Source organism: Amblyomma maculatum, chromosome 1, assembly GCF_055883805.1.
Source record: "Amblyomma maculatum isolate TAMU_Amacu chromosome 1, ASM5588380v1, whole genome shotgun sequence".
In the NCBI taxonomy this organism is placed as follows: Eukaryota; Metazoa; Arthropoda; class Arachnida; order Ixodida; family Ixodidae; genus Amblyomma; species Amblyomma maculatum.
In genome coordinates, this window is record NC_139344.1 from 336,661,433 (window position 1) to 336,733,289 (window position 71,857).

Below are 71,857 nucleotides of genomic sequence, written 5' to 3' on the forward strand. Positions count from 1 at the left end.
ATGGACGCCCTCAGACACCTCCATGTCCTGGATTGTTATGGCCAATAAAGTTTACACCACCGCCACCCCCCAATCGAAACGTCAAATCGCGATCACCAAAGTACCATACTGCTCAAGCGCACAAGTACGCAGGCTTGCCCGAGCTTCAAGGGCAAATTGCAAAGTTTTATCACACCTTTCTGCAGCACTGGAAACACGGTGCTGTAAAATGTCCCTCACAGTAAAAAGAACAAATGCTGAAAGCAAGCTTTGCAAGACTTTGATTACTCTGCACATCATTATGCAGTATGCACACTGATAAACATATGAGTGACCATCACAATAATGAAAAAAAAAGTCTTAAGCCAAGCAAGTTTGGCATGAAGACATAGCCAACATAGCCACACAACTGGCATTTTTTAATGAGATGCATCAAATATGTGTGGTAAAAAAGATGTTTTTATTTGTGACGTTATTCATGATTTGGCCTTGTCAGACAGTGAAGCCAACAGCTTTCCAACTTCGTCCAGGGCATCCCTATAAGAAAGGAAAAAGGAAAAAGTTTACGAAGTATCTGAGCTCACAAGAAACCCTTACGTGGCAATTTTTCCATATCAATAGGCAAGTTCTTGCTCTAAAACCAGTGTGTATGAGCCACATGCCCATTGTGGCACTGTCTCCTCATCAACAAATATGGCTCAAGTTCCCCATGACAGCCAAGAACTAGTATGCTCAGTTATGAAGCTTTGCTACAGTAAAAAGCTGGTATAGTTACTCGAAAGGTACTGTCATATGATATATCGCAGCTTCAGAAAACATGAACTGAGAACATCAGTCATTGTGAAGAGCATGTCCTGCCTTAAGTACACAATTCTTATCTGAGTCCTCCTCTTAATATAGAAACAGAGGGCAGCCAATAACAAAGCAACAACAGTAGGGGTGCTAAGTGTGGCCAAATCAGCAGCACCACAAAAATTCTGTGGACAGAAGCACAAAGCTGACATCAGTCTGTGCAGGTTTTGTATCATGCAACATTATATATAACAGTAGTCAAATGCAGCAGCACTTCATTGTTATAAATCTGTATGACTGTGCAATGCCAGTGAGTTCTGAGCAAATTAATGGCTACGAAGTGGATAGTGCACCCTTAATGGCTGTAGTCCAACACCATCTTTTTCACTGACCTGGCATGCATGTCCGGCCCCAGTGCCGATGAAGCACAGAGGCCATCAAGGTGCTGCCGATACAGCCGCAAAAACCGCGTCAACAGCTCCAGCTGTGGTAGCGGGCTCCCACGTAACCATGCTGTTGGCAACGTTGACACCACCTGTAAGTAGAAACATCAGTCTGTGTGCCACTGCTATAGGGGCTCTGGTTAAAAATGAAACTAGTGAGATTTTGCAAAAAAACTAAACAAACCGTGCTTTGCCTTTACCCCTCGACTACCAAATGGTGTAGCCTACATTTTGCATTGTTTACATGCAGCATGTTTTAGAAAGAGCGAAAGCTAAACCGAATCTCACAATTTAAATGCAACCACTATGGTTACCCCTTGATAAAAGCTGTTAGAGCATATATTCAGTCTCTGCAGAAGCATTTAGGGCATGAAACATTTCTACACCGCACTATGTTCCGAGTTCAGCTTTCATTTAAGTTGCAGCCAACTTCTGATGTTCCTCATGAGATGCAAAGGAACGAAGTCCGCCGTTCTGTAATGCATGAAACTTTATGCGTTTTCTTTTGACATTTTCTCCCATGCAACAAGTCATAAAAATGCCTCAATATAACACTGGTCATTCTACCGCAATAAGTAAATACTGCAATGAAGCAGATAAACCTCTTGCTGTGAAAGCTTCACAACATAGCGGCTCATTATTTCAGGGAAAGGCATATGCCACTGCCTCGTATAAATGGAGAGTCTGAAACTGCACTGAGCGCAGCATACTGACGCGGGTGCACTTTTCGACGGTGTCCCTCTGAGCAAGGCATGACTGCAGGGCCACAATGAGGTACCGGTTCAGCAGACTGCACAATGACAGCTCTTTCAGTGGTTCCTCAGCCAGAAGGCCCTGCCAACTCAGCACATTCTTCATGAGCTGAAACAAACCAGATGTGGAAGATCAATAGTGCACACATCGTCCAATTTAAGTTGCCTGTACTCTACAGCCACAGGCCAGGCAACTGACCCAAATTAGTGGCCTCCTTAGCAAAGGCTGCAGACTACATGGGGTGGAGGGACAAGAAAAAAGCTTCGGTTATAAGTGCGACTGCAACTGTTTGGTAGTTTTTACAAACGTTTAATTGTGAACTGCACTAGGTAACTATTGGTTTCTCTGCTCTCTGCATGCTTTGGGCATAAAAGTTCGATAGCATGAAAGTTCTAAACAGCGTAAATGTGACCTCATCAGCCTTTTGCTTTGGCTTTCCTCTCATTCGCCACTTTTAAGTGCAAATGGTAGGAAAGAACCAGCATACCTCTACGCCACCATCATTGATGGTCCACACAACGAGGACAGGTCAGGTACTCAGGTAAACACTCTCAGGATTAAGGTAATTATTAAAAGGCTTTCTAATCATACGAAAAAAACAGTCAAGCATAATAAGTAATGACAGCTAGCGTTACCAGTATTTATTCATATACTCTTGGTAATATTCATTTGAATAAACCACGACAAATAGCTTGAGAAAAACCATAAAAGACAGCTAAACAGGTTATGAATTTAACAAGAGGACATACTCCCTGAAAATTTTGTTTCTTTAATATTGTTTCCTTTGTTCCCTAGGTGAATGAAAATTGTACCACTTCTAGAGCTTGGTTTTCAAATCTTTTTTTTTTACTTATAAGAGAGCTGGATGCTTTCCTATCCTAAATGCCATAAATAAAGTTATGCAACTTCTAGACATGGCAAGCCAGAGCAGTGCAAAATGGCTTTTCTTGAATAACACTCCGGCATGTACAACTGAGCAAATTGTCATTCCCTTAACATGTGACTTATTGAAACAACTTTATATCTAGTGCTCCATTTTCAGTGGCTGGTGCCTAATTATTTCAAGAATTTTGAGTTTTAGGACTATCACTGACTGCATAATTTAAAACCTAAATAGTTGCATTCTGAAAACATTAAAAATTAAGCACGCCAAATTCGGTCTTGATGTGACTAAAATAAGTGCACAAAATGTGCACTAAAGTCATGCTTGGCTCCACAAAAAAAAAAAAAAAAAAAAGGAAATTCAAAAAAAGAAAAAAGTGACAGTTATAAAAACGTCCAGTGAAATAACTGTTTTGACAATAAAAATTACTGTTTATATTATTATTATTATTATTATTATTATTATTATTATTATTATTATTATTATTATTATTATTATTATTCCATAATAATAGTTACTGGAAGAGTGGAATGGCTAAGCCAGAATTGAGAAGAAAAAACAATGGCCTACTGGTTTGCACAAGCCTGATTGTAGGCGAAACCATGATTTCATGCCTCACGTGCTTGAAAATAGGTTGGATCTGCCCCCTCCATAGTTGCTTCAAGGGCTTGACATGAGTCTTTCAATAATCTTCTAATCATTTCTAGCCCAGACATTTATATATGTTTTTATTTTTACATGGGATAAGGTTGCTCAAGAAGACAAAAAAGAAAAATTCAACTTCTAAAAAAAAATGATAATTTATTGAAGTGTGTGTCCCTTCAAAAGTGTCAAATAAAGCTGTCGGTATTTAATTGAGGCTGTGAGCAAAGGAAGCAGAAATCTGAAATTTTGGCAATAACGATGTCATCACGAGTTCCTCCACCCTTCAACGCAGGAAGGAGAAGCTTGCGAAGATTTTCACAGTTTTGATGGGATTTTTTTTTGGTGGTGCCCTGAACCTCTCTCACCCTGCAGTGGGTATAATCAGGCTGATGATGATGATGATGATGTGAATGTAAATGATACATTCTGGCCTTCGTGCATACAAAATATTACTCATCACCAAGTTTGTACCAAGGTTTAGGGTTAATTTACAGTGCTGGTGTAACCTTCCAAAAGCAAAGAATCCAGGATAGAATGAGATATAGGAAACAGCTATACAGTATGAAAGAGCAATGAACAGGGGTTGAAGGGGACTTGCCGAAACGCAGGCTTGGCTTGCGAACCGAGGCTCCCCCTCAACCCTTGTTCAGCGCTCTTTCTTCCAACAGTAGCAAACACAAGAGGGACATAAGGTAGGTCACCAGGAAATCTGTGCATTACTGAATGCAGACAATGCAAAATTTGCTGACGTGCCACATCTTTAATGTCTGCCCTGAAGATACACACCTTCAGGCAGGACCAAAACTGCCGGTGAAAAAAAGCTGCAGGCGCCCCTGATCGGTTCTCAAGGACCCTGCGGGAAAACACAGTGGCATGATTAAATAAAGCAGCTAGTACTACTAGTATAAGACCATTGCAAAATAGAGAGAGAGAGAGAAACACTAAAAACAAACACGTTTTACTCAAGCCTGTAGTGTGACACCAGTGTGTAAATGTGCCCAACATGCACTAGGCACATCACTCTCACGTTGAAACATAAATCCAGTCATTTACATACACGAGTGCACGAAGAAATACTGACGAGAAATGCATGTTACTGTGCATCAAATATGCTTCTGGGGTTGCTCACTCACTCTTTGGGATAGAGGGGAATGTAGACATCTTCATCCAGTGCTCGACTAATGCGTGCAGCGACTTTGGCCAGAAAGTTCTGAAATTCAGTTTGCAAAAGAAAAAAAAAAAAATTGCACATGTCACGCGCAAGGCGTGAGAGAAAAAAGTGTTTTTCTGAAGTCGAATCTACAGAAAATTCATTCACGTCAGTGAGCAAAATGAGCTTGTATGTGCAGAAAGAAAGCCCAGTGGATATTTTCTGCTGTTGCTGAACACACAGCTGACGGACCATATGCTACTTACAAAGTGGAGAAGGCGAAACTAGGCCTCCAATTGTAGAACTTTTCACTAGTATGGCATCTACTTCCACCAACCAAACATCGCACAAAAGTCATTTTTTCAGCCTTGACTGGCTCCATTTTTCGGTCTTCTGTGTACCACCAATGGAACCCAGTGCATTAGTGTCCTAATCGTTTTTCACTTAGCTCAAGAACACAAAGAATGAAGTTAAAGAACAGCATAACAAAAATAACTAAATAACTAGATAAACAAGCATAATTGGTGCGCATGCACAGGTGCAAAGGCATAATAAAAATTACTAAATAGCTGAACAAGCATAATGATTATGTCTACAATAGGCACACAGACACAAAATACCTAGGTGGAGAAAAAACAAACCTGCAAGTGCCGGCTCTGGGCACCAACTGTCGGGTAATCTTCGACTAGCTTCTTGGCCGTCCGCACCAGGTTCAGTGTCTGGGTGCTGGACATCGGGTCCCAAACCTTCTCTGCCAGTGCTGTGCACAACACAGAGTCATGACAAATATAATTTCAAGCACAGCACTACTGGCAGCCTTGCCAAAAACTGCATAAACAAACGACCACTCTGCAAAGTCAGATAACTTCACCACTACGCCCACCGCAGGACAAAGGTCTCTCCTACAGACACCCAACTAACACAGCCCAGAGTCATTTGCAGCCACAGTTTCCCTAAAAACTTCATACCTGCCCACCTGACCTCCCGCTGCCCCCTTCTAGGGTTTAGCTTCTCTTAGAGTCCATTCTGTAATGTAATGGGACTGTTAGTTTCTGGTGATGTCCACTTCCTAATTTCATCTAGGCCAAGCAGATGTACTAATGTGTCTATATGTGCAAAGATGCATATGCAAATATATCTATATTCTTCAATCTATGCCCCACCTTTGCTGAACATGCCTCTGAAGAACCTCGTTCTTGGGCACGAAATGGAATGAAAAAAAGTTGGAAACTTCTTTTGTAGTCTTACTGTTTCTCGCCACTGAAAAACCATTCTCTTAATATTAACATCTCTTTATTAACCTAATACAATAACTATCTATTATACACTAAATGTCATATGATTAGGTTATAATTACAATAAACTTCACATATTAATTCACAACATTTTCTTGAGAATTAGTTATTCTAAAAAAAAATGAAAACATGCCACCTTCTTACCGACTTGCCCAAATTTTCATCAAATTGTCATATATACTTCTACTGACAACAATGATGGGCTTTCACTCTACTGTATTTCACTATTCCAGTACAAAAGTCAGTGCGCAATAAAATATTGAAAGCACCATGTGCACCTTGAATGCAAATACAACTCAGCACACTTCAATCAGCCTCCTACAAAAGAACAAAGCAAGAAGAAAAAGAAACTCATCTATATACTAAAGAATTAACTTATCTGTCATCAAAACAAAAATTTCGCTGTGGCTTAGCTCTGGTTAACACTAGTTGAATTGTGAAAGCAACGGCTGCATGGCTACGCTTGTGGTTGTAGATTGTGATTAAGCGTTTGGTTTAGCTCTATTGTATAGACAAGACAAACTGTTCAGGTAACGACTAGGCTTCTATTCTTTATACCAATGATGGCCCTGCAATGATCAGTGAAGTAGTGGGACTTGGTTTCCACTCTGCTGACAATGTGGTCTGTATCTGCCGAGGCTCTGTGTAAAACCAAGTCTAAATTGCTTCCCCAATGTGTGGCGGTTTGAGGCTGGTGCTGGCTCAACTTAAGTAGAAACCGCACCTTTGCAGCTTGAACGAAAGCGGAGTTCTTGTCTTTAATTAAAGTCCCCCATCATGACAACCAACTCCTTCTCATTCCGCTAGGCATTCCAGTAGCCAGAACGTCCAACGCAGTTTCAACGCTGACCTGGGGAGATATATACACCCCGATTACTACACCCCCTGTCTCCCACAGTTTTACACAGAGACGGCAGCGGCGTTGACGGCGGTGCCATTTGTTGGAACGTGTTCCGTTGAATGCATCAAAGTTCACCAGCGTTTTAGTAAAGGCGTTTATTGCATCTAAATATGGGGGTCACTTAAGCTCTGCCTTTAAGGGTATAACGCGATAGCATAGGCTACCAGCCCACATATAAAGTCCCGCTTTAACCAAGTCGTATGAACGTGCCTTAGTGGCCTATAGGGGTAACGTGAATACCAGGGTCTTGGCAGGCTGATTCTGACATAAACGTCCCATGTGAGACGAGAGCTCCCAAGTTGGGAGCTCCTGCCACGGTTTCGTTGCGCCTGTCATTTGTGGCTACGGCATATGAGCATACGCGACGAGCTGAGCTGGCTGGCGTAGTGTTGCTTTCGCAACAAAACTGCTTTGATAGAAGTGTGAAAGCTAGGCAACAGACCTGCCATCTTGGGCAGAAGGACACGCTCAACAATCCGAGGCAGCAGGCAGAGGTCAGGATCATCTGGAGAGTCCTGGCCATAGAAGAGTAGCGCCTCGTACCATGCACTGCTCTCGAGGTTCTCAAACTTCTGCACATACAAGCAAATACATAACCTTCCTATACATCGTGGCATTACAGTATGGGCAGTCTCTTTGACCAAGACATATTGTGCTAACAGAAATATGGTGCAGTGGTCTATGCTAAGGAGTGATGCATCAGCAAGCAAAACATGTCAACAAACTATACTCACACATATGAAATGACACATATTTCGAAACACTTCCAAATGCACTTTCTTTTTTTTGCAAATGTTTATTTGACGCACAAAAAGAAAGAAAAAAAATTTGCTTGTGTAATTCAGCGCAGAATGCACTGAATGAAGGGACACTCAAGACACCCAAATATGCTATCAAAATATAATAAACGGCATTTGATGACACTGTCGCCGCATATCCTGTAGCAAGAAATCGAATTATTGCTGAAATATAACGATAAGAAGTTGAAGTTTTTTTTGTTCCCGCCAGTCAAATTCAAACTGTTTTCTCCTACTACGTAGTAGGGTAGCATGACGCACACTATGACAAAAGAGGAAACTCCGTGATTGCTGGCGCGCGGGGAGCGGAGAATACTTCGCAGGTGCATGCCAAGTCATGATCTTCATTCGATACGCACTTAGGGTAGGTGCATCTGCTACTCCGAGCTCGTATTTCACACGCGCCGCAGGCCCAAACCAACCTATGCGAGCACGCACGAAGTGTCTGAGCATCTGAGCCAGAATATAACATAAACTGAAGTGGACGCCTGTAGCGCCGTGCTAGCTGAGAGACTAGCGGCATCTACCGACAAGTGGACGAAATGAGTATATTTTTATATTTGCCTTGCAACATTTACGTTGTCTTTTTGTCTTTTCGCCGTCGTTTACGTGTGATAAAAGCATGTTATAATTAAGAATTGAGTAAAACAGCGCTAGGGAAGACTAAACACGTGAATGACAGACACATCCCCTCTTCTGCATGTTATAATATTCGAGACAAAACAGACTACCGCATTCAAACGGTCAACGTAATTCGCATTCGTCAGCCTCCGGGATCCTTTGCGCGTCACGTGATTTTTAGTTGCGAGCCTCGGCCGTTTCGGCTGTGGCGGCGATACCTGTATTCCTGTTCTTCCTCTGTACTACCTTATAACAGCTCTGTTATCAGTAAGAGTGGCTTTTTTGTAACCAGAAACTGGCATTCTATCGATGCAAACCCACTTCATTTTTTCTCTTTAGTGTCCCTTTAAATGACTTGCTCCACATGTATGTAGTGACTGAAGCATCGAATGACTGATCAGGAAAATGTAGCTGTTATGCAAGGCCAGCTCTTACTGTTAGTTTTGCACCTTTGCAGAGTAGCAGCCAGCTGGAAGATATGCATTCCCTCACCTCAATGGGGTTCCAGGCGACTGTCTGCAGCCGTACAAAGGGCACCAGCAGCTTGACCAAGCACAGTGGGATGTAGGCCTGCTCGTACGACTCGCCAAACTCGGTCTTCCAGCGCTCAAACCGGAGCTTCAGTGCTGCCACACTGCTGAACTGTTCGGTCACATCCTCAAACACGTGGCGCGCATCGTCCAGGATGAGTTCTGCAAACCATGCGACCCGACCAGTGGCAAAATTTAAACTCATTTCATTTTCGGGTAGCCGAAGAATCTCGGCAAGGATTGTACATCTGTTATACAACGCAGCGCAGCACATTCGTTAGTTTAAATGCAACAATTAGCGGAGCACAATGCGCGCAGACAGTAAGAAATAGAAGAAAAGGGACCTCACTATTGATGCACCTTTCCTAGCACACAATGTATGAACCTGTAGGCTTCAAAAAAACATTATGGCCATCCCCCTTCTGAAGCCTGTGTATAAATCCATGAAGAGAGCGGATTTTGGCCTTCAAAGGATCCCCTGCAGCTAACGGCATCAAACAATACATAACATTGTGGGCAATTCCCTTACACCTGCTGCTCTGACAACGGAGGGCATAGCAGATGAAAGGGGATCCATCAAGGCTTAACTACATTAACCGCGGCGTCATGGAAATCGGTAGATGCTACAGGCTGAAAGGGCTTCCTTTGAAGGACATTTGGCGCTTCTTTCTTGAACTGCATGACTTTAATATCAAACACAACAAAGGCCTAGTGCTAGGGCATCTGCTTTGCGTGGGAGGATCTAGGTTTGAATCTGAGTACCGACATGAATCAACTGGCTTTGTTGATGGGTACAAGCTTTCCTCGAGTGAAATGATTAGGTTTCTTAAGAGAGAAACAGTTGGAAGAAAATGCAAACTGGTCTGTGTTGAGACTGCTCGAACAAAAAATGCACGAACAGCACACAATCACGACTTAAACACGTAAAGCAATCTCATATATTGACAGCCCACTTTTTTCTTCTCATTTCATTTTCCCACTTCAACTGCTGCTGCACTAAGCCAGCTTGATATAATTTGTTTTAGCGCATATACCTCTCTCCTTGTCGAAGGCTAGCCTGTCAGCGTCAGGCTGTTCGTCGTCGGTAGACATGCCCTCGTAGTGTGCCAGGCTCCTCTGCTGAGTCAAGCCTTGCTGTTGCGACTCCCGAGCCTTGCGTCGGCGCACTCTGCAACACACAATACATAGAGAGCTTTTGTGCAGGTCACGCCAGCTAGTGTCGCGCAAGTAACTTGTTAAGGCCGCCTTCCTGTAAGAAACGCTGGCTCCCAAAGTCGTAGTTCAGCCCCTCTTGTGGCAAAAAGACTAAATGCAGGCCTATCTGCTGCCCTACACAACTTACGTTACCTGCTTCATCCAGGCACATAGAGTGTCTATAACAGTTCAGGTTGGCCACAACATGCACAATAAGGGGGAACGAAAGGCCACACGTACGGACCAGCCGCATTCGCAGTCTCGGCAGCTTCAAGCCACACTACCTGTGCTAGTTTGGACAATGCCAGAGCCCAATGAGGGGACGTTTCACAAAAAAATGCGGGCCAAACAGAAATTTAAAAATAAAAGGAATAAAAAGGCGAACACCTCACCTGCGACCCTCACGTTCAGCTGCTCTCCAACTGCGCTGCTGGCTACCCCTGTTGTTAGGTTCTGCTGGAAGTCCCCGCAGACCCTTCACTGCAAATTCATACGGAAACACACCGGTTACGTCCTCAGATGAACATAACTATATGAGCAACTGAACACAATGTTGTCACCCTGCCATGATTTGCCATCATAAAGAACTACAGCTCAACAAAGAAAAAAAATGAAAGATGGCTTAGCTCTGCTATGTCTGGATATACGTAACGAAAAGCAGTGACTACCTCAGGATCAGAAGAAGTTGATGTCTCCAGTTTCTGCGCCGTTCGCCAGCAGCTAAACTCTCCTTGGTTTCCATGTTGAACGCGTCTAAGTTCACTGGCGTTCTATAGTTTGTTTACAGGAAAGGAAAGGTGCAGCATCTGTCACTCGCGGAAGGTAAGAAGTGCCGCCCGACAGCGTTGGAGCGCACTCGTTCCTGCTTGGTCCTCACAGCTGACGGCAGATGGGTGAGGTCACATCCTTGACGTCACCCTAATTGAATGACTTATTTTAGTCTTTGGTACTTTCAAATTGCACGCCAATCGCAGTATCTGTCACTCGCGGAATCCCGCTATCATCCTCATGGTAGACAAGCGAAATTATGAAGAATGTTTTACGATCCGGGGCATGGCACAGCGGTAAAGCGCTCGGCTGGGGATCCAAGGGATGGAGGTTCGATTCCCGGATGGAGACTAATTTTTGTTTTTTAATGAGGAGGAGTCCCACACCTCTTAAGCATTGACGAAGCTCAGCTCCGACCCTCATAGTGAAGCCTTCCGCTTCAAAACGGCGCAATGACAAATTGACACTTGAAAGCAGACTCCGAAGTGGCATTTATTTGAAGAAACTACAACCACAACTGCTTTCAGAGTAATATTAAACCAAAAAAAAGGATGATACTTAATGTATTAATTTGTCGAAAATTGCAACTCAGCCTTCCTCAGGGAAACCAAAAACTTGCAACACACACAGTCATGCAGCCTAGATATCACACCAGCAGTCACCAACCCCTGTACCATTTCAACACGTACTCAGTAGCCTTTCAATGCCAGAATTTTAATCTTCTTTACAAGTAAAACAATGGAGTGCCAAATTCCTTATTCCTCTATCGTAATATCTGTATCCATGTTTATTCGTGTAGTCTTTTAGGTACCTCACCATGTGCCTGGTGCAGAACTTGCCGAAGAAAAGGTGAATTGAGTACAGAACTCCTGCTACTGCGCAGTGAAGCATGCTCAAAATGCAACGGGGCCGTCCTGTGAAGAGGTACAACTGCTTCTACGTCACAATATGGTAATGGCTGCGGAGGCCTTTACAATTTTGGAGCAAGTTCAACTTCCTCAAAAGTGCGTGCAAAGCAAAGTGGTTGACGAAACCGGGAAAACCTATCATTCTCGCTTGGGCTTCATCTCAAATGCAAGCGTTCACCACATAAAATTACTGTGATGCAAACGGTTTTTGACAGTTTTTTACACTCATTCGATAACTACAACACTCAGTTAATTTGAATACTTTTCTGGTCCTCTGAAGGCCAAATTAGCAACAGTTTACTGTATCTCCCAAACCAAGTGGAATCCGCAAAGAGAGGCACGGGAAATGCGTTCATGCAGATATTTTATGACTGATGGGATTTCCTTAAGGCCACATGCCACTTCTCACTGCTTGCAACCTGTGCCGCTTGACAGGTGATACGCCGGCTCCGCACCACTACCATTGCTTGCGGCAGATATAGTAAGTGAATTGTGATCGCACGCCAGGAATGTGTGGGCACTATTTAGTGACCGAGTGCACAATTGCGTGTTTGTACGGGAGTAGTGAGGAAGCATATTCGTAACATTTGATAGATATTTGCCACATTGTACAGAATGCACCCCGACAAGGAATTTCATGAATTTGTACCAACTGTGATTGTACTATCTACTTAATGTTGTATGGTACGGGAGGTTCAACAATCAGAAATGATGACTAAGAGGGAGTTTGTGGTCGAGGATTAATTTCGATCGCCTGCAGCTCCTTAAGTGCAAACAGGTGCCTTTTGCTTTCTGCCTTCATCAAAATGTAGCTGGTGCAGTAGGGACCAAACCAGGGTCTTCTAGTTCAGAAGCCAAGCATGCTAACCACTCAACCACCATAACAAGTATACGGAACATAGTTGTCCGATTATTTACGCAGGAGGTCCCAATGCATTTGCCGAAACTGTGGGACCTCCTTCTGTGCAACCCCTATCAGCACACTATTAAAGCAGCGACTCAATTGATAGAAGGCAATGCACCTGCAAGGCTGCACTCTTCAGCCTGGTCTCGTATGTCCTGGTGTCGGCGCTGAACAAGCTTCTCGCTGCGCTGGCACAATAGTGACATCATACGTCCCTCCAGGGCCAGGATTATCGGTGTCTGAAAGAGGAGTACATTTAGCTGGCTACTACAGCATGTCCAAGTACAAGAAGCAATCCATATGCACCATGATAGTAATTCATTCATGCTGCCCCTTAACTAATTTTTCCTCTCCTAAAGAAAATACAGCAATCAATCTCCATGGTAGAAGACCTACTAGCTTGATTTGTGTCATCTCCACTGCATACAAAATGCTGAGACCACGTAGCTGCTTAGGTATGATTTCGTGAAACCTCTGTGCATGCATCACATCTGGCCACACTTCAGTTGCCACAGGTCACAGTGGTAAGAAAACGGAGCTTTGGATCGTTTCTTCGCAAAATCATTTTTACAGCCCTAACAACTTGATCCATTGCTGTTAACACGATAATCATGTCACTGGAATTTTAAAGAAACAATTGAGCCAATTTTTCAAAGCGTGTCTCGACCTCGCTCAGCTGTGCTGCACCAGCAGGAGTCCAAATATGAGCACTTTCCATTCTCCACATGTTTTATTTATGTATGTATGTTTTTTTTTCATAAAGACACATCCTGCAATAACTAGTCAGCGCATTTACAGTGTTTGTCAAAATATGGTATTTTGTGGATTACATACAGACACTGGCAGCCTACTCAATCAGCAAGAGAACATTACAGTAAAACCTAACTAATTGAATCTCCATTAATTAGGAAATTTAGATAATTCGAGCTAGGAGTGCGGTCACAACTGACACCCATGTCGGACACTTATTAATTTGAACTAGGACAGTCTTTCACCAGATAATTCGCACACGAGGATTGCATCTAGATACAACACATGAAGTCAACTACTGCCTAATTTAACGAATGGAAGCCCCCAATTGCCCAGAATAAGCTGAGCAGCATAGTTCCAGCTTCGCTTTTTCTAGATTCACATCGTTGATTCACACCATTGTGCCGCCGCTATCGGGCTTGCGCATCGGCCAGTCATGTCGTTTCGGGCACTGCTTTGCGTGTCACAAGTCTTTGGATTTTATTTTTTTGTGGCTCCGCACCGCTCTAAAGCCTACACATCTTTATTTAGTATCTATGTGCTTTCTCTGCTCTATGAACTGTCGCTTCTGAAGGATGCTTCACCGCAAAGCATAGCTCATGCTGTAAATCATCATCAGAACGCGACGGGGCCGTTTGTGAAAAGGCACCACTGGCTGCAGCGTCGCACTGCGAAAAGAGCCATGAAGGAAGTTACGATTTTAGGGTAGTTATTCGACATTCTAGACAGAACGCGCAATGTAAAGCACTTCCATCAAATGTTTCGTGAAGTTGTTTGCTTTGTGCACTTTCTGCACCCTGTTGGGAAGGCTCTCTTCACAAAACGGCCCCGTTGCATTTTGAGGGTACTTCACTCCATAGTCAAGCGGTGAAGCGCGCAGAGCGGTAAAGCGCACAGGGCAGTAAAGCGCACAGGGCGGTAAAACGCGCAGTGCGGTGAAATTTTCGGTTTATTCAAAAATTCCAAATATGTGCACAAATTGAATAACAGACATATTCGATTCGTATCCAAATTTCGAATAATTCACGTACCCCTAGAGAACATACATTAGGACAGAGGAAATGCATTTCAGACCTTGGGAATACTTGTGCTCCAGCCGGAGTAAGCTGGCAGCACACACTGATGGAGAAAATGTGTATCACTCCTTGCGCTTTCCTGTGCGCGTCAAATATGAAATGAGCGCCGGAAGAGAAGGCTTCTTGTCGAATCTACCAAGCTGACAGGACTGTTCCGCAGTGGCACCTTTGTGCGGTGACTGCTCTGTCTGCCACTGCAACAGCTGGTCCACAATCCTGATTTGCTACTAGAATGAAGTTGCTCTGAACAGAGTAGGAAAGGTTGATCAAGAAGTGCTTCGAATCAGTGATTATGATTTGCCATGGTTAAAGAGGCCAACTTGCTACCCCTTGCTGTGAGAGCATCAGCCACAATTGCAGTAGGATCTCTGTTAAACAAAATATACTGAAAACAAATTCATAAAGTTTTCTGCCCTAAGCATGCTGCTCCCAACGTGCAGAACATCGGATGTTCCAAACATTTTCCAGTGCCGCTGCAGATGATACGAATGTGTAAGCCACGAATGCAACCTCGAGCACTGTGTGCTGCCCACACACTGCTGACTACGTGGTTGCTTGCTGCATTGTATGTGCAGAGAGCAGTGAACTCTGGTTGTGCAAATAAATAAATCCCCTCAGCCATGAACATAGCTGAGTGAATGCACTTCCTATGCTTATGCATACCAAGTCTGTTCGTTCTGATAGAAATTTTCACATACAAATTTTTTTTGCAACCCCGTGAGGTTTGTAGCACCAAATTTTACTGCAGTTGTGTCATACTCCTAATGCAGATCACTGGCAGCAAAGGTTCTGGTCTGGAGAACATGACCATGCCAGGAAGCTTGAAAAGTGCAGCAAGAGAGTCTGCTATGAAGATGCAGACACACATACCCCCCTTTTTAAAGAAATAAATGAACTAGAAATCATTTTAAATGAACTTAGTATTGCCGCGAACTATGCAAATCTTTATTTGTTCTTTCTCGACAGCAACACACAACCTTATCACTGTGATTCCAATGCGCGGATCGCATCTTTATTCTTCTTTTGTTAATGCTCGTTATCGCGAGATGACTCTTTATAATTTTTTTTGTCATGCAAAATGCGTTGAGATGTTCTCGAAGATTCCAGCCACTAGTGCATGTTTCTATAGTGTTCCAGGTTATGCTAGTCACTGTTTGCAGCTTTGTCTAGATGTTTCTTAAACACCTTTAAATTGAGCGCTGACGTGCGCGACAGGTATCCGTAATTCGACGACCAGCGAGGATGTTTGCTGCAATCGCCGCCACCGAGTTCAGTTATTTTGAGGGCGCAAGTCAGCCCAATAAAGAGTTGATTTCAGTGCAATTACACCTGTCTTCTCTTTTGCTGCCTAAGGCCTTGTCACCACCACATGACAGTATTTTTGGCAGCAATATGAGAGGTCTGTTTATCACTATTTTCAGATACAATGAGCGCCATCCACGTGACCATCCGGTTCGTTATAAGTGGGCTTGTAGCAATTTCTGTGCTGTCAGGCCCGTTTCAAAAGGCAATGAAAGAGGCATCATGCGGCACCCCTACATACCTTGGCATCGAGGCATTCAATGAGGTCAGTTGCATACGAGCGCATCTCCTGGAAGAAGTGGAAGTTGGTAGCCAGCTGTGGCTGCTCCTCCCGTAGCCGTGTAATGACCTCGGCCGATGCCTCAAGGTCGGTCAGTGCTTGCACTTTCTGTCGCCGATGCAGCGCTAACATCTCTCGCACCGTGCTGAGCCTGGAAGTGGACCATGCTTCCTCAAGTTAACCATGAGTTTTGCTACATAAAAATGCACAGTTCCACAGAGAAATGTGGTCAAAACAAGGGGTAGGAATGCAGGCAAAGACAAGCATAAAGCGAAACACGACAGCATCACAGACAGTTTGAAGCCACCTGCAGATTGGTAATATAAAGACCTATGGGTCAAGCGAATGGTCACAGTAACGATGCTGATGACTGAAACATCACCATGCATTTGCCATCTTGCTAAAGAATTGTGTGCATAAACTAAGTGCCTCTATTAATGGGCTGCCTTCCAAGACTTTAGAGCACTGCATGGGCTCAGGCTGATGCAAAAGCCCAGCCAGGGCTCAGCATGTGGAAAATACGCTATTTTGAGTCAAGCCCAGACTTGAAGTCGTAAGCATGGGCCAGGATCAAGCTTGAAGATTCGAGCCCGGACCAGGGTCAGGCCCATGCTAGAGGGGCTGTCTATGGCTTTTGGTTCAGACTTATATGTTGTCTATGGCTTTTGATTCAAAATTATTGGGTGAAGTACACACTGGCCATTCTAGCAGTGACATGGATAAAACAGGGCCATGATGTTAGCTGAAAAAAAAAAAAAAAAAAATTACTCAATGCTGATTTACTTACTTTCAGTGTCTGCTACAGCCACAATTCCTTCAAGCAAGAAAAATTACAAACAATACTTTTTTTCTTTGTAAGGTTGCCTGGAATATCTCAGAAATGAAGGAATCCCAGCGTTAAAATCTTCGCAATGGTTTGTTGAAGAACCACTGCTAGTCAATTTTTTTTCATATGGAATGAGTGAAAGCTCATTTGTAGAACGAGTTCAATCAGTGCCACACACGATGCTAGCGGTCTGTCCATGTAACATCAGGCGTGAGTGTCTGGCCACACTGAATGATACAAGAAATTAAAAAGGAAAGAGAGAGAAAGACCAAAGCCCAGCAGCACCTCACCCACAACCCATTTACATGAGTACATTCAAAGTACATAGCACCGCTGGCTTGGACTGTTTCAGCTAGAAGAAGGCAAATGACACCAAATCTACCGGACAGCACTCCACATCTGCTCAGTTTTGCAGTCTCACAAGAACCACCAAGGAAGGAGTTTTAATTATGAGCAGCCTGATCTCCGAATGCTTGCCTTTGCCTCACAAAAACATTTCTACGCTACAATAAATGCCACTGGAGAAGAGGACATTGGTTTAGAACACTTCGGGTCTTCAGGCACGTACTACTCAATATGCGATTTTGCTTCTCTCCACTTGCGTGCATGCGTGTGTGTGTGGGTGCATTTGTGCCTCACTGCTATGACTCCAAGATATTTTTAATAATTAGACAATGCCGGATCCAAAATTACAGATAAAACATTTACAGGTAATGCAATGTTTTAGACGTGTTTGCAACTTTTTCAATTTGGCTCAAAAACTTTGGGGCTATTTATAGGCAAGATCCCTGTTAAAGAGTCGGGTGGGTGAAGCCACCTTACCTTCATTTCTTTTTGCATTTACCAATTCAGGTGTTACTGCAGTGTGAGTAGCTTTAGTGCCCACTTCTTTGCTTTTGTAGCAGGAGACTACTAGCACTAAGTAATTCTACCTCTTGGGCTGCTGTGGGAATGGGCTTGGACCTACGCCAGGCCCCACATCGACCTCGGCGGTCTAAGACCAGACTCAGTTGAGTGATAAAGCAGCATGCTTGGGCCAGACTCTGGCTTTGAGTGCTGGGCTTGGTCTCAGAATGCAAATCTTGCAGTACTCTATTATATGTAAAGGTGAAACCTTCGTTAAAAGTGCTTAGGACACAGCATGCATGACGAGCAGACTTGGCACACACTGGACAAGCTGAAGCCTGCTAACTTTCTGGTAAAGACAGCGGAAGGAAGAATGCCATGCAAGGACGAGTGAAAACAAATTGGGCCCCTTCGTCTATTTGCTCCTCAAGGTTCTGAAGCATCTGCGTAATTCTTCCTGTGTGAATCTGCATACCCTCAGTACCATGTCAAGTCGTGATCAGTTTGCAAAGAAAACAAAATTAAGGAGAAGGAACCTACCGATCTGTGACACGCTCAAGCACAGCCTGAGAGGTGAGGTTCTGACGGTCTTGGACAGGTGGCATTGGAGGTGGCTGCTCAGTGAAGTATGTTGGCACCACGCAAGGCTCATCGGCCGTTGCCACCGCTGCAACCTGCACACAAGAACACTGGCGCATTTAGCAACAATGTCTTCACAAGCATCACTGACACCAGAGAGGCAGAATTCACAACATTCCAACTGCCTTGAAACAGAGAATAATGCAATGAGGCTGAACTTCCTTCCTTCATAGAATAAAGAGAATAATGGAAGACCCTGGCCACTTAGAGTCATGGCTCACAGTATAATTAAAAATTTTAGCTCTGATCATGTTTATATCTCAGACACGAGCATATGACTATCAACATGTGGTTTACGTCACGAAATGCAGATCAGGAAATTCTGCTGTACAAAATAGATGCAATATATATCTTATAATGGTTACATATGCCTTTCAATGTTGTCACTACTCTCACTGTTCTTTTTAAAACATAAACAAATCTACAGATGGAATTCCAAAACAATTTGAGTGTCTTTGTTAGAAACTTTAAAGGTATACAAATTCTGACAGAGATTTTTTGGTCAGCTGTTCACGGTGCATACTTAGAATTGCTAATTATTTTTGTTATGCATGTTTTTTGCTGTTTAGCAAGCTTCTTGCAGTTGAAACTGTACTTCCCATGCATGTCAGGGCTCTGTGGAAAAAAAAAAAAATCTCTGTAGCAAGCACTGATGTGCCCAAGCAGCCAGTGGAACTAGAAAAATTCTAAGTTTAGTTTGCGGTCAAGCCTTTTTGGTTCAGTTTGGGTCCTGCTCTGGAATAACAGTCCGTTACATTCAGAACCAGTTCATAAAGGTTCAAACAGCAAAATGAAAGAAAGGCATGAATATTACAAAAAATCATGAACCACAAAATTTTTGGGTTCAATTTTTGCTCCAGGGTGAGGACACTCCATTCCAGCTCGAACCAGTGCGAACTAGTTCCCACAGATTGACTCGGTCAAAGACGAAAATGTGTGCACTTGCCGGTGCGGTGCTGACACCTTTCTTCATCTGCTCCTGCTCCCACCGCTCCAACTCGGCAACATCTTCCCGAGCCACCTCGTCACCGCTGTGCTCTGCACAAAAACCATGCAATACCTTTCAATGTGACAGGAAACAAAAGTGTTGACGGGCACAGAGCCAGAGGTACCTATCATTAAAATTTCCGAGAACAATCACCTACGCAAAATCCTTCAGCTTTAACGATCGATGACATCTATTCTCACATCTCATGCCCGTAATAACTGCTGCCATGCTGAGGCAGAAATAGAATGGTAAAAGTACTTCAAAATGACTTGCTCAAGGAAAACGATTTGTGAAGCCATGACCAGCTATAGCCACTGCAGAATTGTGGTGTTCTCTGAAAGAATATGACTAATAGCTATTTCTTAACCTAGATATATAAGTTGCCAGAAAGGGCTCACCACTGTGAGTTCCCTGCCGCATGTAGAACCCTACTATCTAGCCAAGATATTCGTGGCAACAAAATTGAACAAGTTTATTTACCATGCTCAAAAGGTGCTGCAGTGCCCCTTCGAGAGATGGGACAGTGATACTGCTAACCACTTTTTTTTTTTTTTTTTTTTTTAGCCTAGAATAATAGCTGCACAACATGATTCAGCTTTCTTATAGTTGTTATAGTTTTTATTTTTTTTTCCTGAACCTTACAACATAGATTTCTTTCCTCTTGTATTACCTATCCAGCCCCTGCCAGTATGAGCCTGCAGTGGACTACAGTAGGATGAAACGACTAAACAAACATACACAGAAACAGACAGGACACAGTGACAATAACTTTGGCCTGCAGTGCCATGATATCCACAGCCAAGGTCTATACTCACCCTCCTGTGCTTGGATGAGGGCTTCCCGAGCACGCTGCTTGTCCAGCGCAGCTGTGTTCACCGTGAAGTTGATGCGGCCCTCTTCCTCTTCACTCTGGTCTTCCTCCTCACCACTGCAACAGAGAGGAAAGCACACAAGTCAGGCAGCTATGACACAGAGCACAGGCCAAAGCAAAAATATAATAAAAGCTCTGGATATGGAATGGGAGAAGCAGAGACCTGAAGCACAGGGAACTGCATTAACTATGACAGTGTGCATTAAGTCCTGACAACCCCTTCAAAATGCAATGGGGAATCAGATTAAAAAAAGGTGTTTATCTCTACCAGACTAGTATTGTGACTAACAAACACTAATATGTCATCTAATCAATGACAGCCAAGGGGCAACAGCTAAAGTGGTTACCCCAACTAGCTCGTATGCTGACCAATATCAATTGATCTGGAGTATGTCTGCAGACCTGGCTCGTGTTTTCTTGACACATGACATGGCAAGTGACACTGAATATATATGGGCTACAATATCTACATGTTTACTAATCACTCCATCAAAAACACTATTTACAAATGTGCAAAGCATTGAGATTTAACTCGAAAACTTCACCAGCGCTGCAGCAGGGGACAAAGAGAGAAGTTGGGACAAGCGCTACTAACAACTGAAGTTTATTTGAAAAATACACAGGTAATATATGCACAAAAGACAACCAGAAGCTCATGCACTCCCCCTCCCCCCTTAAAATAAAAAGCAGTTGTTAGTTAGGAATCTAGATACGAAATTTCAGTCATGTATATTTACTGAAGGGGTGCTTATGCACGTGTTGCTGTTCTTGTGAATATAATAGGCTTCACACAATTCCCTCTTCAATTGATCTTGATGTCTAAACATAACTTTTGCCCTGTTGAAAAGAGGAGTGCATGCTCTTTTATTTGACACATAAGACACACTTGGATTGTTAAAATGACAATCTCTGTAATATAGGGCCAAGTTCAATGAAGGAGCACCATTCAAAGACGTTTTGTGTAGGCGTAAGTGCATGTAAATACATTTCCCGGTTTGGCCTATATAGTTCTTGCCTCACTTAAAAGGTATGTCATAGACCACTCCCTCTGCACATTGCACAAAGCACAGCTCATGCTCCATTTGGCAGGCATTTTTTTCTTTTGATTTTTCTTTTCGTTCTCTGGCTCTTCTGTCAACAATATTACAAATTTTTGCTAGCTTATTAGGAGCCGAAAACAACATCTTAGCACCATATCTAGTGCCAACTTGTTTAAGCCTATAGGTAACTGATGGATGTATGGTATCACACCATACTTCTTTTTATCTCTACTGTAAAGCCCCTGTGGGTCATGCTAGCCAAACAATTTTATCTTTTTCAGAATTTTATTGCAAGCAAGTGTTATCACATCATTAGGGCTATGGACAGAAGTTTCAAGCTGCATTTGGGAAGCAGCCGGCTTCCCGAATGCAAAAACATGACCCACAGGGGCTTTCCAGTAGAGATGAAAAGAAGTATGCTGTGATACCATACATCCATTAACTTTAAAATGTTGTTTTTGGCTCCTAATAAGCCAGAAAATATTTATGCAATCGTTGACAGAAGAGCCAGAGAACGAAAAGAAAAATCAAAAGAAAAAATCCCTGCCAAGTGGAACATAAGTTGTGATTTGTGCCATGTGCGAAGGGAGTGATCTATGACATACCTTTTAAATGAGGCAAGAACTATATAGGTCAAACCGGGAAATGCATTAGCGCACGCTTACGCCTACACAAAACGTCTTCAAATGGTGCTCCTTCATCCAACTTGACCCTACATTACAAAGATTGTCATCTTGACAATCCAAGTGTGTCTAATGTGTCGAATAAAAAAGCATGCACTCCTCTTTTTAACAGAGCAAAAGTCATGTTTGGACATCAAGATCAATTGACAACGAAATTGTATGGAGCCTATTATTAACACGTGCATAAGCACCCCTTCAGTAAATATACATGACTGTGAAATTTTGTATCTTGATTCCTAGCTAGCGTCTGCTTTTTATTTTAAGGGGGGAGGGGGAGTGCATGAGCTTCTGGTTGTCTTTTGTGCATATATTACCTGTGTATTTTTCAAATAAGCTTCAGTTGTTAGTAGCGCTTGTCCCAACTTCTCTCTTTGTCCCCTGCTGCAGCGCTGGTGAAGTTTTCGAAGATGCACCAAGTCGCTCAATAGTCTGTTCTGCTAAAATTTAATTCAAGTCTTCTGAAGCATGCCTCAGCGTTAGGCCAAGCCAGAAAAAAAAAAAGTTACTCACTGTCCTTTCTGGTCTTCTTGCTCAAGGGGAATGAAATCACCCTGTTCACGTGCCATCTGCCTTCGCTTCTTCAGAGCATAAATAGTTGCCGCATCAGGAATAACACCACCTGAATTGGAGTCGCGAAAAAAATCCCATTTTTCACCAGCGTAAGCTTAATGTATGTGCTCTATCCTGAATTCACAAGCACAACTGCTAACCAGCAAGCAAGTCAAGTTGAATGTGACCTATGCACTAACATGGCATAATAATTGAAATCAAGTGTTTCCTATTTTTGACTGTGACAGTTTGGCAAAAGTTGGTCGGGCGTGAGTGTAGGTTGCTAATGGCTTTGAAGCCGATGATATCTTTTCACTTGGGTCTCCACTACTTTGTGGGAAAAAAAAAAGTCTACTCCCACCCCTTACATCTCAATTGCTGTGCCATTAGCAAGTGCATCAATGTGGCTTCACCTCCCGCTTAATGAGTACTGCTCATTTAACTCACCCACACTGTAGTGCCATAATGAGCTCGGTTGAGTTAGTATATCATTAAAACCTGAAATGACCTTTTGTGACCACAATGATGGGAATTCCAAAGTAAGTAAGGTAGGGAAGTCACAAAAGGTCATGTTGCAATGCAAAGAACATGGATGACCAATTAAATGATAAGTTGAATCCACCAAGTATGAATGTTCGCTGATTACTGTGTAAATGTTCAAAGACGACTTGTTCCTACCTGCACCAACATCTGAAAGGGCAAATGACACCACACATGTGTTAGTATGACTGTGCAATAAAGTGAATTATACAAAACGGGAACAGCGCAAAAAACAGAACGAGGCGAGGAATGAACAACACAAGCGCTGCGTTCCTCGCTTTTTCGTGTTTTTGCGCTGTTCCTTATTTAGCAATGTTGAACCAACTAGCCCGCAACAACACCCTCATGAATTAGACCGAGCTTATATAAACAGAGTAAGCTACATACATACCTAATGGACAAAAAGACAGTACCTTATGCCCACAAAAATGGTAAGTTACCGGTACCAAGAGCACTGCATGTGACATCAGTGGACAAGACAGAGGTAAGAACTACAGAAGACATACTCTGGATGACATTTCTGAGACGCCGATACTGAGGGCCCTCCCCTTCGTCCTCTTCCTCACTGTCAGATCCCTTGATCTCCTCTGCATTGAGGATCTTGAATGTGTTCTGCAGGATTACAAGCACAAATTGACATGAAGCATTATGAACTAGCCAATCGTTAAATCTTCTCTGTTACATAATGAAACTTGTTGCACATTCACACCAAAAGAAATGGTTTAGTAATATTCAATTTGAGCTTTATGCTCTCACAGCATCTGGGACACATGCAGAAATATGCTCCTGTTATGACCAAAAAAACCAAATGCTTTAACTGAGAGTTAAAACGACATGCAATGGCATTGCGCTGTTGCTATGACAGAAGTATGCATGCAAACGAAAGTTACAAACAGAAGCTGATGGAATCCAACAGAGGTCGATAGAGTTTAACCTGGCAAAAGTGAAATGAACCACAAGAGAAACCAAAGAACCCTACCTCTGAGATCATCTCATGAACAAGTAAGAAAAAATATTAAAGGACGGTTTTGAGTGAATAACATGAATATTTGAGCGTCAGCTGCGGTGTTATAGCAATTTCAAAGACATGCGCTGTTTTGTTGCGAAAGCAACATTACACCAGGTTTCAACTCATCGCGTATGGGCCACGAATGATCTTGAATAGCCGCGCCTAGCAACCATTTAGCCAAGCTCCGCCAGATGGCGCCGCACCACTGCCGCTCGCTCCCGTCAGATGTGTGCTCCGCGGGCAGAGGAGAGGAGGTGCCGCTTCGCGGATATAAGTGCGCTTCGCCTCGGTGGAATCTAGTTGTTATGGAGAGTACTAAAGAGAGGCAACGACAGAATGAAGCTAGAAAGAGACGACGTGCTCAAGAGGAAGCAGAAGAATGCACTGCACGACTCGAGAAGTGTCGTAACGAAGATGCAGCTAAAAGTAGTCGTTCTACTTCCCAGAGTGACTCTACGACAACTAGGAAAGATTCCGGGTTGAGTTCCCAAGAGTGTTGGAATGAGATGAAGAGCAAACGACATGCCGAGGAAACGGAGGAAAAATGTACAAGAAGGCTCGAGAAACGGTGGACCGACGTTGCAGCTAAACGAGCCGATGGTGCGACAGAAGAAGCCAGACGTAGGTGCAATGAAAACCTCAGGAGACAGCGTGCCGAAGCAATGCAGCTGTTGCTTTCGCAACTCGATTAGGCTTAGCCAGAGCTAAACCGAGCTTAATTTTTCTTTTTTTCTCGCGAGAGACAAACCAGGATCCAGCTTTACCTAGGAGTGCAGTGACATTCTAAAGTGAACTAGTTTTGAAAATGGTTTATAGCAGTGGTAGTTAGCCTGTACATCTGTTTAGACATCATCATCATCAGCCTGACTATACCCACTGCGGGGCGAAGGTCTCTCCCATATTTCTCCACTTAACCCGGTTCTGTGCTAGCTGCATCCACTTGACCCTTGCGAACTTCTTAACCTCATCCGCCCACCTAACTTTCTGCCGCCCCCTGCTACGCTTTCCTTCCCTTGGAATCCAGTTTATTACCCTGAGCGACCATTGGTTATCCTCTCTTCGCACTACATGTCCTGCCGAAGCCCATTTCTTCTTCTTAATTTCCACTAGAATGTCGGTAACTTGAGTTATTTCTCTGACCCCCTCTGCACGTTTCCTATCTCTTAATGTTACCCCTACCATTTTTCGTTCCATAGCCCTCTGGGTTGTCCTCAACTGAAGTAGAACTCTCTTGGTTAGCCTCCACGTTTCAGCCCCATAGGTGAGTACAGGTAAGATGCAACTGGTGTATAATTTCCTCTTGAGCGATACCAGTAAGCTGCTAGTCATAATCTGTGAGTGCTTGCCAAATGCGCTCCATCCCAATCTTATTCTTCTTGTTATTTCCTTTTCATGGTCTGGATCTGCGGTTACTACCTGTCCTAAGTAGACATATTCGTCTACTACTTCCAGTACTTCGCTACCTAATGTAAACTGCTGTTCCTTCCCGAGGCTGTTGAACATTACCTTAGTCTTCTGCATATTGATTTTCAAGCCTACCTTTCTATTTTTCCTGTCTAGGTCATCAATCATTATTTGCAGTACATCCCCGGAGTTGCTTAGCAAGGCAATGTCATCAGCAAATTGCAGATTACTGAGGTATTCTCCATCTACCCTTATCCCTAACTGCTCCCATTCCAAGCCTGTGAATACTTCCTCTAAGCAAGCTGTGAATAGTACTGGGGAGATTGTGTCTCCTTGCCTAACACCTTTCTTTATGGGAATTTTGTTACTTTCTTTATGCAGAACTATGGTTGCTGTGCAGCCACTACATATATCTTCCAGCACTTTCACGTATGGCTCATCTACCCCGATTTCGCAATGCCTGCATCACCGCCGAGGTTTCTACTGAGTCAAATGCTTTTTCATAATCAATGAATGCTATGTATAAGGGCTGGTTATATTCCGAGCATTTTTCTATCACCTGATTAATGGTATGGATATGATCGATAGTAGAGTACAGTTTCTGAAAACCTGCTTGATCCTTTGCTTGATTGCAGTCTAAGGTTGTCCTGATTCTATTAGCGATTACCTTAGTAAATACCTTATACGTAACAGACTGTAAGCTGATTGGTCTGTAATTTTCAAGGTCCTTGAGTGCCCTTTCTTATGAATGAGGATAATGTTTGCATTCTTCCATGGTTCCGGTACCGTCGATGACACCAGGCACTGCGTATACAGGGTGGCCAGTTTTTCTAGCACGATATCCCCCCCGTCCTTCAGCAAATCTGTAGTTATCTGATCCTCTCCAGCTGATTTCCCCCTTTTCATAGTTTCTAATGCTTTCTTGACCTCGTCCTTCGTCACTGGTGGAACGTCTGTATTTCCCTACCGCCAATCTTATTACGGTCCTGACTACTTTGGCTACTGTAGAAATCTGTATAGAGCTCCTCAGCTACTTTAACTATCTTGTCCATATTCGTGATGACGTTGCCCACCTTGTCCCTTATCGCATACATCTGGTTTTTGCCTATGCCCAATTTCTTCTTTACTGCTTCGAGGCTTCCCCCGTTCTTTCAAGCATGCTCAATTTTCTCCATGTTATACTTCCTTATATCAGCAAATGCTGGTCGGCAAATCCTCCACATTATTCCACTCTCGCCATAACCCCCTCATTCCACGATAACCATCCTCCGGTTTGTCCCCATAGCAACCATGCTCTTACTGCCCATTCCTCTATGCTCTCCATAGCCTCTTCCTTGCACAGAAGCCACTCTATGAGTTACTGACAGCCACCTCCAGTTCCACATTCCTCTGCCCTCATCATAACCTCCCTTTTCCATGGTAGCTATCGTTAAACTTCTTCCCAAGGGGGCCACTCTTAGCTTGCACATTCCTCCATTCTAGTCACACCCTGCCAGTAGGCCACCCATCACCTCTCAGCCTCTCTCCTGCTTCCACTTTTCCTCTCCTTTACTTCCCCTAAAGCAGAGAGAAAAATCCCATCTCTGCACTTTGCCACCTGTCAACACAGCAGATAATAATGACAGTAAAAAATTGAAGAACGAGCTGTGAGGAGAGGAACTACTACCTTAATGTTTATTTGTTGGCAAACTCACCTTGATCTTGATCTCAAGCTCATCGCTAAAAGGCCGTGAAGTTGGTTTTTCAGGAAGTGCACTGGGCAGAGGCTCTGGCTCTGGCTTGGCTTCCACTTTCGTCGCTTCACGAAGCTTTTTCTTACGGTCACGCTCTAACTGTTTGGCCAGCCGCCGGCTGTATGTAGACTTTTTCACCTTGAATACCTCCGTTTCTGTAACAGCACAAAAGCCAGACATCTGACTTGCTATTCCAAAGCAACAGAAACTACATGCTAATATCACTGAAAATTTGCCCGAAATTTTCAAGCACTGCTACAGTATACAAGGTGCTGTACATTTTCATTTCATATCAACACAATGCATCCTGCTTCAGTCTACAATAGACAAAAGTACAATGCAGCGTAAGTGACAATAAAGCGAAGGCGCAATATTTAAATCAGTAGCAATCACACTTCCTAGACTATATCTAAAAATGCCAGTGGAGAGCACACAATTCATGTGTAAAGAACAACAAAGATTAACACCCTTCTTTTTTTTTTTTTTTTTATGTATGATCACACATACCAAGTGCGCCAGTACTCTAGCAATGTAAGGTACATACTAATATTCACAATGCACCAGAAACAAAGGCTTTAGGGTGAACAATCAATGCATGACACAACGCAAAACACAAACTGCTAGAAAGCTTGCACCAGTCCATTTCAGTGCTGCTTCTATGCCGTGGTTAACTAGGCATATATGCCTGGTGTCTGACATATAGAGCCACATTTTCTCACACAGTAAATCCAAAGTTGCTTTTGCCTTGCGAGCAAACCACTCACCTTTGTCTCAGGAAGGGTCTTACGCATAATCAATTATGTTCTCTTTTTACAGTTGTTAAGCCGTCGAATGGGTAGGTCAACGTGTGTGCAAGATTCTGAGTTCTCAGATGAACCACTCTTTAATGACTGGTTACGCGTCATTAGTTACTTCCAACATCAGGAATGACTTGCTGGTCAGACGTTCCTTGTGTTTCGATTACTCACCTCGCAAATTAAGGAAAGGTGGTGGAACTGCTCCCAAAAGTTTATTGTATAAAAGTTTATGCCTGCTAGGACAGGTTTAAAAGTCTTTAAATGCTTTCCGTGAGAGTATTGTGTTGAATGTGTTCAGTTCTGTGCATTGTATGCATCAAGAAAGAGCTGCGAGTCTCCTCTCGAAGCACAGAGGAGATTCAACCACACTGACTGCTAGCAAATGCTAGCAAACAAGATTCAAGCACTGACATGATGAAACCATCAAGCGTGATGAGAAATCTAACGTAGAGTGGATGCCAAATTTGCATTGTCTCTTAAATGTAGGATGGTGTTTCAAATTTTTGAATTCTCTGAAGCAAGTTTAAGAATATATCAGTTACTAAAATTAAACCTAATAAATCCGGTACTGTACATAAGAAATGAGATGCAAATACTCCTGGATGTGAAATACAGGCAATGCTGATTAACTTTGATCACAGGGATCCTTAACATCCATTGATATCACATGTCAAGATCCCCAGGTGGCCGAAATTTGAGACAGATTTGAGTTTTACGTGGAGCCGATAATTTGCAATTAATTTTTAAAAAGTGGTCCTGGCGACGCCTCCCCACTGACTTAATGGGGCTGCTGGGCGCGCCCACTCATTGGACACTCCCAAGTTAGAGAGGAGCAGGACTGGGCATGGTGGGGCGCCGTTGCAACTTGTTTTCTTCTGTGTTTTCTTGCAGGCCAGCGTGGGTTCAGTTGAGAAGGGAGAGGACGAGCATCATTTTCGATCACCTATATATTTGGTGCAAATGAAGCTAGCTTAAGAATTTTTGCATTGCAGAGCCCTGATGGGATACCTATTGCGCCTATTGCTAGTACGCATTTTATACTTCTAGTAAATAGTTTTTCATGGGCCCTTTACAGTGCAGAAGCGAAATTATCCTGTGCTAGTATTGAGCTTCCCGTGGCTGAGACTTTCTCAATATGGTGTTCAATTTTCATTCTTTGCTGATAAAGCATGCACTAGATCACAATTAGAGTGTAATATCATACCACTTTTTCTTCCATCTTCTTGTAAGCCTATGTCATGGTGTATATTTCACATTTAATATAATGGAAAGAGGCTTTTTAAACAAAATGCCTGAACATGAGATAAATTTTAGTAGGCACACCGTATTTATGAATGATCAATTCAGACCCACATTGTGCAGCAACATACTGAGTGCCCGGAATCTAAGATTCCCAGTAGAAAATCATGTCATGTTTGATTTGACAATCAAGACTGCCAGAGTGAAAACGAGAAGTTCTTGCCCATGTCATTTCCCACTCAAGACAACTAGGCCATGAAGAGCAGTTTTTTCAGTGAGCAAGCAATCTGCAGCATGCAAAAGAAAGTATGCTATTGAATCCGTGTATCCCAAGACAGTCACTGAAACTATGAAGTGAGAAGACATATACTATGGTAAGGCCGGCCAAAAGTAAAGAAAAATAATATACCTCTGCGAAGTGAGAAGACAAACGAACCGGTTCTTCAACCGATAGCAAGTACCAGCTTGAAAGCAAACAAGCTAGACAAATGTAAAGTTATCTCATTTTTAGTTAGCCGTACATCACTTAAATGAAGAAATGACTCACAGTTACCTAAAGAGATGCCTCATTTGGCATCACCGTTAAGGTTGACGTTCGTGATTGTGGGTATGACACACAGTTGGGCTGCTCATGTACTAGTGCAGACTAAATATATGGAGCACGTTATTCTGTTCCATGTACAATTATTTCTTTTTTTATAAAAATAATGAAACAGTATGTTTCCACAACAATCAACCCCAAATATCGTTACAAGCCTGCACATGTCGTATGGTGCCCTTCGAATTTATTAAAAAACAAATGAATGATATCAAAAGACTGTGACATGCTCAGTTTGCCTCTGTCTTCATATTGTTTATACTGTTCTTCACACCTGTTTGAATTCATTTACACTACCTTGCTTTATCTTTCAGAACACTATTTAATACTGGCAAATCCTTTTTGCATGATTATGTTACTTTTTATTCTTAATCAATTTGTTTAGTTTTGTGACTGTAACGGATTTCTAGCATCACAAGCTTATTATCACTTCATGCTGATTTTTATAAATGCTAGTGACAACTTTATAGCTGAAAACACATGAACTGGATCTTGCTGATATCTGCAGGAGCACTTTGTAATATGAACATAGCGTCTGTAGCATACCTTACTACACAAACAAAAGCCCCTACTAGTCGGCCGCTGTCCCCGTTGTTTTCGGCCCCTGAATGCAGTTAGCACAGAGGTCGTGTTTGCTTTCACTGGTGGTTAAGGGTTATAAGCTCAAGCATTACGCGCAGGCTAAAAGGCAAAGAAAAAAAAAGATGATAATGCATACTCCGATATTTATCACGGAAGCAGTTTTAACGCGACCTATGTGCGCGCCTGCAGACATCTAAGCGCGCTCTTCCTTCCACGTTCAGTACAGCACCTTGCACACTGTAAAGATGCGGACCGCTCACACCTTCATCACAAAAAAGCACATCACATCACAAAACAGCAGAGTGGACTTTTGCAAAGTGGGCACTCTCTCGCCGTTTCACTTATGTTAAATTTCAGTGTCGTAACACAGTGAACACCACTCTTGCATCACCACACACACTTCGTAGCAGAACACAGCACATGTTGTTGTTGTTGACCTCTGGAAACGTGCCAGGTACCAACAGGAGGGGATGCCGGCCACTGCTTCGGCAGTACTCACCTTCTTCCTCCTCATCGCCGAAGCTAAGCAGAGATGCCGGTGCCTTGGAATCGTCCGCTTCAACCACAACAGACGGCTCCACGCGAGGAGGCGATTTTTTTTCCTCCGGAGCACCGTTGCTGTCAGCCTCGTCTTCAGTGTCACTGTGCTGCAGTCGCTGACGAAACTTTCTGTTGGGTTTCCGAAACAGGGACATGTTACAAACGTCAATGTTACTTCGTCGGTTTAGCGTTCAACTTTCCAGCAGTTCACTGCCACCAGCTCCATGGCAGTTCAGCCGGTCTGCGACTCGAGCCGCAAAACCGGCCAAGCCAGGCCAAGCATGTGTGCGATCACGGTTATCACGGTGTGTGCCATGTGTGCGGTGAACAAGGACAACAAGGCCCCGATGAATCGAATGATAGTGATCATGGAGCACCCGCTGTCCCATGTACTCTTCTTCTTCTGTTTCTGTGTATTTCGCTGGTACACGCGCATATATATGACGCGCCTGTGCCTTGATCACCGGTTTTACACCGTGGCCAGTTTGGTTGGGAAGAAAAGGCGCAGCACGTGCCTGTCGCACTTCAAGGTGGACGCCTGCACCCATGAAGGAAGAAAACTTCCTCCATGCCTGCACCCTGCAAAGGGCAGGGTGGCATGCTCCTGGCCCTACGCAGCTGGGACTGGTAGGCCACTGCCGCTTACGGCGGGGGCTAGCCTGCCACCATATTTTAAGGCAAAAGCCTTTAATGGCTCATGCTGTCGTGGACAAAGTGTGTCCCGCTTTTGCGACGTTCTGATTGGTCGAGGCGAGATGCGTCCCTGTCATCTGCAATGCCACACTTGAACGCGCGCCAAGGAACGCCATGTGACAGGAGCGATGGTGTACCATCTAAAAACACTTACCGGAGAAAGTGTGATAGATACTGCGCCTTTCCTGTAAACCAATTATAATTATATGTAGCACTGCAACGAACGCCGATAGAGGACAATGAGAGGCAAATGATAGGGGAGAGGAAGGGTATAGCTTTCGCCATTCTCATCTTAACCCTTTTTAACACATCAGAGACCCTCTCTATTTTTAATGGCTCAGACTGTCGTGGACAGTGTCCCGCTTTTGCGGCGGCTGTCGCGTGGCGTTTCTTGGCGCGCGTTCAAGCGTGGAACTGCAGATGGCAGGAATGCTAGACAAGATGAGACTTCTCAGGCTGTTGTTGTGGCTGTAGGAAGAAGGAAAAGAAAATGCACGGCCGGGCCTGCTCTGGCTCTGTTGCTGGAGCCACCTCCGCTGCCTCGTGCGGACAGAATAAAAAAGAGATTTTTTTTTATTTATAGGAAGGGAAAGGCGCGGTAACTGTCTCACTTGTTTTCTGTGAACACCGCAACCGCGCCGTAAGGGAAGGGAGGAAGATGGGAGTTAAAGTGGAAAGAGAGAAAGAAGAGCCGTACGTAGTGGAGGGCTACGGAGTAATTTCGACCACCTGGGGATCTTTAACATGCGCTGACATCGCACAGCACACGGACGCCTCTTCGTTTCGCCTCCATCGAAACGCAGCCGCCGAGGTTGGGTTCGAACCCGGGTACTCCGGCACAGTAGTCGGGCGTCTTACCACTGCACCACCCCGGCGGGGCATAAAAAAGAGAAAGTAGAGAGCAAAGAAAAAGAAGAGGGAGAGAAAGACGCACGCCGCAACAGCCGTCGTTCACCACAAGCGGTGGCGGGTGCAATGACGGCCTACAACAGATAAAATTCGGTGGCTGGCTAGCCCCCGCCGCAAGCGGCGCTGACCTACCGTCCCAGCCCCGTAGGGCCAGGAACATATGCCACCCTTCACCACCTCCTTCCTCTCTGTCTTTCGCCTTTCACTACTTTAGTCGAAAGAGTGCCCCGCCGGGGTGGTGCAGTGGTAAGACGCCCGACTACTGTGCCGGAGTACCCGGGTTCGAACCCGACCTCGGCGGCTGCGTTTCGATGGAGGCGAAACGAAGAGGCGTCCGTGTGCTGTGCGATGTCAGCGCACGTTAAAGATCCCCAGGTGGTCGAAATTACTCCGTAGCCCTCCACTACGGCTCCTCTTTCTCTCTTTCCACTTTCATTCCCACCTTCCTCCTTTCCTTTACGGCGCGGTTGCGGTGTCCACAGAAAACAAGTGAGACAGTTACCTCGCCTTTCCCTTCCTATAAATAAATCAGTTTTTTTAGTCGAAAGAGCCCCGCCGGGGTGGTGCAGTGGTAAGACGCCCGACTACTGTGGCGGAGTACCCGGGCTCGAACCCGACCTCGGCTGCGTTTCGATGTCGGAGGCGAAACGAAGAGGCGTCCGTGTGCTGTGCGATGTCAGTTCAGTTCAGTCGTGTCCGACTCTTCGTGACCCTATGGACCGTCACGCCACGCTTTCCGGTCTTTCACCATCTTCCTAACATCACATAACTTCATATGCAGTGCCTCGAGGATGACATCTAACCATCGCGTTCGCTGCCTACCCCTTCTCCGGCGACCCTCAACCTTTCCCAACATCAAATCTTTCTCCAGCGACTCCTCTCTTCTCATCAGATGACCAAAGTAGCTGAGCTTTAACTTTAAAATTTGACCATCCAATGAGCAGTCAGGGTTTATGGTCGACAATATCGACTGATTTGATCTTCTGGCAGTCCAAGGAACTCTCAAGAGTCTTCGCCAGCACCACAATTCAAACGCGTCAATTCTTCGGCGGTCAGCCTTTTTCACAGTCCAACTCTCGCATCCATACATCACAACTGGAAAGACCATAGCACGAGTTATACGGATCTTGGTTGGCAGACTAATGTCTCTGCTCTTTACTAGGCGGTCAAGGCTAACCATTGCTCTCTTTCCCAGAAGCAGGCGTCTCCTAATTTCATGGCTGCAGTCTCCTTCCGAGGTAATCTTGGAGCCCAAGAAGAGAAAATATGTCACAGCTTCCACTTCTTGTCCATTGATGCTCCAGGACTTGATAGGGCAAGACGCCATGATCTTTGTCTTTTTAATGTTCAGTTTAAGCCCAAACTTCTCACTCTCTTCTTGTACGCGCATCAAAAGTCTCTTAAGTTCCACTTCACTTTCTGCCATTAAAGTGGTATCATCCGCATATCTAAGGTTGTTGATACGTTTTCCAGCAATCTTCACTCCAGCTGAAGACTCGTCCAGACCGGCCTTCCTCATGATGCACTCTGCATATAGGTTAAATAGGCAGGACGACAGTATGCAGCCTTGCCTCACTCCTTTCTCGATCGGAAACCAATCAGTAAGACCATGCCCAGTTCTGACTGTGGCCTCTTGCCCTTCATACAGGTTCCCGAGGAGACAGATGAGGTGAATTGGAACTCCCATCTCTTGGAGAGCTTGCCACAATCTGCTTGCTGTGATCTACGCAGTCAAACGCTTTTGCATAATCAATAAAGCAGAAGTAGATGGGTTTCTGGAACTCTCTTGCTTTTTCCATGATCCAGCGAAGGTTGGCAATTTGGTCTCTAGTTCCTCTGCCCTTGCGAAACCCAGCTTGCACGTCCGGAAGCTCCCGATCCACATACTGCTGCAGCCTACCTTGAAGGATTTTCAACGTCACCTTGCTAGCATGCGAAATAAGCGCGATCGTGCGGTAGTTCAAACAATCTTTGGCACTGCCTTTCTTTGGGATGGGGATGTAAACTGACCTCCTCCAATCCTGTGGCCACTGCAGGGTTGTCCAAATCTTCTGACATAATGTATGCAGAATGTTAACAGCACACATTTTGTCAGAACTCTCTGCCGTGACCTGTCTATCTTGGGTGGCCCTACAGAGCAGAGCTCACGACTTCATCGAGTTTCGCAAGCCCCTCCGTCACGTCACGACAAGGCAGTGATCCATGAAGCGGTGTGCGATGTCAGCGCACGTTAAAGATCCCCAGGTGGTCGAAATCACTCCGTAGCCCTCCACTACGGCTCCTCTTTCTCTCTTTCCACTTTCACTCCCACCTTCCTCCCTTCCCTTACGGCGCGGTTGCGGTGTCCACAGCAAACAAGTGAGACAGTTACCGCGCCATTCCCTTCCTATAAAGAAATCAGTTGTTTTTTTTAGTCGAAAACTGAGACATTTCACTACTTTAGTTGTTTTTTTAGCTGTTGTGGGCCGTCATTTCACCCGCTACCGTTTCGGTGGTGGACGACGGCTGTTGCGACGCGCGTCTTTCTCCCCCTATTTTTCCTTCTTCTTTATTTTTTCTTCTGTCCGCACAATTAAGGCAGCGGAGGTGGCTCAGCTACAGAGCCAGTAGCAGGCCCATACATTTTCTTTTCCTTCTTCCTACAGTCACAACTTACGTGGCGCGGTTTAGGTGTCCGCCGAGAAGTGTGAGGTACTGTGCCTTTCCTCTCGTATAAAAAATTTGCAATAACGGTTTAGCGTGCACTGACATTGCACAGCACAGAGATTTTCTTTTGTATGTAAACGGCTAATGGGCGGATTTTTTTCATCTAAAACAAGATGGAGTATTGGCTACACAACCGAGAAATATTTTGTAGCTCTATGTACTAGACATGCCAACCTGCAAAATAATGCAGGTTTGCAAACTCGGCAAAGCCATAGCAACACATTCAAAAGTGTGCAACATCAGCACCACCACTCCATTTGCTATTTGGCGAAGAAAAGCGCCACATTATGTCCTTAGTCATTCACTGTAGCAAGGCTGCGACACTATCCACAATCAAACAGCTTTATATAGTGTCTGAAGAAATGAAAGCCCTTTTGCTGAAAAGTAAAAATGGTGGCCATGAAATTAGGAGACGCCTGCTTCTGGGAAAGAGAGCAATGGTTAGCTTTGACCGCCTAGTAAAGAGCAGAGACATTAGTCTGCCAACCAAGATCCGTATAACTCGTGCTATGGTCTTTCCAGTTGTGATGTATGGATGCGAGAGTTGGACTGTGAAAAAGGCTGACCGCCGAAGAATTGACGCGTTTGAATTGTGGTGCTGGCGAAGACTCTTGAGAGTTCCTTGGACTGCCAGAAGATCAAATCAGTCGACATTGTCGACCATAAACCCTGACTGCTCATTGGAGGGTCAAATTTTAAAGTTAAAGCTCAGCTACTTTGGTCATTTGATGAGAAGAGAGGAGTCGCTGGAGAAGGGGTAGGCAGCGAACGCGTTGGTTAGATGGCATCCTCGAGGCACTGCAGATGAAGTTATGTGATGTTAGGAAGATAGTGAGAGACCGGAAAGCGTGGCGTAACATGGTCCATAGGGTCACGAAGAGTCGGACACGACTGAACGACTAAACTGAACTGAAAAATGGTGGCTAAGCAGAATCGAACCCTCGCTCTTTGGGTGGCAAGCCAAGAATGCTACTTTTACACCACCGAGGTGAATCCATCTTATACTGTAGACAGAGACATACACTGCATGGCATACACTTAGTTATGATTATTACCACTAAATTGCACTACTAAGCAGCTGTCCTAAATTACATTATTACTATGTAGTTATGCTACTTGGAAACTTTCAGTAGCACTGCTAAGGAGAACTAATAATGTCCATATTGCTGTATGGACATTAGCTAAAGTGCATACAGCAATGATGTTGCGTGAACTCGCAAAGATACTTTAGTTTCTCCTAAGTTGCTGAGTTTGTAAAGATCCCTTCCAAATTTGTGCACCATTTATATCAGAACTCTTACCAAACAAGTAAGGACATTGTCATTGTACTGTCGGGAGCGGGAGCAAAAGTTGTGTAATACCACTCCAGCTTTCTTTTGATATACATCCGCGCATATTTCTGGAAGCGCCGTTGTCATGATGGGCAGTGATGCAACCATATTTACCTTGAGGTCCGTCGGAACTTAAATTTCGATCTGAAGTCCTCTCGCATGACATAAACACCAGGGGATGCTGCAAGATCAGTGATCCAAGCAATGATGAGTGGTATGCACCACATTTTTCTCCCAATAGAACATGTATTCAAAGTTTTTAATAGCAACGATTTCTTTCTACTGAAATTTTGCAGAGATCAGTAAAATATTGCATGTGTCATTGATGGTAAATGAAAACGAAAACTGCCCCATAGTCTTTTATCATAAGCAGCAATTATTAAAAACATGAATAAACCATCATCAGTGCCAAGCCTGGTGTTGCCATCAACTGGAAAGAGTAATGGTGCAGTATGTTTGAGGTGCGAGGTTCAATCAGAGCCTTGTGATCATATTAAAAACACGGCTATTCGGCTTAATACTGCACTTGGTTGTGGGACGCTGTAGTGGCAGCCTTCATATTTAGAGCGCGCTGGATGTAGGCAAGGAACTCCATTCGTGCACGCCACCATAAGTGGACATTTAGTTGTCCATTTCATGCTCACCAACCCTTACCTTGCAGCATAGTTTAGCTTTCCTTTCTAACTCGTTTTAATCTCCAAAGCTTATACCCAAAAGTGCCACGTTTCTGGGTAGCTTATGTTTCTCTGTCCACTTTTGGACACAATACACAACAAATTCATGCCAATTAGCCCAGCAATCAGTCTTTTTTACATAACTAAGTCATTTATACAGGGCCTAGACCATTTTAGCTGTTTGTCTACAGATACCAGACCCTTAAAAGAGAAAAGACACCACAGGTAAACTACATAGCTATGCCACGCATTCAGATCATGCCTATAGCAATTACTCGGGCTAGCGGGCAGCAATCATAACTACAAGTTATGACACCCACAGGAGAGGGGGGTCAATTTAAATTCATTCCATTATGAATCTAAATGAACTTAAATCTGAAAATGATTGATGCCATTTCCCTGCTCATTTCTCTGCACAGTTGGAAAAAGAATAATTATATGTAATAGTTCCTGCTCAGACACAGGCTGTTGCCAAGCTAGTCTCTCTGCACAAGAAGTTAATGCACCAATGCATCGCAGAGTAAGAAAAGAGTGACTTTATTCTTGCTTTCAAAATAAACTGTACTAAAGTTTATTTACATCAAAATGGGTAGATGCAAACAGTGCTCAAGTTCAAACCGTAAATAAACATCACAGAAAAAAGACACAGAGCACTACATATAACATTGCGCCAACTGAACACGTCTGACAAGTCTGCCATCAAAAGCCAATGAAGCATTATGCAACAATAGCCACATAAAAGAGGATAGGTGCTCATACCTCAATTAAAACAACCCAACCACCAATATACAGTTAAACTTTGCATTTCTCAGCACTTTGAGAAATAAAAACGCACTGCACTTAATAAAAAAAAGCTTAGCTCAGACCCTGCAATGCGAAGAAAAATATCGATGTGCTTTGCACTATAAAGAAAATTACCCCACAGTATACCTGACAGTCGACATGTACAAAAAATTAGCTCGGAGTCATAAAAGCGCTTTTCATATAGGTGGCATCGTAACCTGAAGTAGGGAATCCTCATTTTCTTTTTTTATTTCTGCTGCCTACAACACAAAGGCAATGTACAGTTCTGTAAACTGTATGCTGTGGAGGTATCTGTACAGCTATTTACAAGAGTGGGTTAAGTCAGACATGTAAGAGCTTAAGGTTTCACCACAAAAACATGAAGTGCAATGCAAAAGTAGGTATACTTCCTTAAATTATATTTAGAGTACAACTGGAAGCTGTGCCAGGTACGCTATGTGTTAAGTACTGAAGAAGTACTAAGTTCAAGAAAATATAGGATGCTTTAAGGGCGACGCCAACCACAAAACTAAGCACTGCATGGAAACTGATGCTTTACAAAACTAAGCTACCCACACCACTATAGACTGGCCACAGTTCGACTCAGAAGTAATTTAACACAGTTTTTGCCCAAATAGGCTGAGGGCTACATCCAGCCTCGTCTTAAAGTAATCCATAAAAATCAGGCACAGGCTTAACATTGTTCCAGACAGTTAATCTGTGATGGGCAAATGTCCTTGCCTCTGAGCACATCACATTAAAACACACCTTGTCCCATGCGGTGCCAAATGGACGGCATTGACATGTTGGGCAAGGCAGCCCCATTCACACCTGCAAGACATGGCCACTGAAAACAGCCCAGAGCATCCCATGCTTTTCCCAAGGATTACACGAATTATAAAGAAAGTACACTGACGTCACACAGTGGATACATGACAAGATATAAAAGCCACACATCATTTTGATCCTGATGCCTACTGTTTGTGACCCGACAGCCCCAACAAAGCCCTTCCTTCCAAGTGCCTCGAGAAGACAGCATACTTATCCATCTGTCAAGCTGATATGCTTCACCAGGAGAACATTGAAGTTTGCAACAAGAACAAGAGCGTGATGTGCCTGCCACTCATACTTCGAACCCACAGCTGCAAGCACCACTCTGCAGGATGGATGCGATGCTGTACACACACGCATGGACATTTAGTCAAATTCAAGCACACCTTCAGGAACTATGCCATAAAGAGACAGGCACAGAACGTAGCCACCCATGCAAAACTTGCTCACTACCTTTCAGCAAAAGAGTGACACAAGTAGTCTCACAAGGTTTGTAGCAGCATTTCACACTGCACAGCTCTCGGTGACAGGACCCATACCGCTCTCTTGAAACAACACCCCTAGCTTAGGATGCTAACTATCCGTAGTATGAGTACTGGTCTTGTTAACGTGCAAGCTCAGCTGTAACTGTGCAGACCACTGTGTCAATGAAGGCTACTTCAGCCGTGGAAAAGAATAAATTAGTCACACATACCTTCTGTTCAAGCCCTATTGCTGACCTTTCTTTCCTTATAATACACAACTGCATTCAATGTATTGTTTGTAGGCATTATTCACTTCCACATACTGTCACCAGCTTTGAAACAAACACTACAAGGACAGGATTGGATGCAGCACATTACACAGGCTCTTTTAAAAACAGCTTTGGCTAACCCACCAAAGGTTCCCGAGGCAAAGGTTACATTATCATAAAAGGGAAAGCTTCTGAAATTTAGTACCTACAAAGCTATACAAAGTTTCACTGAAAACAATACAAGAACTGTTTTTTTAATATTTGCAGTAAGCCTAATTCCCAATGGTTCATATCCGAAACTAAGACCATAGAAATGGTATTTTGTACAACTTTCTCTCCTTTTTTACCAAAACACATCACAGAAGCTGAGGACTAATTTGTTGCTATTCATTTTATGAAAGCATGGCAAAGCACCTCCAAGCAATAACCAGAAGCAGCAGCTTAAGTGTATTCCTAGCCTTCCACTAAAAACTGGCTTTGCAAGCCAAAGGTTACAGAAGAAGTATGAAATTATTTTTCTCCCTGATAAGATAAACAAGGAGAATGCGCATACCCAAGTGCACTCCATGCTGTTTTTGAAAGCTTTTTTGTTCACACACTGAATAGGAAAAGAGCACGGAATGGTATTTTTGCGACTGGACTGGTAAGACAACATTGCCAAGCCCAAAAGCTTTAACACCTGCTATCAGCTTCTCCTTCGCAACTAAGAAACAAAACAAGCGACAAGTAACCATGCCACAAACCTTGACAAAAAAAAAATGCAGTTTAAACAACAGCAGTAAACAATGGTGCACATGCATGTTACCCATAAAGTGTTTATTTTAGTGTGCTGTTAAGTCTTATAGACTATGGCCTGGTTTACAAACTGTGCAAATTCCCTTTCCTGTCTGTGAAATAGACAAAAAATAAAAATGGTCGGTCAAGAGAGAATGCTGCTGGCCAACTCAAGTGTACAACACATCACAGAAATAACAGGCCCCTTATGCAATTGTCTAAAATACTATCTGGTGAGGCAATTAGGGCTGTGGTCTAATGGGGAACTTTTGTCCGAAGCTGTAGCAAACAGCATGTGACTGCAACAGATTTACGCAATCAAAGGGGAAAGAAAGAAAAAACAAAAACAGAAAATGTCAAAACATCTGCAATGCTGCAGAACACACCTGCATGTTTTGACAGATGTTTCAGCAGACTGGCTGCTAGGCTCGACACTGGAGCCTTGCAGTACACCAAATGCATCTACATCACGCTGCCTTGCACTAGACCGTACTGGAGACACCTGCAAATGGGGCATTGAATGGCCACATTTCTAGAGTGTGTGGTAGTTGCGTTCTGTACGAGCCTTGTAGAACTTGAATCCCACGTAGCAGATGGCCAGCAATCCCAAGGTCAGGATGATACCTCCCAGGAAGCTCAGTGTGTCAAAGTGTCGCTCAGGGGGAGGCATGGCGGTCGGTGGCACGGCCGTGCTAGGTGCCACTGTAGCATTTGTGACTGGCACAGTGGGCACAGGTGTCGTAACAGTGGTAGTATTTGGCGGCGCTGGAGACGTTGTGGGCGCATGAGTGGTTATCGTGGTGGCAGCAGTTGTCATGTTAGATGGCGGTAATGTTGGTTGACTTGGTATAGTGACTGGTGACACGGTGGTGTTTGCTCCTGGATCGTCTGCAGCATCTACAGGACTGGAGGTTGGAGGGCCTGGAAAGTCCCGTTGCATTCATTGAGACGCTTGAATTGCACAGTAGTAAACAGAACAGAAGGTGTGCTGAGTGGCATTAGTGAGTAGAAAAATACAGTATTAACAAAAAAATTATCGATTGTGTACTTTTCATAATACATTTAAGGTATTTAGTTCGCTAACATTCAGGATCATGCCCAAAGCACTTTTATTTTACCATTTATCCAGTATCTGGGATGTAACCACATAATTCCGTCTGACAACTCTCAGGCAATTTCAAATGCTTTCTGTCCACTACTTTTCTAAAATGACTTTTTAGTGCGCACACCCGCACACAGAAACAAAAACACACACACAGAAAAAGTTAATGCAAACGAAATTCGCAGATGAGCTCAGCAGGTGTGAAGCACGTTCAGAAATCTTGCACACAAGCAAGGTACTGTTATATATGTGCATGAACCGCAGCTGATTACATCAACATTACGTTTGCAAGTGCAGGGAAGGGAAAGAATGCGCGCATTGCAGGGCCTCCACAGAAGCAAATTTTTCTCACTAGCGTTTTTGTTCATTCTGCATGTTGTAGCACGATCCAGATCGATCGTCGACGGGCTAGAGATCTCTTTCGATGACACAGCGCGTTGTATAAGCAGCAAAGAGAAGTCGAGTGGTCGTGAACCACTGAACTGACTAGACAGGAGAAATCAGGTGGCTACAACAAGCAAGCGTGATGCATACAGCCTGTGGCATTAACACCTGATCGCGTAAAGGGGGCGTCTTTTCTCACAAGACCGGCGGACCAGCGCTCCCACAGCTGAAACGCGTTGCACTACGATCCGTAACGAGGAGTCTGGCTGCTAGCTCCAGCGGTCATTCAACCAAAAAGGCAGTCGTAACCACCGCAAATATGCCAAGACGCTATTTGGCTGACTTGATCAAACGAAAAGTCCTGGTAGAACTGTTACCAATAACAAACTGGCTAAAAGAATATAGATAACGACAAAATGCCTGCTACGACGTACTCACCGGGATCACTGCAACGTGCGACCACCCACAATCCGTAAAGCAGCACAGTGGCAGCTAGCAGCTTCATTGCTTACGGCACTTGAGGTGTACGAATGAAGATCTGGGTGCTGCGAAATTACAAATAAGCCTTGTAGGCGCAAAATTCGAAAGGACGGGCCGCAAAGCAGACGTTTCGCGGATATCACACGCCACGATACGTGTTGACGTGCGGAGCGGAGAGCGGAGAGACGCGTACACCCGCACGGAATAGTCAGGGCTGCACACGGACACAGTTGGCGCTGCATTACAGTAGCGAATTGCGGTTGGCGCGTTGCAGCTGGGGCACATATGGCGGCGCTGCAGGCGGCACTGTAACTGGCGGTAAAGCGTAAAGCAGTAAATCCAGTCGTGGAAGGCAATGTAAATTCGGTAAAGTCAAGGCAGGCGTAAATCCTTTCCATCCTTTATGTCAGCGACTGATGAAACGAGAACGCAAAACACCAAAGGAAAACGAGATCTTAGCTCAGGGTATGCCTCCTGAAGAAAATGCCTGCAGCGTCAGGGATTTTTTCTGGCAACCCGCCGGAGAGCGCGCGTCCGCCGTGTGGCGGTGCTGTCAGATAACCCTCTAGCAGACGACACATTAGTGGAGTAGAATGCTCCTGTCGTTGCAGCGAAAAGTAAGCCTTGAGGAGCGCTGTTTTTGGTATTGTTTGTGTGTTATGTTTAGCGTAATCATTTAACTACTGGCGTACCGATGCGTGTAGTTTCTGGGACAAATATCGGTCAAATAAAAAGCGTGGCTGTTGCGTTCCGTTTCAGATGTCCGGTGAGCGAAGAATCCCGCGGCGCTTCATTTCATGAAGTTCCTGCCAGCTTAAACCTCCGGAAAAAGTGGCTGAAGATAATCTGAAGATGAAACTAGCATTGAAATAATACATCAAGTTTTTCTGTAGTTTGCAGCTTACGTTTCTAGCGAAAAGAGTTTCGTAAGGCCGGTGTGTAAAAGGATCTCGTGCCAATCACCTTTCAGTGCCCGTCATACCGAAGACCGGCACGCCGGCATCACCAAAATCTCTTTACGACAGCAACATAAAGAAGAGAAAACGGGATGATGATTCGACGGTAGGCACTGTCTATATATTCCTCAATTGGGTCATCGGGCGCGAGCGAGAGGCCATAGACCTTTGCGTGGATGGTTTGAATGAAGTACATGGGACAGCCGACCATCATGTTCCCGTCCATCAAACCATGTCTGCCTTACTCTCGTGCGGCAGACAAAATTAAGATCGTCAGCAGCTTTTCGTGGCCAAAAATAGAAAACCTCACCAACTTCTTCAGCAGTTGCTCCGTATTCCGTTACGAAGTCCATACAGGAGATGTCGCGAGAACACTGGGCCAACATGATGAACATCGCCAGAAAGGTTTGTCCTCGTACCGTGACTCATGCACACTTTCGTGGGCGTAATCAAATGCCCTTCACCAGAACGCGTTTTTGGGGCATCCCATGGTGTTGTGACCTTTTTAAATGCTGCTGCGAACTGTCCGCTGAGCACTGAATAATTGGCGTCGGTGTCCACGAGCCCTGGCGTCGGTGCCGTTGGCTTTGGAAATGTGGAAGGCGCTGGGTCCCTGATTTGGTGCTCCAAAGCGTCTGAGTTCGACGTCATGGTTACGTTGGTGATGGTGGGTCGTCGTCCCGGTGTTGGTTCGGCTGGTATCTGTGTGGTATGAAGTGTTGCGGCGAAGGCGGGGAACATTCGTGCGGGCTTGGAGGACATTGGGAGTTCTTTTTTACTTCAGCAGCCCCACCTCCAGATGCTGCTGCATAGTTTCCCTTACGGGGATTTTGGGATTGTTCCCGCCTGTGGGGCGACGGCGATTGAGAGAAGCGGCTTGGGCCGGGGTCGGTATGCGAAATGTATTCTGCGATTTCGCGGGGGGATGGAGGCGAAACGAAGTGCCGTCCGTGTGCTGTGCGATGTCAGTGCACATTAGATCCCCAGGTGGTCGAAATTACTCCGGAGCCCTCCACTACAGCCCCATTTTACTCTTTCCGTTTACACTCCCACCTTCCTCCCTTCCCTTACAGCGCGATTCAGGTGTCCACAGAACAAGTGTGACAGATACTGCGCCTTTCTTTTCCTGTGACCAATTATATAATTACATTTCGCGGGTGGTGGAAAGCATTTATGGTAAAAAGAGAGGTTGCTTGGAGAGCCACCACTAGTGGGCCGCTCCCCTTACAATACTAGGGGGAATCCCTTATTCCGGGACTCCATTGGTCTGGGCCGCCACACGAGCTCGCTGGACCAGCGCTTGTTGTGCCGCGCTAGATCCAGGCAGCCGAGCAGGGCCGCCTCCCGGTCCTCTCGGGAAGGGGTTATGGGTAAAAAAAAGGATTTAGCTGGCATGCCCAGACCATGTGAAAGGTGTCAGCCACCTCTCCACAGAAAGGGCAGAGGCCAGAAAAGAAAGGGTCTAAATGTTTGAGCACTGCCGTGCACAGTAGAGTATTAGTAAAAAGTCTAAGAAGTATTCTTTCGCCCGCTTTCCCTAGCCCCTTGAGAGGAGCCGGGTACTGACGGTGCGAGACCCGGTAATAGGCACATATTTCTTGAAAAGTTAAGAAAGGATAAGTGTCCTGGTTCAGATTGGTAGGGTCTACGCCGGGGGCCCGGTTAGTGAGTGCGCGGGCGGCCGAGTCGGCGGCCTCATTCCCTGGTAGGCCTTGGTGGCCTGGAGTCCAAATGAAAAATCGGGTCTGGGGATCCTGATCCCAAGCTGCTCTCCAAAGTATTCTTTGTGCTGTAAGCGTTATATCCAGCCCAGCTTATAATTCCGACAGGCCCCTCGCGAGTCGGATAGGATGAATTTAGATTGAGGGTGGGAAGCAGCCAGGGTGATTGCTACCTCCTCCGCGTGGGTTTCGCTAGGCCTTAACCACCTGTCTTTCCTCGTGAACGACTGCTGCCGTGTACCATCCTCCCCTGGAATGGCGCGGGCCCGCAACATCCACATAGAAAACATTGTGTTTAGAGCCATAATGGCGATGCAGGGCATTTGCCCGCGCCTGCCGCCGTCCATTGTGGTCTTCTATGTCCATTTTGGTAGGAAGGGGTCGAACACGAAGGGCGCCTCTCCATAGCACTGGCACTCGTATACCCTTTTCTCAATGTGATGGTTGTGTTGTATATGTAGCTGGTCCAAAAGGCGACCACCGGACACGGTCTGGGCAAGACGCGTGTATTGATTAGTGAGGTGCGCCTCGCGTAGCTCCCGATAGGTGTTCACCACCCCCAATGCAAGGAGCCTCGCATTGGAGGTAGAGATCGGGAGGTCGAGCGCCCCCTTGATCATCGGAGAGTGACCTTCAGGATGTCTTCATCATGCTTGCGTAAGTGTAGGTATAAAGTTGAATGAAGAATTAGACTCGTTACAAAAGCATGGGTGAGTCGCATCGCATCCCTGCTTCTGAGGCCCCCACACTTGTTGGAGACGCGGCGGACCACGCGGCCCGCTTGGTTGCCAACCTTGCGAAGCTTGGCTAGTGTTGTGTCAGCGCGAGGACTCTAATCTCTGTGGCTTCGCGTATGGGTCCACTAGCCAGAGAGAGAAGTATTGGTGTCTTGCATCTCGGCGAGGGGCGTAGATGCACGAATTCTGCTTTTCGAGGGGAGCACTGGAGACCACAGTACGTAGCATAGGGATCCACTATGACTGCCGCTATTTGCAGGCAGTCCTCCAGTTGACCAATGTCGCCCTCTCTAGCCCAAATGGTGATGTCGTCGTCGGCATACTGCGCATGCTGTATACCTTGAACTTCACCTAGTTGGGCAGGGAGATGAAGCATTGCCAAATTAAAGAGTAGTGGGGACAGCACTGCGCCTTGTGGCGTGCGCAGCGTACCCATAGTATAAGGACCGTGCTCCTTGTCCTGAATGCGGATAAAGACTTCACGGTCCGTTAAGAACTGTTTTACGTAATTAAACGTGTTGTGTTCGCATTGTGTCTCGCTGAGGTGAGCGAGGATGACACTGTGTTTCACGTTGTCGAAAGCACCCTTCAAGTCCAAGGCGAGAACCACCTTGTCATTTTGAGGGTGCTCGACAGGCGCGAGTACCTCGCGGCTGAGTTGAAGCAGAATGTCCTGTGCTGACTTCTGAGGTCGTAATCCGAAATTCGTGTCTGCAAAAGCATTGCGGGCCTCCAGATGTTCAGAGAGGCGATCTCGAATCATGGCCACCATGAGCTTGGCTGCGCAAGATGTTAGGGACATAGGTCGGAGGTGATCGGTATTGATCGGCTTACCCGGCTTAGGGATGAAGGTAACAAGCGCTGTTTTCCATTCTAGGGGGAGGGATGTTTCTTCTTTCCAGATTGCGTTCATATATTTTAGCAGGGACTCATACGCCGGATCAGGAAGGTTGGACAAAAGTTTGACCGTAACCTTGTCCCTGCCGGGAGCGGTACCCCGTTTCATTTTAGCAAGAGCTACCTGCAGATCATGGAGCTGGAACGCACGATCCATATCCGTATTATCTTTGCCTGCATAGAGATATTCCTGGCCGCTGTCCATGTAGCGGAAGACGAGAATCAAAAGGAAACTCACGAAGGCCCATTTTCTTGTATGGTCAGCGGCGCTAAATTTATCCAGCTTCACCGTAATGATAGCATTTTAGCCGAGCCATCTGTGAAAAAGTTCCAGCACATCGGCGCGTTTGGAGGGTGCCGCTAGAGAGCAGGTAATGGTTTCTCCGAGAAGGCAACAAGCAGGCCAAGGACAGCAGCACAAGGACGCAGATTCTTATCCTCGGGACACGGAGAGATGCGCCTTCGACAAGTTAATTAAAAGTCGACCGCGCTTTCGTGTACAAACGGAGTGAGCGTCCTCTCATCCCCTTCACCCCTTTTTCTGCATGATGGGCGGGGAATGGCGGGGCGAACGGGAGTGGTTGCCGCCGGCGAAGGTCCTCCATGGGCGACGGGCTCAACGCCGAGCACGCCGCCTTGTGACTGCACTGCGCGAGATCGCCTCGACAAGGGCAGCCTTGATCTGCGGTTGTCTGCACTCTTCCATGTTCAAGTGTGTGTGTGTGTGTGTGTGTGTGTGTGTGTGTGTGTGTGTGTGTGTGTGTGTGTGTGTGTGTGTGTGTGTGTGTGTGTGTGTGTGTGTGTGTGTGTGTGTGTGTGTGTGTGTGTGTGTGTGTGTGTGTGTGTGTGTGTGTGTGTGTGTGTGTGTGTGTGTGTGCGTGTGTGTGTGCGCGTGTGTGTGCGTGCGTGCGCGCGCGCTAATGAGGCATAGCGGAGCCAAAGAAAGCTCAGTGCCAATTGGACATTCCAGAAGCAGTGGGTTCCCCAGCTACAGAGATCGGGGAGCTGGCTCCCTTTTATGTGCTCGCACGTACTCTCAAGCTCTCTAAATTTGTAAAATAAACCTTCAGTTTGCCCTTGCCCGGAATGACTCCTACTGTCGTCTGCCTTCCACAGTGCCCTGCGGTGATGTCATATAGTCCGTTCTTCCGATCATATTGTTACGATGCGGCAAGCCGATGAAAACAGAACAGAGGACAGAGAGACGTCGATGACAGTGAGATGACGTTTAATGAATCTGTGAGCGGGCCTAGCGCGCGCGCTCCTGCCCGGGCCACTGCCCTCTTCTTCCTCCTTCGTCCGTAACATGACCCGGGGCCATCGAGTGATCATCCCGATCGTAGACGATCGTAGATTCCATGGCACGATGCTGGGCGTGTCTGGATGCTTGAAGAAGAGGAAGAAGTAAGAATAGAACGGCTTGCCGGCACGATGTCTGATGCGTGGTGATCCGCCTCCCCTGGAGCTGTCAACCATCCGTCACCAGAGTCCATGGGACCGATGGCTCGAGGTCACGTCGGGCAGCTTGGGCGGGGGTTGCGTGTTCGTGTCCATCGGTTCCTTCGGGTCTTTCGGGTCCTTGGTCGCGGTTCTGATTGGTATGTCTGTTCTCCCTGTCTTCAGTTCCGGGCTGGGGGCTGGGCGGTGATAGTTGGTCAGATCTGGGCTTGAAGGGCTGGGGCGAAGCTGCTCGGCGATGTCCCTGGGCCCTCGGTTGATGGTCCCGGCTTACAGATGACATCCATGCTCCAAGGCGAGAATGGGGATGACGTACGCGCCGCACCTCCAACCAAAGTTACGATGCGGCAAGCCGATGAAAACAGGAAAACAGAGGACAGAGAGATGGTCGATGACAGTGAGATGACGTTTAATGAATCTGTGAGCGGGCCTAGCGCGCGCGCTCCTGCCCGGGCCACTGCCCTCTTCTTCCTCCTTCGTCCATAACAATATCAATAGTCATGGCAGGAGTCGAGCGGCGGCTGCGCGGCACCGCGAGGCTTGCGTCCGGCCGTGCAAGCACAAAGTCGGCATTCGAGTGTTCGCCACACGTCAATCCTACAAAAGTAGGGGCTCAGATCTGAATGCTTGGCCGGGAAGACAGACGGGCGTCCGGTAAGCGGGACTCGAATAGGACAGTGTCGAAGGTGGCACGTGGTGACGGGGGTCTATCAGAAGGTTTGCGACTCTGTTGCGATGCCCGGCGCCTGTTGCACTCTACGCGGGTGAGGTCAGAAGCTGTGGCGACCTGTGGCTGTGCTGAGGTCGAAATATATTTGGCCACCTCTTCCTTGTCCATTGCCTGGATCATGTCACGCAATGATTCTGCTTTAGAAGGTGGTGGCACTGCAAGCTACGTACACTTTACATGTTAGGGGGACGGCGGACTCGCTCCGTGTTAAGTCGCCGTTTTTAGTGCGTAGCACTACTAGCCGCAATCACGGATTTCGCCGATGTCTGTCCGAAGCCGCTCTCTCTCTCTCTCTCTCCGTGAACCTGAAGTGGAGAAAGAGAAGGAGGCGACTCGCGCGTCCGCGGCTCAGCATTGAGGAGGCGGAGCGGCTGCGCCACTCCGGAGTGAGCAGTCGTGTGTCGCTCGCGCGTCCTCAACTTCGGCATCTCTCCCCTCGCATCAGTTACTCCTCAGCCTTCACGGACAGCAGACGTGCACATGCGGTGCTCTCCGGACCTCGGCTCCGAGCTGCTCGCCGCGCCGTGAAGCTTCTTGTGCTAATTAACCTCCGCACCTTAACTGGCGCTCGCCTTCAAGCGCGTTTCCCTCTCTCTTCTCTCTTTCCCTCCCCTTATGATCCCCCCCCCCTTTAGACCTTTCGGCCGCAGAGCAGTGCATTGTAAAGAGATACATTGTGCCTGTTTTCGTTCATTTCTGAAAATGGTGCAAGGAAAGCTGAGGACGCGGCTGCGCCGAGCGTTTGCTTCGCATCGCAATGGATGAAGCCAGGCCGTCAGGTACTGCGGCGCACGTTCGCCGTGCTTGACATGCTGAAGTGCAACGGTTAAGCAGTGCTACGCAGATTATGCAAATCGGCCGTAATTTTTTTCTGAGCTAGATAACTCTGTCAAGAACACTCATCGTCCCAGCTCATTCGTGCTGCTGCTATAAAGAAATATATAAGTTCAACAAAACTAGTATGCTGCAAAGCGTTTTGCTAGTGATAGTACTCAAGTGCATATTAGAAAAATGGTTTTCAAGAAAAGAGTATTGGTAATTTTTGTCAAAACTGAGGAACAGAATATTATAATTAAGAAATGGATTGAATACCACTGCACCTCGCAACAAAAAATGTACAGGATAGAGAAAACGTTCAACCATAGCCTCCTTTATAAAGGAGGTTATGGTTCAAACCACTTGCCTTCTCTCATTAAATTACCAGAAATAGTGAATTTATTTCACATTAAGCAATCATCAACACTGCCAACAAGCAGAAAATGACGCATGAGAAGGCTTTGGATACTGTATAAGTAAATGTAACTAAATTCAGCAAATACTAAATCGAACTTTTGACGCCTACTTCTTAAAGGGAAGCCATAAGCACTTCTACAGAATGAAAACATGCGTCCGGTTTTATATTTATTTTTACATTTACAGTTCACATCATACAATATCTTCAGTGCCTGATTTTTATCAAGTACTTAGGATTGTTTTAGAAGAATTCGATAAAAATCAAACATGCGGTAGTTTTTTTAATTTTGAATCAAAGTTTCCATTTTTTGATCATTTTGAATTTTGGCCGATTTCAAAATAACATGGAGAAAGAACGGAGAAATCTATATTTTCAAATTTTTCCAGGAACAAAGCAGAAGGCACGGATAATATAGAGAAAAATTTTCAATGGCAACACTTCAGTAAGTCGCGCCACAATGTAGGGCTGAACATTCACAATTTTCAAAACAAGAGCTCAGTTTTGTATTCATTTTTCTACAGTTTTAATCTGTAATATTTCTGAGGTACAGAGGATTCATGAGAAGGATTTTCATAAAACTTTAATTTTTTTTTTTAAATTGGAATCAACGTTGCGCCTTTTGTTGTTGTTGTAATGACTATTTTATTTATATACAAAAGAAAGGAAAAGATGTTTGCCAGCCCCGGTATCTGCTATCTCATATCTGAAGCACCTGAACTGGGGCGGCGGAAATAAAGGGATAGCGAGGAAGGGGTAGAGGAAATCAAAGAGGTGAGCTATAGGGAGAAAGGAAGGGTATGTAAAAATAAAAAGAAATATATTCACTATAGAACAATATACAGTAGTTTGCTTGAGGCCCACCCGCAAATGCCTTGGGTCACTGAGCACTCGGCACATCGGGCAGGCCTCCGCAATAGCTCTGCGTCCATGTAACTGTTTACGACGCCCGGAGGTGCACACTGTACAAAACACTGACGGCCGACGTGGGGCGATCAAACTTTTGTGCTCTTTTCGAATTTTTGCCGCATTTGATGCATTGTGGAGAACACACCTAGCGGTCTAGAGCTCCCAATTTTGCCTGACATTAAGAAAATAGCCTTAACAAAGAAAAAAAAAAGTTTAGTGGCAACGACATAAACGCATCATGCCCGTATATAAGGTTGAAATTAATTTTTTCTCTTAGCGCGTCGCTCCGGGAGCAATGTTTGCGATTTTTTTGCTAAATCGACTGCAACAACAAGAGAAGTTTTTAATAGTTCTCATAGAAGTAAACGTTGCGTAAATTTTGTGAATAAAAATAATGGATGACACTCTCTTAGTACGTAAGCAACAGGTTTCCAAACTTGCAACTTTTTGAAATGGCAAAAACAGTGTTGTATATATTGCAAAAATAAGGTTAATTCCTTTGTTCCGAGACGTTTATCTATCACAAATAAAAATTCCGTTGAAAGAAAAAATGGTCATGGGACCTCGATTACCGTTAACACCCCCCCCCCACATATATATATATATATATATATATATATATATATATATATATATATATATATATATATATATATATATATATATATATATATGTGTGTGTGTGTGTGTGTGTGTGTGTGTGTGTGTGTGTGTGTGTGTGTGTGTGTGTGTGTGTGTGTGTGTGTGTGTGTGTGTGTGTGTGTGTGTGTGTGTGTGTGTGTGTGTGTGTGTGTGTGTGTGTGTGTGTGCGCGCGCGCGTTTGGCGCACGGCAGCCTCAGTTGCTAATGCGCCATTAAAACCAGCGCAGTACAATACGTTTCGTGATTCGGCCCTTGGGCTTCTTTAATGTGCACTGACATCGAAAAACGGACGCGGAGACTGAATCCATGCCCTTGGGTTCTGCAGTTGTGCCCCCTGCCTACTGAGCTGCCGCGGAGGGTGACCCTAAAGTGGATAAAAATAATTTGTACTCCGATCTTAAGAGTTGATCTAACTAAGCTGAATTCCAAAATACTGTGACGAGCGCAACACGGAGCGAGACACTATTCTTTAAATCCTTGGCTCAAGTTACGAGAAGCACAGTTGAGCCGCGCATCTATAAGAAACTTCAACAACAAGACAACAAGACAAAATCTAGATTTCTCCGTTTTTTCTCCATATTATTTTGAAATCGGCCAAAATTCAAAATGATCAAAAAATGGAAAGTGGTCTTCATATTCATGTTGGATCTCGTAAATGGCAGGAGTCTTAAAAAAAAATTCCTCGGCTCTCCGCCTTCAACCCGCCCCTGGGTGCCAGTAAGCGCATTCAATGCTGTACCTCCTGTTTTTCGAAATCTTATCTCGAACGGCGCGGCAGGAGTGCGAAGCTTATTGCTCGGGTTCTTGCAAGCGACCGAACAATACAGACAACAGATCATATCGGAAGCAGGCGCGTGTAAACACGAAATAATACGAGTGTATCTTAAAAGGAGTGTGCAGATATGGCAGCTCTTGTCCATGCAGGTACCGTAGGCCTGCTCATGGTAAATCAGGAACTTAATGTAGGCTGCGCAGTTACTAAGAGGGAGTTGCGAACTGCTTGTTGCAATCGAGTTGCCTGGTGAGTTTACGCGGAGGTACGGACCATCACACTTGCAACTATTTCGCCAGCGAATGTATTTTGATGTACTATATGAACTCCTTCACTACAGCAGCTTTCGCAGCAAAGCTTCCTATTTGGCCTTCTTTCTGGTCCTCTACGTCAGTCTTAGGTCGCACGCTGAGCTGCGACAGTTATGTGTTCAATGACCTTCTCTAATGTACTTTTTTTAATTGGTTCACAGGAAGGGAAAGGCGCAGTATCTGTCACACTTGCTATGTGGACACCTGAACCGCGCCATAAGGGAAGGGATAAAGGTGGGAATGAAAATGGAAAGCGAGAAGGGGAGCCGTAGCCCTTCACTACGGCTCCCCCTTCTCTCTTTCCACTTTCACTCCCACCTTTATCCCTTCCCTTATGGCGCGGTTCAGGTGTCCACATAGCAAGTGTGACAGATACTGCGCCTTTCCCTTCCTGTGAACCAATAAAAAAATACATTAGAGAAGGTCATTGAACACACAACCATTTCGTACAACGTAGAGCCTTTGTTAAAAGTTTATATCCGTAGGTTTACTTCTAGCAGGGTTTCTGTAACAGCCGCAGAAGTCCTACCCGTTGGTGCTGAGACAAGGTCAAAAAATGAGCAGTGATTAAACTCGGTTAAACTACGTTTGACGAGCGATAGTTATGTTTTACTTGGTTTCGCTAGTACGCCGTGTTCAGCTTACGTCAGCAGGCGCCTATCAGTGGCGTAGCCAGAACTTTTTTTCGGGGGGAGGGGGGCGGGGCTCACGTTGCAGCGCGTCCTCCTCCATATAGAATTTGTCAATGGATCAAATATGATTAATTCCAGCCAATAGCCAATAGCCATTGTGTATTAGGTTCTGCAAACGAATTCTTGAATGCCACGCAGTACGCACTGCCAAGACAAATGTAAAATATTAACTTTATTATAAAAGAATATATATGTGACAAACATTGTGGCAGAAATAACTGGCATCAATGCTTCCCTGATTCTGTCTGTTGAATAAGTACAGAAAATATTAAACGAAATCTAGAACTATATCAGTTCGAAACCAGCAAAGCAGTGCATACTGCTGGTATGAAAACGTAAGGGCCAAGAAATGGACACTTTGACGGGAAATGCTTTATTGAATCTGTCATCCAAGACGCTTGTTTACATTTTTGTACACGTCCAACGGCCAATGACGCTGTCCTTTTTTCCATTTATTGCACAGGAACACCTGTCACCGGTCGTATACTGTGGGTAATTTAAGTGGACTTGCACAAGCATGGACTTGCACAAGCATGGACTTGAGATGCCGCCCACTGCCGAGGGTGGTGCTTGAGCCTCCTCTCACATCTTTCAGTGGCGAGGGTGAGCTTCTCCGATGTCGATGACAATTTTGTGCATGCTGGCGGTGGAAACCCTTCACTAAGGTAAAGTAGCCGGAGAAGTCGTCCGTTGGCTGAGGTCATTTCTCTGGCGTTACTTCTCAGAAGTTCACCCGCCTGCTTCGAGAAGTCGGCGAGCAGGGTCAATGCTGATCGGCGACGCGCCTCCGAACCTTTAAACAAAAGATCAGGATCCCGTGGTCGTCGCCGCGGGTGCCAATAGGATTAAGGTCTGAAAAAGCAGCTCCTCTCCGTCTCCATCGCGAAAGGAGAGGGGGGGGGGGGGGGTGGGGGGCTTGGGCACTGCAGTAGGAGACAAAGGATCCCTCCGCCGCCGTCGGCGCCTTTGGTCACGGTCGCTAACCGGCACCCGCAAGGTCAGTTTCTGTTTTAAGGGGGATTAAGGTCTGAAAGGGCAGCTCGTCTCCGTCTCCATCCTGAAAAAGGGGGTGGCGGGGAGGGGGCTTGGGCACCTCATCAGGAGACAAACGGTCACTCCGCCGCCATCGGCGCCGCTTCGATGCCTTTTGGTCGCGGTCGCTCACCGGCGTCCGCAAGATGCGTAGGGCGGCGTAGAGCGGTGTAGGAAAAAAAACGAGGTGCAATAAAAAAACCAAAACGCTCCTGGGCCAATGTTCAGCTCCTTCTCTTCGGCGCGTAGGAAGAAGCGTGAAAACGAAAAAAAAAAATCAACCACAAACAAAAAGCGCAACCACGGAGAGAGCATAGTGTACGGGGAGAAGGGCGAGGGAGTACCACTAAGAGCTGCTACAACACGGTGAGGATTCGCAGAAGGCACGAGAAAAAAGAAAGCCCCAAAAGAGAGACACAGGGATTTTGAGGAAGCGGGGAGTCGAAGGCGAGGGAAATACCGCTTTTGAAACACTGAGCGGGAATGGAAACCTGTCTTGTTTCGTCGTCCACCCCCACCTCCGCGGCCAGCGCGAGTTGACGCGACGAGCCCGCTCGCTATCTAAACGCCCTTGAAACTTAGTGCTCGGAAATGGTTCTTGGCTTTACGTGACTCCGTCTGCATGGGCGTTGCTACGAAATGTAGCCCCCAAGTTCGTAATGTTCGTGCCGAAATGTATTTTCGAACGAACCGGAAAAAGATATTGTAGACAAAACCCAGAATGCTTTCGAGCGGCGGTAGTTGTTTTGGTCGGCGGTGCATGACAGCACGAAAACATTTCGGGGGGGGGGGGGGGGGGGGGGGGGTTTGAAGCCCCATAAGCCCCCCCCCCCCCCCCCTGGCTACGCGCCTGGCGCCTATCACATATAATCCCTGACGTTATTGAGAATAAATCACCTGTCAAGGTCAAAGGTAGCCGTCAAAGGTTAGTAATGGTCGAATGCCATTAGTCATGGTCACTTAGTCATGCGGTCATGTACAAGCTTACCATAACATGACACAATGGGCGAGACTCGTCGCTAGACAGGATTTTCCCAGTTTGACCTTGGCTCAGCTTCAAGGTCACCTGGACGGAACCAAGTGGTCCTCGAGTTTGTACGTAGATGAGTAGCGTTAATAAGATGCTCGTCGAGGGTCAACATCTAGTATTTGGCAAATTGATACTCGAAGGTCAACGTTAGTCCAACTGGGTGGGCAGTGGTGCGCTAAGATATGCTCGGCTGTGGGTGGTATTTCTGCTGTCATGCTAGGTTACCTCAAAGTCAAGCAAGCCACAACCATATATATACCACACACACACACACACACACACACACACACACACACACACACACACACACACACACACACACACACACACACACACACACACACACACACACACACACACACACACACACACACACACACACACACACACACATATATATATATATATATATATATATATATATATATATATCCCTTCTCAGTAGAAGGCCTTAGTCGTCGATTCAATTTCCCTATCGCAAATTATCATACAGTTAATACAACCAAGATTAGAGTGAAAGCGGCTGCGGCGACACTACCATGAAAACCGTCGCCACTCCTTTTCAAATCGTGTTCGCAGCCATGGTGGTACTGTGCGCATGCTGGCCAGCGCTTTCCATGCGACATAAATCTAGCGCAGATTACGGCGTACCAACCAGGCAACGTTGGCAAAACTGGGACTACAGAGGCCGCTTGCGTCGCAGATCGCAGTAAGCGCAGTGCGGTGCGGTGCGTGGAACGAATCTGCGGCTCAATTCAATATTGCTAGTTGAAAATTTCCTAGTTCATTTGACAAGTTTAGGCGACTGTGTGAGCTAGAAGATTTGTCAAAGTGATGGGGAGCTCTGACGAGCGAGACGTGAAACTCTGTAAAAATACAGCCTGTAAAGAAACGCAGGTGGGGAGATAAGCCCATTTGAAGTGGCAACGAAAAAAAACGGTATTCGCGCATGAAACGAAATGCTTGATCACTTTCCGCATCATTTTTTACACACGATGGTGGCATTGCAGACTTGGCATTGCGCTGTAACACAGCTAAAACAGCGGTGGATCGCATGGCGCGGATCGACCCGCAGCGCGCTGCGTGCTTACTGCACCTACTGGGCAAAATAACTGATGGAAACTCATGCGAAAGTAGACGGTTGTGTTCTTTAGCTTTCGAGCGATGAGCCCGCTCTCGCACGGCCCACTGACTATCTAGTATGAGCATTGGCTTCTCTGGCGGTTTCGGTGGTCTGCCGAGAACGGGCCGTTAAACTGCCGAAGCGCTGAACTAGCGCGCGATCGACCGACGCGCTCATAAGAAATCACCATAGTGCGCACAGGAAACGATCGACTCGCGCAGTAAATGCTGCGCGTAGTAAAACACGATATGTACAGCAGACGAAATGATACGAAAATATTGCAAGTGCGCCTCTACCAGACTTTATATCACTCAAATTTTACAACCATGAAAAAATGCAACGTTAAAATATTTTTCCTGGTCCTTAATGCTGTATTGGTTTAATATTTTTTGTGCGAGTGAAGTGAACAACATAATTAGCTCATTTTATTAACAAAAAAAAAAAAAACAAACAAACTCTTTGGTGAGTAGAGTCAGTGAAGGACTCTGGTAGAGTCAAGCATGGCAGTACCATGATGGAACCATGAAACCACCCTAAATGCCCCCGCCGCGGTTGCTCGGTGATTAAGACGCCCGGCTACTGAACCGGAGTACCCGAGTTTGAACCCGATCGCCGGCTGTTGTGTTTCGTTGGGGGCGAAGCAGAAAGGCTCTGTACACGTAGATCCCCAGCTGGTCGAAATTACTCCGTAGCCATCGACTACAGCACTTCTTTCCAGTGTCACTCACACCTTTCCTCCCAGCGCGGTTTCGGAGTCCATGGAGTGGGACAGATCCTATGCATTTCCTTTTCTATAAACCAATTTACATTTTATCCTGAAAGCTCCACAAGGAATATAATAATAATTATAATAATAATAATTATAATAATAATAATAATAATAATAATAATAATAATAATAATAATAATAATAATAATAATTGGTTCAAGGAAAAGGCACTGTGTCTCACTTGTTTAGTGGACACCTGAACCGCGCCGCATTGGAATGAAGGTGAGGATCAAAGTGAAAAGAGAGAAAGAGGTGCCCAAGTGGAGGGCTACAAATTTTCGACAACCTGGGGATGTTTAACGTGCACTGACAACGCACAGCACACGGACGCCTCTCCGTTTCGCCACCAACGAAACGCAGTCGCCGTCGGTCGGGTTCGACCTCGATCGGTGGTGGTAGAAACATTTATTGTCAATATTACCAGAGGGTGGGGGAGCAGCCCCAACAGGGCATTGGAGAGCTCCCTCCATGTACGGAGGGCCCTCTTACAAAGCAAGGGAAAGCCGTTAGATATCTGAACCAATGCGCAACCGCAGCGGGGTAGTGCGTTTAACCGGCAATTAGTTCCGCCATGGTCTTTTTATGCTTTAGCGTCGTGGTGCAGAATAGTCGGCGTTGTCGTGTTTGTAACGCCAAAATATGCACTTCGATTCGTATTGAAATTTTGACGCAACCGTTTTTTGTGCAGCATTCAGGACGCGTCATAACATTTCGCTAAGTTGGAGGCTAGTTTGAGATAAAGATTCAAATCACATGATTGAATGCCATTAATTTTAAGTGTTCACCGAGAAGTGACAGATGCTGCATCATCCTGCACCCAAAAATCAACCCAGACAAAATTTTAACCACTGCACTGCCATAGTACACGGTTCGAACCCGATCGCCGGCGGCTGCGCTTCGAAGGAGGCGAAACGGAGAGACATCCGTGTGCTGCGCGATGTCAGCGCACGTAAAAGATCCCCATGCGATCGAAATTACTTTGCAGTCCTTCACTACGGCGCTTATTTCTCTCTTAGCCTTTTTTTTTCAGCAGAAATGCGCAGCCCGCACGAAGGGACTCCACCGCGGGTCGTGCCCCTGCCTGCGATTGGCCAAGACGTCGAGTGACGTCATTTTGAGGACTGGGGAGGCAGCCGATGCGGCTCCTTCGCGTGCTGATCGTGGCTCTCGTTTGGTTTGTAGGGTTTAACGCCCCAAAGCAACTCAGGCTATGAGAGACGCCGTAGCGGAGGACTCCGGAAATTTCGACTACCTGGGGTTCTTTAACGTGCACTGACATCGCACAGCACACGGGCGCATTTCTTTTCGCCTCCATCGAAAAGCAGCCGCCGAGGCCGGGATTCGATCCCGCATCCTTGGGAACAGTAATCGAGCGCCGTAACCACTGCGCCAGCGCAGCGGGGCTGATCGCGGCTTTGTAAATGTCATTATGGCACGCCATTTCCACTCGAATGACCATTAGGATCTTCACCGCACGTGTCCGTACCAGATGCTCTCACAAACTATGTAGCACTCCCGTTATGGGTTTTGCATGAAAACTTGTTTTGGTTAGAGTAAGACATTTTAGAAAGTAGTGTGTGCCATTATTAGCGGAAACTACATGGCCCTCAGAAAACTTTGTGAGCATATTCCTAGGAAGGAAGGGCAGACCCCCCTAAAAAGTTATTGTTGTGAAAAAAGGGCCCAAGGCGCGGTGTACCAAATTCTGCTTTGAGTGCTGGATGTCGTACCTTGGGAAAACGAAGAATTTTATGGGAAGGGTGAAGCAGTACACAGCCGCCACCAGACAAATGAACAATAATATATTTGAAAGACTAGTTGGGTAGGACCAGTCAATAATCTTTTGATGAAAAACTTATTGGAGCACTTCCACATGAACTGCCTTGAGATATCGCAAAAACATTCAATGTTTCTTTTTCCGCTTTCATAAGTAAGCTGAAACAGCATGCCCCTACCCCCATTTCGTGTATATCGGCTTGTCACTATCCAACTCCGCTTTTCTTCCATCAACTGATATAGATGAGCTGCATTCGCTCTCTGTCCTCTAACCCTTGGGATATGATAAAATTAGAGTGCAAGATCTGCAAAAGAACTTTAACAAAAGAAAAAAAAAATTTACTGCTCTTTATTCTGAACAGCTGCATTGAAACTGGACAAATTCCTGCAGGACTGAAGATCTCAGTGGTTAGGCCAGTGTTGAAGATTGGCTCCAAAACGAATAAAAATAATTAGACCTACACCTTTATTGCCTGCATTAAGCATTATTTTGGAAAAGATTGTTTCCAAGAATATGGAAGAATTTTGTAGAAAATATGCAGTAAACCATCCTGCTCAGTGTGCCTTTCAGTGCGAGGTAAGTGCTTTAGACCTCCTGGAAGACTGTTCGAACCACATAAATAAAAATATACATCAGTACAAAACTTCTGACTCTTTTTAGACCTAACTAAAGCTTTTAAAGCTGTTGACCACTCTATTCTTTGACATAAGTTAGATAAGGTAAGATTTAGAAGACTAAGCCGAATTTTTTTTGAGAACTATTTTTCAAAATGTTTACAAGCAGTCATGATAAAAAATGAGTACAGTGATTTTGTCCAAGTCCAGTTGGGGTCCCACTTGGCCCTTTATTATTCAATAGTTATACTAATGACCTAAGCAACCTCGCACTAAATTCCAAACTTTGCCAGTACGCAGACGACACGCAACTAGTTATGTCCCATCGATCCTTTGAAGATGCCAGAGATTTGCTACAAGTAGATGTTTATAGTGTAACACAGTGGTTTGCTCCGAACCAAATATATATTTAATAAAAACGAAAGTATTCTGTTGTGCTTAAGCACAAAAATGTAACCTTGAGTGAAACAACTGTTCTGCATGAAGTTGGGCATAGTGGATGCCAATGTGAGCCTTTGCCATTCTCATCTTCTGTGAAATACTTTGACCTTTACTTCGATCAACATTTGTCATGGACTGCACATATAAAGCATGTCAATCGTGTTCAAACTGTATTAATCCAACTGTACAAGCTAAGGTTCACATGCCCAATCAGGCATCGTAAAATGGTTTTCAGAGCTTTGGGTGAATCTGTGCGAATTGGAGTTAGTGTATGGCTCTTGCTTGAACTTCAAAATTCTTCAAGTAAATTAATTGCTCTACCGAATTGCAAATAATATTATGTATGAAGCTGTCCCAGAAACTTGGATAAGAGTGTTAGACAATTAAATGCAGAAATTTACCCTCTATCAGATTGTCTTGCTTTCGTAGCTATCACAAGAAACTTTTTTTTTTGTTTTCAAATAAATTTAAACTTCCTCAGGATAAATCCAGAGTGTTTCACAGAAACAAACTCTTTAAACTATCAAGGATGTGCACCAAATATAAGAAAAGGTGTCAAGTTTGGGCTTAATATGTTCCCTGTTACTCTAACAGATTGACAAATCAAATCTTACAGTTGACTTCTCTTGCTCAAGTTAAACGAGAAGCTAAAACTGGTTGTTTAGCCAAACTGCACAGCGTGCAATGTGAACGAGTTTTTGCCATGTACTGCATTGTACGTTATGATGTACCTTTAGTTTATAATTGTTTATTTTTTGGAAAGGAGCACATGCCTGTTGATTGCCATGGCTCGCCCACAAGTTCTCCCGCGCTTTAGCGGGCAATGGGCTGTATGCTGTAATGATGAATGTTAACAAAGTATTTTTGTCAGCATGTAGAATTTTCCTTCATTTTTGTCATCCTTCATGATATTTTAATCTCTGCCCATTTACACAGACCAATGAAAAATGACAGTATTTTAGGTTGAGGAAGAGGTGTGTATGAGCCAGGTGGTCAATATATGGCCTTAAAACATTCTAAAAATCCCTTGAAACTTGTGTAGAATTCAAGATTAAAATTTCTAGCACCGATGCCCCAAAATAGACAATAAAACAAATCTGCTAAACAAAAAGAATATATTACACCACAAGTTTGTATAAACGGAATGGTGTTGAATCAGCAGATACATTTGCATAAAACTAACAAGATCCACACACCAAACACCCATTTCAAGTTTCTTGAAAATACATAAAAAATTCTTGCCATAATCCTGAATGTGTTAATTGACATGAATCGTCCAACATACGAGGTGTGACACAAAAGAAACAAGACCAAGTGTGTAGCTTTGAAAAAGAGTAGAATTGTAATGATTTAGTGGGTTCCCAGTGGTCAGTCTGTTAATCAACACTACTACATTGAAGCACTAAAATGACTTCGTGAAAAAATTAGAAAAAAAAAAAAAAGGTCACAGTTGTGAAGTAATGGATGGTTGTTGCACCAAGACAATGCACCCGCTCACACGGCCCTATCTTTCAAGCAGTTTCTGACCAGCAAAAACATTACTGTAATGGAGCATCCTTCTTATTCACCTGATTTGGCTCCGTGTGACTTTTTTTTATTTCCTAAAGTTAAATCTTGCTTAAAGGGAACCCATTTTACCTCAGTTGAAGATGTTCAAGCAAAAACGAAAAATCTCCTGAAGGGCCTTCCAAAAACCTCGTTCCAGAACTGTTACCAGCAGAGGCAGCACCGAATGCATAAGTGTATGAATGTTGAAGGAGACTATTTTGAAGGTGATAATGCCACAAAGAACCGATTCTGTAAGTACAATAATTAATTGGACCAGTCTCGTTTCTTTTGTGTCACACCTCATATATCAATGAGCCCGGAGACAGTCTTACATCACATGGACTCAGATATGGCTGCCATACAGGGCCATTCTTAGGACATCCTTATCAGGAGCATCCTCTCTATGTGCAGTATCACCATTTGGTAATCAGTAGCAGTGTGAAAATATTTAAATTTTCGAATACGAACATCGGGAAAAATGCATCTGAATATTCATGGAACTTCAAATATCTGTTCAATGAAAAGCACACCAGTTTTTTTGTACAGGAACGACCTGCATGAAACTACAGGGAGTTACTAAATTGCTGGGGAATACAGTAAACTCTCGTTAACTCAGCCTTCAAAGGAGCACAAAAAATTTCCGAATTAACTGATAGCTCGAATTATCGAATGGGCCAGAAAAACTGCCAAAACCATTTGAATTGCAGTAGTTTTATCTAATGAGCTCATCTGTGATGGATGTCTGCATATGAGATGAAACCGATGTAAGAACAACGTTTTTTTCCCGGGTTTCGTTGAGTGCATTGCTTTGTGCACACTGTCGGGAAGGCCCTTTTCACAAAAGGGAAGGTCTCTCTTCACAAAACAGCCCCGTCGCGTTTTGAGGAGGCTTCACTGTACAGCAGTCCAGCATTGCGGATAAGTGTGCAGTGCAGGACAAACTGCGGTGAATTCGAACATTTTTGGTGCAAACGGTAATTTTCGAACCTTTAGAAATTTCGAATATCAGTTTTTCGAATACGAGTAGAATAAAAAACATATATGATTTGTATTCGAAATTTCAAATGTTTGCACACATCTAATAATGAGCAGTTTAAGCCAAAATGTATCCCTTTCTTAAATGCAGGCTAAATTCCCTGTTTCTCATTAAAAGGTCTCTCTCGTCTCTTCTCTCTTTCCTTTTATTTTTTCATTTACATATATAAACATTATAGCAAAGTCCTTTTTACATCATACTGCATGCAGAAAGGACTTTTCACTAGGTTGCTGATGCAGGAATGGAAAACAAAAATTATGCCTGTTCATCAAGGAGGCATCACTCTAAGCTCATAAAATAATAATGTATTGAATACAGGTAGATACTATATTGCATTTCATATGCTATAACAATTTAATGTATCCTTGAGTTCAAAAGCATACCTAAAGCCAAACTAAAAAAAAAAAAATAACAGCTCAGTGGTATTGAGGAGGAAATGCTAGATGCAAGAAGGAAAGAACTGAGCTATTTAAGATTACAAGAAGCTGATTCATAGCAGGAGTTGGTTTTACCAATAATTTGCTAATCGGCAGCAGATGATTCATAAACTAATGTTATCAGATGTAGTGCTTGCAGTGAAATTTCTTAATGACAAGGCCGCTCATATAAACAGGTAGTACCACTTTGCCGCCATTCAAGGGCCATAGAAAACAACTTTACAATGAAGACTGTACAGGCTTCAGATCTTTCAAAAACATGTCTGATGCGGTGATGATTCCATTTTCAGTGTATGCTCGCCTGTAGTCTTCCATGTCTTCCAAGTAGTACCTGAAAGAGCACCAAGAGGCAGCCTTTCTCAACCAAGCAGTGATGATGAACTTCCATGTAAAGTGGGCATATATAAACACAAACAACACATTGGGATGTTTAGTCAAATCTCGTTACAAGAGACATGGTCACTAGAGACACTCGGTTATAAGAGACACTTTAAAATGGTTTGGTTGGTTTTCCTATGTTTGCCATGTTAATAACATTGCATACAAGAGACATGGTTACAACAGACACTCTGATACTAAGGACAACTTTCGCAGGTCCCTCTTCCTCACTGTTTATAAGAAACACAATTAACCCAGGTGTGCTCATGCAATGCAGCTGACTCTTAACAACTCATATGGGCGGCAGTTTTGATTTACTCATCTAAATTCTGTTCCATATCAGTGTCCTTTTTTTTGTTGCAATATGTCAGGAACCGAGGAGTCATCATCATCACCATCAGCCTGACTATACCCACTGCAGGGCGAAGGCCTCTCCCATATTTCTCCAATTAACCTGGTTCTGTGCTAGCTGCATCCACTTGACCCCTGCGATCTTCTTAACCTCATCCGCCCACCTAACTTTCTGCCGTCCCCTGCTACGCTTTCCTTCCCTTGGAATCCAGAGAAGGAATGTCTCCTCTTGACTGGGAAACCAAATGTCCCTGTTGTTTCAGTCACACAGGAATGGGACGAAAGTTGCTGAAACAACAGAAACATTTTGACTTCCCAGTCAAGAGGAGACACTCCTTCTCGGTTCCTGACATATTGCAGCAAAAAAGGGCACTGATATGTAACAGAATTTTACGAGTTGGTAAGAATTTTTGGTTACAAGAGACCTTGGTTACAAGAGATATCCTTTTCGGGCCCCTTCCCTTGAGTGTCTCTTGTAATGAGGTTTAACTGTAAATGAGGACCATGCTTGAAACTAGTGATTCAATTTTTAAAGTGTACAGCTAAATTCAGCAAAGCTCATCGTTTTGAATGGCTCTATGGTAAAACCATACATAAAAAAATACACATTGAACACCGGTGGTGTAACCAGAAATATTTTTCAGAGGGTGTTATATGCCGCCGGTTGGAAAAAAAAAATGAGGGAGAAAGGCCGAAAAGAGTCGGGGAAGGGAGGGGGATGCAGCGCTCAGAAAATTTCGGCGGGTGTCCTGGCACCGAAACTCCCCCATGTTGGACACCATATTCCCATTGGCAATAGGACCAAAGAAATTTCAACACTCTGATACTAACGTGTGCACAATAAGATGTGATAACACTGTCAGGTGCATCAGTCACAGCTGATCGAAGGGATACTAATGGGGAGCATCGAACTAAACAAGCCAGATGGACTGTTCCTCAGGATTGCTACCAGCTTTTTTTCTTCACAGAAAGGTGGTAGCTGTGCTGCCGAGAAAATCGCAAATGAAAGTCTTGAAACCCCTAAAAATTAGAACTACTCTAAACAATTCAAAAACTGAGCTTGTTTGCCTCATTCCTGCAATGCATTTGCACTGCAGCACTCCGAACTACTAGAGGCACCACTTTTCAAATTAAGAAATATGGCTGGAAACCAAAACTACCTAGCCAGCCAAGTCAACTGCCACAGCGGCAAGGAATATTTTAATATTCGCTGAAACATCTCGTCACGTCAGTGACGATGCACCTGTGTGGTAGTCAGTTTATGCATCGTATAATGCCGTGAAGTGTGCGAGCAAGCTTCAAGGGACCCTGAAAAGCATGCAAGCAGTGGCCTCACTGTAATGTATGCCCTCCATTATCACATCAGAATGAAAAATTACAAGTGCAATGCTCAGCAAATGGCATGCTGTGTTGTCAATCATCGCATGCTTGCTCACCAAGAATGCAGTAAGCAAGATCGCAGGCGACCACATTGATTTTCTCCATTGTGGTCACTGCGATTTCAAAGCAGATGATTCCGTTCCTGCTGTTTGCAAGCGGAAAAGATTCAGGGCATGTGCCACCTAGATGTAGTCTGCTGTCTGCTGGCTATAGGGAACCAATGCTGCGTTTTGAAGTGCGATGCCGGCGCCAAATGCATGCCCGAGTAGTGGAATTCTGCAGCGTCATCAGGCACGACATTGCCGTGACACTTCGAATGAGGTGTTCCCGTACTGCATGCACGTTCTCTTTCCACATGCTTTCCATGCCCGCTATTCCCATCTCCTCATGCATTTAACAAGCGAATGTAGATGCGCAATGGTTGCACCGTGCGCTGATTATGTTCACTGATGGGCAGTCTTAGCGATGAATGAAGCGCCCCTGTGGTTGCCTAAGTGCGGGGTAGCATTCTGTTTGCCTCATGAGCTTTGCTTACATGGCACATCGCTTAAAGGCGTGTGTGCTGTGAATAGAAATTTACACAGGTGGCAGGGATTGTACAATGCAGGCGAAGTACTGCAAAAGTAGTGTGCTACAGTAGTGATCAGAAAACACAGTAGACTCCCTTTTAGCCAAACTTCAAGAGATCATGAAAATCATTTGTCTATCATAATTTTGTCTCATTAGGACTACTTGCAAAAACGATGTGAGAGCATCATTCCTACACATCACAGGGGCAGCTTTATCTCATAACTAGGAAGCTGCGGAAAGCAAGCTTCCATCAACCATCAGTTGCAACCATCGAGCCACTCTGCATACACAGTCATTCTACTCTACCTGTAATTGACCATGATGGAGCAAGATGATGACAGCCCACGGGGTGAAACATCGCCCAGCCAGTTTAGCCGCCAGATCGCCGCGCCGTTCTTCAGGTGGAAGTTGGCTGGAAAAGATGGCAAGGCAACACAGGTGCCAATATTTACCTAGTTGCAGTCATAACTTTGTGCCAATATAGAATGCTGACCAGCAGGAAAGCTAATTCACTCACAACACATGCACACACACACAGGTAGAATCCTTGTGTGTGAACGTGTGAGAGAGAGACCACTTTAGTGATAGCCGCTGCATAGTAACTGTAGCTCAGAACAGTCCTCGCCCTGCCTACCTCATCACTCCATCAAACCTTGTGTGCAACCTGTGACAGTTAATTTAAGAAAACAGTTTTTTTTCCCATAGTCCACACCTAAATTAAGATCCACATTCAAAAGTATTGTTATTACAAGTAATTTTGACAAATTAGGTACAGCCACGGTTTTGTGACACCAAGAGCAACTCACCAACACTGTTGAGAGCATATCCGCGATGTTTCTCGTGGTACAGGTAGAATGCGCAGAGTTGCATCAATGGCTCCTGGAGCTGACTGACCAGTTCAGGAATGTGGAACCAGCCGTTGTTGCGCAGCAGCATCAACAGTGCATTCAGAGGCTGCTTGTTTTCGCTGTAGGGCTGCACAATGGCCTCCAACTGACGACGGTTCGAAAGCTTGCTTGACTCAGGGTGGCCTGCAGAAATAGCATAGCCGCAGTCCACCACTTTATATAATAAAGTGACAGCTGCCCTACTGTGGGCAGAGAATTTCGCTGGTCTGTCCAAGCACCATCCGAGCTACATCACCTGTTAAAAAAAGCCTGACAAACTTTCTTGGTACCGTTTCTAATTTTGCTTTGATAGGAGCTTAACAACACAACACTCAATGATCTCAGCTTAGACAGAGCAAAACAATCTTCTGAAAGGAATGATGACAAACATGCTAAATGTTTTACTGAATTGTTTTGTTAAACTGCATTGTATTTGTTTCCTTTGAATCTGCGTAATAATCTTCTATTTTTGCAGAAAGTACATGTGCAATTATTGTTTCATGTCATGTATGTAGAATATTAACACTGAACTTTGTATTCTATGCAACTTTTGTTTCTTCATTATACTGTAACTGATATTGCTTTATCACTGCCGAGACCGCATTTCAGATAATTGCCGTAGCCCGCACGCTCTCTCTTGCGCTTCCTTGGGCACGACTATGTAATTGTTTAATCTAGACAAATAAGCTGTTTGCACGCATGCGTGCGCATAAGTATGTCACAAATGATGTTTTTTGACCCTCATCGGGAGCAATCAGCTTTGGTCTTAACAGCCAGAGAAACGATGTCCAGGTGACACCACATGGGTGTGCCAAAAGAGCTGACATTGCTGTGGCATCAAAAATTTTTGGCTTTATACTTATTAAGGCAAAAGGCCATATCAGTGAGGCCAAATGGTGATGCAAAATGTGAGGCCGCAGGCTTAGCCCAGTTCAGGTGTCCACAGAGAAAGTGTGACAGAATTTGCACCTTTTCTTTATTGTAAACCAATTACTAATGTGAAAGCTATGTAAAAAAGTATATAATAATAATATGTACCGATTATGATGATCATAATAATTAATGATACTGGTAAATGAGAACAAATAAAAAGTAAAAACAAAATAGCAATTAAAAGGAACGAAATAGCAAGCAGAAAGACATCAATAAATACATAGAAAGTGAAATAACAAATTATAAAAATAAACACTTTAAAAAGTAAAAATTCTAAAAACCAACACACATGCTTTTCCATTCTCCCAATGCAGTTTCTGCAGTGACATTTTAATGTTTTTTTTTTTTCTGCACACATTGTGGAGCACACATTTTTGTCTGTTTCTACAGTACAAGCAAACAGCACGTAGGCCAATAAAAAGCCACACTGTTTCATGTTAAAAGAACCCCACGTGGTCAAATACTCCACTACAACCCTTTCTGCCTGCCTTCCTTCCGCCCCCTCCTCCGTACCTCACAGCACAATTCAGGGGACAGATTACAGACTTCTCTCAATGCAAAACCAGCCACAAAACACTTACAATGCTCCATTTCTATTGGTCGGCCCTGACCTGTGGTTGAAGCGACCAATAGGATCAGGGCATTGCACATGCTTTGAAGCTGGTTTCCTATTGAGAGTGGTATGTTATCTGGCCCCAGGTGTCCAACAAGACTGAGATATTTACTTCTGTGGCTTTTCCTTCCTCATGAAACATTTTGCATCTTGTTTACATACTGCTTATGAAGAGGCATAGGCAGCATGGGATATCGAAACAATTTCTTAGGCAGTAACCAGGACAAATATGTATTACAAGGAGTAAATAGATATGGCATATGAGTCTCAACAGCACCTTGGTTGAAATTAAGGACACCTTTGGACTGTTTTTGCAACTACACTCACTTTTCTGCCGACAGCCATCTGTACTTTGTCTGTTGCTATTGTGCCAAGGCAAACACTCTTCTCTAACGGAAACGCCAATTAAAGGGTGCATAAAAATTCATAAAACATACACTGGGATTCAGAGAATGCCGAACTATCAAGACTGTTTTAATTCAGGTGAGACGTAAGCATGCAAACTGGCTAGATTTGGCAAGACTGTGATAGCTTACTTACTTGATGATGATGAGTGATGTCCTTACTTACTTTGCAATTACACACATGAAACAAAACCCTGAAATTTTCCTTGATAGCATTGTAAATTAAAAATGTTTTCCAGTGAATGCAGTCCTGACAAAACAAAGTTGGGGCAATAAACAAGGCTCACAACCCCTAGGGAGATTTTTTTTTTTTTTTTTTTTTGCATTATGGACCAGGTTTTGCAATAAAAACAAGAACATAATATCAGCAGTGTATGAGTGAAAATAGGAGAAATAAAAAACAAAACAAATGTAAGCCAAGACATAACATCACAGATGCACCATGGAAAGATGCAGGGCCAGTGAAAACAGCACGCCACAAATGGGACAAGGAGAATAAACACACACACACAAACACTGCACTGACTGGTAACTGATGGTTCTACTGCATCTTCTTCCTCTATTGCTTTTCTTTTTTTTCCTTGGGGCTTTTCTGGTTTTATTTTTCTTCTGCTGAAGAGGAAGAAGGTGCAATAACCATCAGTTGCTAGTAAGCACAATGTTCGTGCATGCGTTTCTTCTGTTCTTTGTCCCGTTTGTGGTGCGATGTTTTCATCAAATCACAGATAAGATCACGCACACCTTCCAGCATCTTGTAGTACCAAAGATGCAGAGGTTAAGAAATGATAACATCAAGCGTTAGTGATCTGTGCTGGTTTAAGTTTGGTTTATGAGTGTTAACACCCCAAGGCGACTAATCAAGCTATGAGAGACATATAGTGGAGAGATCTGAAAATTTTGACCACCTGGGGTTCTTTACTGTGTACTAACATCGCACAGTACATGGGCGCCTTGCTTTTTGCCTCCATCGAAAAGTGTTCATTTCAATCGGAATTTAATCCTGTGTCCATAGGTTCATCAGTTGAGCACTGCCCCACTGAGCCACTGCGACAGGGAAAATATGCGCTGGTGTATTCCTAAACAGTTACAGACAAGCAGATCCAACAGCAAGGTTTAGTACCTTTGAGGATTTTGAGAATTTCTGACATGACCCACTCCTTGAAACCAGGAATTGGCGAAAGCGATGAGAATTCATTCACATTAGGAAACTCAGCCTTGACCTTCTTCACCACTTCATGGATGAGATACTTTCCAAGTTCAATTCCTTGGAGACCTATGCAAAGAAGAGGCAGAGCAAGCATGACAATATTCAGCATTACTGTAATCTGAGTTTCGAAATGCTTTCGAGTGAAAACCAGTGACTGTGCAATAATCTCCTTTTATTTTGAGTGCGAATGTTTCAAAGTATGATTTACCATTGTGCATTAATTTTACTTTGTGTCTATGCTTATAACAGCTGTCATGTAAAAAAAAAACATTATAGTCATCACTTTTACAGATGTGCCTATCTGACTTTACATGACTACATATGCACATGTATAGTATACAAGGGCAGACCAACAATTCTATTGAGTCAGAAAGTAAAAAAATACAGTAAGTGAAAAAACTAGCAAAATGACAGAAGAATGCTTTTTTTTTTTTTTTTTTTTTTTTGTAACCATATGCTATAAACTCAAAATAATTCAAAGTTGTTTTCAAGCCTAAAATTTGGTACTATATGTGCATTCCTCTGCATTATACTGGCCACTAATATGTGGCCCTGTCAAATAACAATGCAGTCTTATAGCTTACCTTTCTGGGTTGATGAGATTGAGTAGAAGATAGCAGATTTGATGATTCGTTCATCCTCCCATTCCTGTGGTAGCTCAGGTTCCTTTGGGTGTTGTCGGTGGCCAACAATTCTCTGTTTTCAAAGGAAAAATGGCTACAGTAAACATGATGGTATTAGCACTGACAAAGCAACCCCTACAGTAAGGTGGGCTGCTGCTATTGCATCCTCAATGCACTGCTCTTGCTTAAATTCTAATGCAAATCGTGCACAGGAGGTCCCCCTATCTCACGTCCCTGTCTTCCTATCCACCAGCTAGCCCAAGAAAGAGCCTTGCTTAGTTTATAGATTTAAAGACCCAAAGCGACCAGGCTATGAGACACTGCAGTGGAGGTGCTTTTTGCCTTCATCGAAAAGCGGCTGCCGTGGCCAGGATTTGATCCTACATCCTTGGGTACAGTAGTTGAGCGCCGTAACTACTGCACCACTACGGCGGGTGCTATTGAGAAAAGCCTTTGCAGCTGTATGTTAGTGTTCAAAGGCGACTGATTATAACTACTGTTTCATGAGAAATCTAATTATGAAAAGGGGCTGTCTAAACAGTGTAAAAGGATATTATTTAAAGCTTTCAACAGACAAAGCTTATGTGTCAGCAAGGTTAGAGGAGATACAGACCAACCAATTTTTTGGGTTCAGGGTCAAAGAAATGAATGCTGGCTGTAGCAGCTCTATATAATAAATAAAATACTCAAACGCTCGTATCTGAACATTAAAGAACAGCAAGTGGTGCTCCAGCACCATTTAGCCCCAGGAACTACAACCAGTTCTTTAAATGCCGCACAATTACGGGTCTCATGTAATGGTGTAAGACTGCTCGAAGATGCAGTGCAAGAATAACAGATTGTGGGCCTAGTTGGTGCATGATACCCAAGAACACAACACAATACAGGCGCACGCTATAGACTGTTAATGAGAACACGAAAGTCCAAACTTCCATCTTCACACCTAAGCACATGACCTACATCAATCTCACACACCCCTCTTACGCCAGCGAATAAGTCTCTACAAGTAAACGTTTCAGAATAACAGCTTGAGGGGCGAGTTGGTGCTGCATAGTAGGGAAGGTGTGAACGTGAACGTTATATGTGGCAGCCGCAGATGTGTAGTGGTTTTTTCTACTGTGTGTCTATGTGGTGCAATATGTGATGGTCGTGCTTGGACGATGTGTTGTACTGGGATGATTGTGCTGCTAACTTTTATTATTGGCTAGACATCTGCTTGGCAAAGAAGAGGTGTGCGAAGATGTACTTGGGTGTAGAAGAGGAAGTTGTGGCTGAGTGTTCAAGAGGAAGTGCATGTTCAGTTTAATATTACAGTTGGTAGTGTGCACCTGTATTGTGTTTTCTATTCACATGTTTGTGTTCATTGTGCCACATTTCTAGGTACTAAGTAAAT

General features: G+C 44.5%; 3 protein-coding genes across 3 annotated transcripts in view; all 3 read right to left on the bottom strand.

The window, feature by feature from the left end:
• Nucleotides 1-376: 376 nt before the first annotated feature.
• On the bottom strand, nt 377-31,122 carry LOC146207512 (PAX3- and PAX7-binding protein 1). The gene is made up of 19 exons (XM_084588129.1): nt 30,815-31,122; nt 27,061-27,254; nt 23,460-23,565; nt 22,375-22,483; nt 20,086-20,198; nt 19,229-19,320; nt 18,184-18,317; nt 15,933-16,122; nt 12,682-12,802; nt 10,376-10,463; nt 9,824-9,957; nt 8,752-8,951; nt 7,284-7,413; nt 5,287-5,405; nt 4,629-4,705; nt 4,282-4,348; nt 1,929-2,075; nt 1,164-1,306; nt 377-516 (listed from the first exon to the last, which is right to left on the bottom strand). Exons 1-19 carry the CDS (start codon nt 31,008-31,010, stop codon nt 456-458), a joined length of 2,421 nt encoding a protein of 806 aa, XP_084444255.1. The 5' UTR covers nt 31,011-31,122; the 3' UTR covers nt 377-455.
• A 6,559-nt stretch (nt 31,123-37,681) lies between these two features.
• On the bottom strand, nt 37,682-42,499 carry LOC146207513 (uncharacterized). The gene is made up of 2 exons (XM_084588140.1): nt 42,214-42,499; nt 37,682-41,210 (listed from the first exon to the last, which is right to left on the bottom strand). The coding sequence occupies exons 1-2, from the start codon at nt 42,278-42,280 to the stop codon at nt 40,822-40,824; spliced, it is 456 nt and encodes a 151-aa protein (XP_084444266.1). The 5' UTR covers nt 42,281-42,499; the 3' UTR covers nt 37,682-40,821.
• A 17,351-nt stretch (nt 42,500-59,850) lies between these two features.
• Nucleotides 59,851-71,857, bottom strand: part of LOC146207514 (malonyl-CoA decarboxylase, mitochondrial-like) — an 18,908-nt gene continuing 6,901 nt past the window's right edge. Inside the window, exons 7-11 of the mRNA XM_084588149.1 lie at nt 70,426-70,537; nt 69,755-69,907; nt 66,604-66,828; nt 66,104-66,209; nt 59,851-63,449 (exon numbers count right to left, since the gene is read on the bottom strand). Of these exons, the coding sequence (XP_084444275.1) occupies nt 63,338-63,449; nt 66,104-66,209; nt 66,604-66,828; nt 69,755-69,907; nt 70,426-70,537 (708 nt within the window). The 3' untranslated portion in view covers nt 59,851-63,337. The remainder of the gene's footprint in view (nt 63,450-66,103; nt 66,210-66,603; nt 66,829-69,754; nt 69,908-70,425; nt 70,538-71,857) is intronic.

What these genes read in the sequence shown, in the direction of transcription:
- LOC146207512 (XM_084588129.1), bottom strand. Translation starts at nt 31,010, where the DNA reads ATGTCCCTGTTTCGGAAACCCAACAGAAAGTTTCGTCAGCGACTGCAG. An exon ending in CTTGAGCGTGTCACAGATCG is followed by an intron (nt 16,123 to 18,183) that starts GTAGGTTCCTTC and finishes GTCCACTTCCAG; the next exon opens with GCTCAGCACGGTGCGAGAGA. An exon ending in TCGCCTGGAACCCCATTGAG is followed by an intron (nt 7,414 to 8,751) that starts GTGAGGGAATGC and finishes TTGTATGTGCAG; the next exon opens with AAGTTTGAGAACCTCGAGAG.
- LOC146207513 (XM_084588140.1), bottom strand. Translation starts at nt 42,280, where the DNA reads ATGAAGCTGCTAGCTGCCACTGTGCTGCTTTACGGATTGTGGGTGGTC. An exon ending in CGCACGTTGCAGTGATCCCG is followed by an intron (nt 41,211 to 42,213) that starts GTGAGTACGTCG and finishes GGGACTTTCCAG; the next exon opens with GCCCTCCAACCTCCAGTCCT.